At 43.6% G+C, this 71,102-nt stretch overlaps 4 protein-coding genes across 5 annotated transcripts in view; 3 read left to right on the top strand and 1 right to left on the bottom strand.

The window, feature by feature from the left end:
- Window positions 1-15,403, top strand: part of Rin2 (Ras and Rab interactor 2) — a 158,748-nt gene extending 143,345 nt beyond the window's left edge. The window contains 4 exon segments of the mRNA XM_038331358.2: window positions 3,116-3,421; window positions 5,458-5,589; window positions 10,058-10,221; window positions 13,447-15,403. Coding sequence (XP_038187286.1) covers window positions 3,116-3,421; window positions 5,458-5,589; window positions 10,058-10,221; window positions 13,447-13,767 — 923 coding nt within the window. The 3' untranslated portion in view covers window positions 13,768-15,403.
- Window positions 15,404-30,256: 14,853 nt separating this feature from the next.
- On the top strand, window positions 30,257-43,905 carry Naa20 (N-alpha-acetyltransferase 20, NatB catalytic subunit). Of its 2 annotated transcripts, none has more exons than XM_038329542.1 (6): window positions 30,257-30,382; window positions 35,469-35,493; window positions 38,891-38,981; window positions 39,805-39,940; window positions 42,905-43,050; window positions 43,374-43,905. In XM_038329542.1, exons 1-6 carry the CDS (start codon window positions 30,330-30,332, stop codon window positions 43,457-43,459), a joined length of 537 nt encoding a protein of 178 aa, XP_038185470.1. In that variant the 5' UTR covers window positions 30,257-30,329; the 3' UTR covers window positions 43,460-43,905. The 2 variants fall into 2 exon arrangements, with proteins under 2 accessions (XP_038185470.1, XP_038185471.1); XM_038329543.1 differs by lacking the exon at window positions 30,257-30,382 and adding an exon at window positions 35,170-35,352.
- A 1,900-nt stretch (window positions 43,906-45,805) lies between these two features.
- Window positions 45,806-62,215, bottom strand: Crnkl1 (crooked neck pre-mRNA splicing factor 1). Its single transcript, XM_038329541.1, has 14 exons — window positions 62,066-62,215; window positions 59,922-60,074; window positions 59,310-59,401; window positions 58,376-58,534; window positions 57,948-58,114; window positions 55,841-56,019; window positions 54,316-54,486; window positions 53,073-53,264; window positions 51,434-51,493; window positions 50,439-50,519; window positions 48,805-49,044; window positions 47,761-47,862; window positions 47,159-47,407; window positions 45,806-46,137 (listed from the first exon to the last, which is right to left on the bottom strand). Exons 1-14 carry the CDS (start codon window positions 62,114-62,116, stop codon window positions 45,961-45,963), a joined length of 2,073 nt encoding a protein of 690 aa, XP_038185469.1. The 5' UTR covers window positions 62,117-62,215; the 3' UTR covers window positions 45,806-45,960.
- A 3,554-nt stretch (window positions 62,216-65,769) lies between these two features.
- The window catches only part of Cfap61 (cilia and flagella associated protein 61), a 273,757-nt gene continuing 268,424 nt past the window's right edge, over window positions 65,770-71,102 (top strand). The window contains exon 1 of the mRNA XM_042055131.1: window positions 65,770-65,912. Coding sequence (XP_041911065.1) covers window positions 65,770-65,912 — 143 coding nt within the window. The remainder of the gene's footprint in view (window positions 65,913-71,102) is intronic.

Below are 71,102 nucleotides of genomic sequence, written 5' to 3'. Positions count from 1 at the left end.
CCAGCTCCCAAATAACCACACAGAGACTTACTACTAATTATAAATGCTCTGCCAATAGCTTAGGCTTGTTACTAACTAGCTCTTGTAATTCAGATTAATCCATTTCTATTAATTTACATGCTGCTATGTGGTTCATGACTTGTTACCTCATTTTCTTCCTGATCCCTCTGCATCTGGTTGGTGACTCACCTTTCTCAGTGTTCTCTCAGTCTGGCTCTGCTGCCTAGCCTCTTCCTGCCTAGCTATTGGCCAGATGACTATTTATTAAGCAATATGAGCAACACATCTTTACAGTGTTCAAAAGGATTATTCCACAACACATGTGTATTTATGTGCATAAAGTGCACTAGTCTTAAGCATTGAGTCTCGTATGTGGACACTCAAGTAGGCAGCATCTAAATCTAGGAGAACTTCTCCTTCCTCCTCACAGACACCAAAGTGGCCCCGTGACCCACTGGTTCCTTCCCAAGGGCAACTGCCGACCTGAGTTCTGACACCATAGGCAGGCTGTGTGTTAGACTTTATAGAGATGAAAGGCTCTAAGAGATTTGCTGAGTAAGCCTCTTTCACACCCAGTGTGGCATCTGGAGTTTCACCTGCACTGCATGTGGAGCAGTGTGCTTCCTCACTGAATGAACGTATCCCATTGTCTGAAACCCATTGTAGTAGACTGTGGTGTGAACACATCTCATGCAGCCATTCTGTTGGACCAGGCTTTGGGTTCTTTCCAATTTGGAGCAATAATGAAAAGTACTACTACAAACATTTATGTGCATTCCTAATTAGTGATTGGCATGGCCCTTCCACTTCTTTGGAGACCTGTGTAGGTGCCAAGGTGCAGGTGAGTGATATTCATGAATGCTGCTTTCGGAACCCTGAATGAGGAAAAAAAAAAACTGGTCAGTGCTTACAAAGTGACTTGAAATTTAAACTAAGAGATTGCTTACTTGGGGGCTGAGGGAGGGTAGAGCTCAGTGGTAGAACACTTGCTTCATATGCTCAAGGCCTTGAGTTTGATCCCTAGCACACCAAAAAAGAGAGAGAGAGAACAAAAATAAGATGGTTTACCTGGAAAAGCCGACTAACTGCTTGTTCCAAGTAGCCGCGTCTCCTCAAGCAAGTCGCTAGACATTTATGGGCTCCTGCTTTGTCACCTGTAAAATATGCATAGTATTAATGCCGTAGGGAGCTGTTGCTAGGACTGGATTAGAATTAAGTGAAGTGTTTGCATAGGGCTCAGCTCATCCAAGCACTCACTTGCTCTTACTGATTATTTTTATGGTAATGAGCATGCAGGATAAAGAAGCTATGAAGTCGCACAAGCTTATTAACACAGCCAGTGCACACTGGTGATCTGTCTAACGTCTCATGTGAAGTGAGAGTGTTGTTGCTTCTCCTCTCTCTTTTAACCCCTTGTGCATCTGTTTTGCTCTTTAATTGTATGGTGCTCTATCTTTAAACAAAGACTGTGGAAGTGCAGGAACAGAGGAAAATGTAGGCTGAGGAACTCTGGTCACTGTGGGATCAGCATTAACCTCTAGACTCAGTTCTCACTTTGAGGTACAGTCAAGATGTTCGTGATTTGCACATCTGACTTAGATTATTGCCCCCACCACCCAGACCTCTAATAATAGACCGTAATCGGGATTCAGTATGATCTGACCCCATATCAAGAATTCCAGAGGCCATAGAAAGAACCCATCTCTTTCCAGTCTTAGAAATAAGTGGATCCGTGCACTTGCAAAATGGAACCACCTTGGTGTCATATATCACTTGTCACCATGGTACAGCTCAGGTAGACTTGATGAGACCTGCAGTTGGCACTGAAAAAAGCAGAGAATTCATCACTGTGCAAATTATCTTCAGCCTAGAACCCCAGATTTATGTTACTGCCCTCTTTAATAGTGACAATGGAAGCTGTTCCACTGGGTGAGCATTCAAAGGAGGAAAAATAACTCCACCCACACCTAAAGGTTTTCCTAACTCCATAGAAATTTAAATGTTTTAACTTTTTATTTTGAAATAGTATCAGACTTACAGGAAAATTGCACCAATAATGCAAAGAAATGTCCTGTCTCCACCAGACTCTCCAATGCTAGCCCTTTGACACAGCCACTTTGTTCTCCTTTCTCGGTGTCTATACACACATGCACACATATTACCTTCCTTGTTCTCCTTTCTCGGTGTCTATACACACATGCACACATATTACCTTCCTTGTTCTCCTTTCTCGGTGTCTATACACACATGCACACATATTACCTTCCTTGTTCTTCTTTCTCGGTGTCTATACACACATGCACACATATTACCTTCCTTGTTTCTGAACCACCATGCCCCCTTTGCCCCAATTTTCATCGTGTTTCCTAAAATCAAAGCTATCTATTGCAAGTTATAGTGTAATCATCAAACTTGGGAGAAACGAGAAGAACAATATTGAAGCTGTGTTTACACAGCTACCAAAGCTGCAGGCTATATTCAGATCTCACCTAACTGATACCCCACTCATGTCCTCTGTTGCAAATCAAATGAGGTTTTCGGTTCAGAATCCAACCCAAGATCGCACCCTCAGTATTAGAAAACCTTTAGCTTGCCGACCAGCTAGCGTGGTGCACACAGCAGTGAACAGCAAAGAAGAGACCCTGCCTCAAATAAGGCCTAGATGAAACTAAACACCTGCAGCTGTCCTCTGACCACCGTATTCTTGCTGTAACATACATCCACTTCCTCCCCCTCACACACATGAATGCTCAAACTCATTTTTTTTTTTTAAAGAAAGAAAATCCTATAAGATAACATATCAACAGGAAGGGGTGGTAGGACACCTGGATCAGAAAGTCTTTCTGAAATATTTACCTGTACATAGGGGGATTAAAATAAACCCACTTAGTTTATTGATTGTGTGCACAGAAGGTCTGATCAGGAAAAGGTCACTTTTCCTGGCCTGTGAGTCCTGGTGGTTCTGTCTGTAGTCTGTTAGGTGTTAAACATTCTGATGACATATTTACTCTCTTCTCTGAAAGCTGAATAGAGTCACAGACGTGCATCCCATAATAGTACCCGTTGCAGTTCTCTCTTCAGACAGTGATCACAGTAGCTGCATTTTCTTTCACAGATGTGGTGTTGGAGAAGGCCATGCACAAATGCATCTTGAAGCCCCTCAAGGGCCACGTGGAGGCCATGCTGAAAGACTTCCACACAGCTGACGGCTCGTGGAAACAACTCAAGGAAAACCTGCAACTTGTACGGCAGAGGAACCCACAGGAACTGGGGGTCTTTGCCCCGACTCCTGACTTGGTGGAGCTGGAGAAAATCAAAGTTAAATTCATGACCATGCAGAAGATGTATTCACCAGAAAAGAAGGTCATGCTTCTGCTTCGGGTCTGCAAGCTCATATACACTGTCATGGAGAACAACTCAGGTGAGACAGTCTGTCACGCTGTGTCCAGACGTCTGTCTGAGCCTCAATGTCCCCTCCCTTCGGTCTCTAATTTCATCTATCAGCCTATAGAAAAATAAGTGCAGCTGGTGGAATTTCTCCAGCGAGCCTCATACAACAGAATCCTCTCAGCCAGTGATCGTGGATAAGGTCAAGAGCTGCCTACAGTGCTGACTTAAACAGAGAGTTAGTGCGAGATAGAGCTTACGAATATGCTGTCCTCCCCCTGGGAATGTGTTTCTTTGCCGGGGGATTTTGGCCGCCTTAATCTTCTGCCCTGCGGTTTCCGCATCTGTTCTTACATATGACCCTCTCCTTTAGAACTGAGAATTAGGTGAGGCAACTCGATCTGAGCCCCAGTGCAACAGGAATATTACAGAGAACGTTTACCGCACCCTGGCTCATGAGGGTTTGTGGCAATCATCTACAGCACGTGTATGAGAAAGCTGGAGTGTTTGGTCGAAGTGAGACTCTGTTAGCCAGTTCTGTAATACGGGCTGAAGCATTGTGATCGGAACTCTTCACAGAATTACAAAGTAGGAAATAAGTCCTCACTCAGATTTCCCCCGGCTCTTCCCTAAAGATACAGAAGTACCCATGATTCATGGGTAGTGACTGAACCCGCCCTGTTCTGGCCTTCAGGGAGCTGCCTGTAATACAGCAGGCAATTACCAACATTTTCCTGACAGAAATTGCCTTAGTAGAGAAGCGACGGACTCTGTGACCCATTGCTGAAGTAGATAGGAATGTGTGACTACTCAGTGAGGACCTTAACCTCTGAGCTCTTGGGACTAGGGAGATGGTTTGGTGAGCAAAGCATTTGTCAGGCGAGCATGAGGACCAGAGTTCAGATCCCCAGCATCCTCATAAATGCTGGGTGGATGTGTGTGGTAGCCTACGCACAATCCCACACTCAGGAAGCAGAGACAGGACCCCCATGGTAATCTGAATAGCTAGAATAGCCAAATAGGTGAGCTCCAGGTTCAGAGAGATTCTACCTCAGTAAATACAAAAGAAATCAATTGAGAAAGATACCTAATGTCAACCTCTGGCCCCTACATGCATGCACACAGTTGTGCATGTACACACACACACACACACATACATACACACACACGCGCACACACACACAAAACCAGAGCTTGTTAGCTGTTGCCAGCCTGTGGACATAGCCTCTGAAATTTGAAGCATATAGCTCTATAGTTCATGAGATCGTTTATAAAAAAATTTCCGAACTAATACCTGCTCAGGATTACATTGTTCAGTAGCACCGTCTTTCTGCCTACACACTGGTGACATTTCAGACACGATCATCTTCATTGTGGGGGCTGTCCTGCTTCCTCTGGGGAAGCCGAGCAGCATCCTGGATACCATTTACACTCTCTCTCACCTTCCAACTGTGGTCATGGAAAATGATCCAGATACCATCAGTGTTCTCTTGGATAACAAAGAGACCACAGGTAAGACCCACCATTGCAAAGAACACAAAAAATAAGGACCTTTTATTTGTTTGTCTTTTACTCGTATCGCTATTAATCAGGTGCTATCATCAACCTGTGTTTAAATGAACAAATTAAGTGAACATTGAGCACAGAGCAGATTTTTTTTTCCTGGTCATTACATTTGTGATAAATGGGCACACAACACAGTAAGTGAGCCAGAAAGAATTTAGCCTAAGGAAATGTTTTATTAAGGGTTTATATCATGCCTTGATAACAGTTGAAAACACAGGCACTTTGTTCTAGTGTGCAAATCTTAAAAGTGGGAAGAAAACCTGAACTGTGTTGACTGTCCCATAGGCATTCATTCTGAGATTATGAGCAAGGGGCCAGTTTCAGTAAACAGGTGGGGAGAGTCAAGGGGCCACGTAGGTAGAATTCCAGAAACTCCCACGCCCGGTTATAAGTAGCGCGTTTCCCCGGCATGACTCCTTGGTGGCTAATAATAGCAACAATAGGATGTGAAAGCAAGTAGCATTGACAAAAATAACCCACTTTGTCCTCTCTTCCTGACCCCAGGGAGGATGTATGGTGCGGATGACTTCTTGCCAGTCCTGACCTATGTCATCGCTCAGTGTGACATGCTGGAATTGGACACTGAAATCGAATACATGATGGAGCTCTTAGACCCATCCCTGCTGCATGGAGAAGGTAACGTGTTCTGAGCATGTCAGAGGAACCGGGCAGCTAGGCTTTGTGGGAGGTGGGGGGGGGGCAGTTGGCAGGGGTTGACACATTTTAAAATTGAGATGAATTTGCATTCATGGAATGTAAAATTAGCCATTTGGAAACGGGCATCATGGTCCACACCTGTCATCAGCATTTAGGAGGTTGAAGCAGCAAGATTATGAGTCCCAGACAGGCCTGAGCTACAGAGCAAAGAACTGTCTCAAAAAACACAGTGAGGGCTGGGGAAATAACTCAGCCAGTGAAGTGCTTGTGGACCTGAGTTCAGGCCTCAGCGTGCACGTCAAAAAGCTCCGCATGGAGGTATAAATCAGAAGTCCCAACACTGGAGACACAACACTGAAAATAGGTGGAGTCCTAGGGCTGGCTGGTCAGCCAACCTGGACAAATCAGTGAGCTCCAGACCAACGAGAGATCCTGTGTCCTGTGTCAAAAAATAAGGCGTATGGCATCTGAGGAATAACACCCAAGGTTGTCCTCTGGTGTCCACCTTTACGCACGCACGCGCGTACACACACACACACACACACACACACACACGCACACACGCACGCACACACACTCGCAGACACAGTTACCAGTCCAGCAATGGGTAGTAAATACAGAGTATCGAACAGCTACCACCTCTTGTCTAGCTCCAAAGCATCTTTATTACCCCAAATACAACCCTGAGGCTGGGAAACCAGTTGTGGGGGGGTCCTTGACATCTTTCTGGTTCACCATAGGACTAATTGTTTTCTAGCTTAAAACTACTGGGTATTTTAGTGCTTGCCTATAATCCTAGCACTTGCAGAAGGATCAGAAATTCGAGGTTATCCTTGACTAAAATGTGAGTTTGAGACAACGTGAGATCTTGTTCCCTGAAACAAAGAATTTCTAAAATTACTGTAGTAATAGTAATTCATTCTAGAAAAATCAAAATTAAGAAAGAAAATGCAGCCACGCCTGACAATAGAAATTTAATTTAGTAGAACTGAGCATTCAATAGACTATCTTTTTCTTTTGGTGTGTGTTTGTTTTCTTCAGTACTAGGTATTGAACCTAGGGCCTCACACATGCAAGGCAAGCAACCGACCTCTGAGTTGGAGCCCCTGCCCTTCAAATGGCACAGTTTTTAAAAAAAGATCCAGCTTCTTTTATGTGGGAAGTTATTAAAGAATACTTACACTACTAAAAAAATAACCTGCTATTGTTATCACTAAAATTAATAAAAACCTGGCCCTTTGGGGAAAAAAAAAGAATTGTTTTAAACATTCAAACAGCATTAGTTTGCTTTCTGTTGACCTTGGTGTTCAGGTTCAGTCTTGTCCTGCGTGTGCCTTCGCAAAGGAAGTTTTTTTCCTTCTGCATCAGTTAGAGGTTGAATCATGAAAATCTTTTAGATGCTTGAGTGTGTGGCTCACAACCTTGAAAGGCGGCAAGAACTGGGACTCCCCTGTGAGCTGGTCATTCTGCAAGGAGACAAATCAGGGCCTGTGTGCCCTCTGTTAATCATTGTCAGAAGTCCCTAAGATGGCCCAGACAGACTCTGAGGGTGCAGCTGTGTTTTCTTTGTTCCTGTTGAGGTTTCAGTCTGGGCTTGAGCACAAAGGTTTACCTGCCCTTGGGATTCCCCAGGGTATGCGGTATGCATCACCTAGGCATCTCTGATGAAGGGAATCAAATCATTGCCATCCCAAGAATGTCCTTTAATGTCCTCAGTCCTCTACCTTGAATCTGCCAGGCTTGATTTTCCTATCAGAGACCTACTATCACTTGTCCCCAAGGCATGTCCTCCCCTTCCCCTTCTGGTCAGAGCCAACTTGGGATAAGTATCCTCCATTCTGTCTCCAACCAGAGGCAGATATGAATGAGCTCTTTGACCTTTATCTCTTGCCTGTTCCTAGCCTCTCAGTGAAATTCTCAGCCAGGGAACCAGATACTTCATTATGAGCCCATAAGACCCACTATGTCTCTTCATTTTCCTGGGCTTGGGCAGGAGAGAAAATGAATATGGCTTTGTCCAGGCACCGAGGTAGACATTTGTAAGCTCCGGCGGCAAGCCTTCCCTTTTCCCACCATGTGATTATTGCAGTTTGGGGTTTATTTTGGTGGTTTCTGGTAGTAAGAAGACCCCTTGAGGCTTTGGGGGAAAGAGTGTGCCAGTCTCCCCTTAGAAAATTGCCCTTCTCTTATTGACAGTGTGTACTTGGGACAGACGGATGCTTACGTCTTGTGGTCTGAGGACAGAGACAACCATTTCCTGCCCCTTTTTCCTGGCAGTGCCTCAGCGTGAGGCCCCGTGTTTCAAGCTTGTCCTCTTAAAGGAGAATGTCATAAGCGCTGCGTTGTGACAGATGGCAGGACTGTCTTCACTTGCAGGAATCCCCATGAGCAAAAAGGAAAGAAAGGAAGAAAGAAAGAAAGAAAGAAAGAAAGAAAGAAAGAAAGAAAGAAAGGAAGAAAGGAAGAAAGAAAGAAAGGTCACACTGATGTAGGAACAGCCGGTATGCTCCTCTACACACAGTGTCAGACCCTGCTGCTGGCCTTCCTTCCTTGGAGGGCATGGCCCAGGCAGGCTGGCTGTGGCTCTGGACTAAGCGGCAGAGCGTAGAACTGCAGCCCCTCCGATCCAGATCTGCAGGGCTGTGGTCATGTGTCACAGAGCCTCGCTTTCTGTGGTCTGTCCGAAGCTCTCTTGGGTAGGGTTTACAGCAGTCATATGTCTTTTCTGCTGTGTAAGCACGTATTCTCATTTGCAGTCCCAGCACCACGGATTCCCTTGCAAGCTCAGAGCTCTCGCTTATGGCGGGATATAGTTGGGCTGAAACGTGAAACCGTCTTCTAATTGTAGCCACATGTTTCAAAGCATGGTCAATTCTGTGTTTCCAGCATTTGAGGTTTTCTCCTTAGTGGCCTGAGCACACCAGGGCCATGGTATCAAATTCAAGGAACCCTTCACCACCCCACAAGGATTGCAGCCCCCAGAGCCACAGTTAAATGCTGACACCAGGACAAAGTCTGTAGCGATTCCTGAAGTCCTTGTAGATTCCCCTGAACTCCACTGTGTGACATTTAGCTAGCATTTTACCCTGAGTCATGTGTGATTTGCTCATGGGACAAATCCTAAGATCAATAATTCATAGCAGAGGCTGTCATAGAGATCTTAAATCATGGGTGGTGGGGTCGGGATGTGGGCGGACTGGGTTGAGGGTGTGCTTACATGTTAGAGCACTCACCTAGCATGCATGAGGCCCTGCGCCATAAAGTACTGCAAAGAAAGAGAAAGAGAAATCTTTGTAAACAACAAACCGGCTTTGCCAAGTTCAAACCAACGCAGGTCCCCAGGCCCGCTACCCGTGCTCCTGAGAGCTGAAACCATTTAATCCTGCACATTGATCAGAGAGTGTTCTACAAGGTCCTCTGTGAGCAATTAAATGCTTTGGCCATGAAACTGACCCTTCTGAAAATAACACGCTTAACTGCGATGAATGTCTAGTCTATGGTGAATGAGGGGTCAGGGTGTTTCCTTTATTCTATGTCCCCTCTTCCACGGAGCACGGATTCTCCACTTCTGGGGAACACGGATTCAGGTCCTTTTCCTTACACTCTCCCTCCTCCCAACTCTGTCTTGAGCACATAATAGAATTTCAATGGATATTTTGACATATTTTAAATATAAAATGCGCTGCATTCAGAGAATTCTTGCTACACCTTCAAGGTGCCCCCTAGTGGCGCCCAAGCACACTTAAAAACTCTTCTGCAAGCAACTAATTTTTAAGACAAACCTAGAAAAATGCATAGGCGTCTTACAACGTGGTATGTCTGTTAGCACTCCCCCCCAAACACAAGAGGTAATTTTAAGGACACTCCTAGAAGGACACCACTCTCTTTAACATGTAAATTCTAGTCTTTTTTTTTTTAAACGTGGAAACAGAAATGCTGTCAGCTCTTCGATGCTCCCTGGCCCCAGCATGGCCATAAATCTGTGAGATGAATGCATGCGTAGGATGAAGATGTGAGTGATAGGCTCTTTGCTGTGTACTCTCTGTGGAAGTGATGGCGAAGTCACAGTCCACTTCCGCATGCATAGGCTCTGTGCCTATGGATTCATCCAACCGTGGGTGGTGAATATTTAGGGGAAAAAAATGAAATGCAAATTTTTCATCGTCTTTTTTGCTTCAGCTCTTTGTGTACTGTTTATGGGGTATAGGAATCATGTATCTAGCTATGATTTAAGATTTACAGGAGTATTATGTACATTATAGGTAAGTACAGTGCCATATGAATATTTACCATCCATAAATTTTAGTGTACAGGGGTCGAATCACGGACTCTGCACCTCCGAAGACACCCGAGGACAACTGCATACAATGTGCCTTTAACACTAGTACACCCCCACGGTCATCATCAGTGTGACACTCTTGAGAACCCACTCTCTCTGCTCTTCCAGGAGGCTATTACTTGACAAGCGCCTATGGAGCACTGTCTCTGATAAAGAATTTCCAAGAAGAACAGGCTGCGAGGTTGCTCAGCTCAGAGGCCAGGGACACCCTGAGGCAGTGGCACAAGCGGAGAACCACCAACCGGACCATCCCCACTGTAGATGACTTTCAGGTAGGTACCCACCTCGCTTCCCTCTTCTCCTACAGCGCATGGCCTCAGGAGCCAAGGTCCTAGCTCAGATGAATCATCTGGGGGAAAAGGAACGATGAAGCCACCCTCTGACCTTGCTGTTTCACCTCTGTTTCCCCATTGACTACATTAAAACACAAGAAATGCACTGACTGGCCGGGCGGTGGTGGCGCACGCCTTTAATCCCAGCACTCGGGAGGCAGAGGCAGGCGGATCTCTGTGAGTTCGAGGCCAGCCTGGTCTACAAGAGCTAGTTCCAGGACAGGCTCCAAAGCCACAGAGAAACCCTGTCTCGAAAAAAAAAAAACAAAAAAAAAAAAAAAAAAAAAAAAAAAAAAAAAAAAGAAATGCACTGACTGTGTCTAACCCATCACACACCCCGACTCTGAAAACCAGTGAACGATGGTGGGGAGGATTTCTCGTGTCCCATTGTGAGCTTGTGGCTCACTGTCAGTGTTAGCTCATCACCGCTGCCCAGCATCAAAAGGAGGATGGTATCAAACATAACTAGCCTGGAGAAAAGTCAGGTTCCAAACCTGGCTGGTAGGATAGTTCAGCGGTAGACTGAATGAATGTGCAAGGCCCTGGGGTTCCATCCCCAGCACTTACAGAAAAATACTGAAAGTCAAGGTACAATTTCTGGTCAGTGTGAATCACTTTAGCACCAACATAAATAGAAATATATGTACCGCCTCATAAAGGATACACACGGGCTTGGCCCACAGTTGGCTGCCGTTAGGACAACGAAGTCAAATTAAAAAGGCCGGATTCCGCCTAAAACATTTGGCGTGCTGTGAATACCTAGCCTGACAGGACATCCAAAGGAGAAACCCAGGCAAGCATAGAATATCCAGTTTCCTCAGGAAACAGTGGGTGTTTCCCCTGCGGCCCACCTGGTTGCCCTTTGGGAAATGGGGGAGGTACAACATCGGATCTTTTGTCTCTCCCTCCCCCTTTTCTCCCTCACTCTCCAAACAGAATCCCCAGGAATCTCAGCTCAGCATTTAGGGCAGAGGCTCAGATTGAGGGTGAACACTGCAACCAGGCCCCAGTTAGGTTTCCAGACTGGGCTGCTAGGCCTGTATGATTCCCATTGTGTTTATTCCCTGATGTGAATTAGGACTATAGAAGGCTGTTCCTGACCCAGCAACCCTTGATTTACTTTTGCCCATGCAATGGTGATGAACCATGCCGCAGCTGTCTTTGAAGGCTTCTGTGGACCTCTGGAGCCTGGCTGTGCCGCACAGCAAGTACCCTAGCAGGAACCTGGAAAGGCGGGATGAATTCGCCTTAGTGCCCAGATTCACCTCCCCTGCCTGTTTTCTCCCTCTTCTTATTTTTCGGAAAACAACCTTTGGTTCAAAGTCAGCCCATGCTTCAAAAGCAAGGTCAGCATGTTTTTCTCCAAGATTGCAATTTTCTCAGAAATTCCTTCCAGACACACAAACTACAGAGCAAGAGCACATGCTGTGTCCCCCACATACACCCCCACTTGAGTTATTCAAGAGCATCCACATGGTAAGTTATTTAGCTCTTGCAGATCACTGGACTACTGCCTTATGGGCTATGCACGGAGGAGGTCCTGAGGGTCTGCACCCTCTGAGATCAGAGAAAATGAGAAAAGTACATTCTTCTTCCATCAGTAGGCTTCTCTGTCTACCACTGACTACCAGAAACTCCTAACCTAGAGACCTATGTTGCCCAACCCCCACACACCACAGAGCCCTTCCTTAGGCATAGGCCCTAGCTACTGATCTCACTCACCTTAAAGATGCCTGTCTCCCCACAGTACCACCCAAGAGAGTGCATTTTGAGTGCTCAGGTCATAGATGAAAACAAAAATATAGAAATGGAACTCAAGTACCAAAGGTCATAGACACAACCCCCATAATGCTCCCCCTTACTGGAAGAAGAATGCTCCTTAGTAGACAACACAGTGAAATGCCTCAGTTTCCTCACTGGGGCTATGTAGACTACTCTCTCCAGGAGTCCTTGGATAAATGCACAAAGTACCACGAGGACGGGAGAAGCGATGTGAAGTCTAATGGCTCATGCACACGCTCTGAAGACGGACCTTTGTATCTCTACCTGAGTGCCACTTGACCCAGCCTCCCTTCTGCAAAGTCATCAGGCTGGCCGGGGTCCTCCCTCCAGATGGCATGAAACATCTTACGTGTCCAGAGTACACGATCCTTCCCAAGAGCCTCCCCTTGCATATATCAGTTAAGCCTTCTAGCAGCCACAGAAGTAAGACTGACCCTCTCAACCAGGATTGCCCGAACTAAGAAGCAACAATGTATGTGTTCTCTAGATGCAGCTAGAACTTGACTAGGACTTCTCTGCTTTGTGTATAACCATTTTGCTTGTGAGCCTGTAACAGCTGAGCCATCTTTGCAGCCTGTATGTAACCACTCTTAAGGACCTGGAAATAAAGGAGCTACCCAGAGTAACACAATCTTGGCAACTGCCTTGTGTCATAGGAGCCTATGCTTGTGCCACAGGAGTCAGCAGGCTTACTGCCTCTCAAGGTGGTGAACATTTACATGATTCTCAATGGCAAGCCCCTGCCATCTCCTTGTACTTCCCGCAGCATCACGCTGTGCTTAGTCAGCTCCATCTCAGAAGTCTTCTTGCAGAATTGACATCCCCTCCCCCGATTCTTCCCACACTACACCCTGAGCCACTGAGAGCCCTATGAAAGGTTGCACCACATGAGATCACTATTTGGGGAGAATGGGCAAGTATCAGCGGTTTGCCTAAGCATTCTTGTCTTTGCTTAGGCTTCCCAGAACAGCACAAAGTGAGCATCATATGTGCTGGTGTGTCAAGATGCTTTAAATCCTTCCTGCAAACTCCTCAACCAGACCCTTCTGCTGTTTTCATTATTTTTCAAGCTGGGAAACATCCCAGCTCTGGATGTGGTTCATGCTCTTACTCAGGATTTCTTCAGCAGCTGGCTTTAATGGATAAAGATGAAAACCAGGGCAGACGGGACTTCCCGTTGCTTCTCTTTGCAGTGAGCTAAAATGTGGCAGCTCAGTCCATGCCATAGTCCCCACCACTGTCTGGGTTCCAATCAGCCTTCCTTGGCAGTCTGCGTGCTCTGGCTAGACACTGGGACAAACACTATAGCCTTGAAGTGGCCCACAAGTTCAGCCTCGCACTTGCCTCTGCCCTTGCTCCTGACATCTCTGTTTCTACTTGCAGAATTACCTCCGAGTTGCCTTCCAAGAGGTCAACAGTGGCTGCACAGGGAAGACCCTCCTTGTGAGGCCCTACATCACCACAGAGGATGTGTGTCAGCTCTGTGCCGAGAAGTTTAAGGTGGAGGACCCTGAGGCGTACAGCCTCTTCCTCCTTGTTGACGGAGCATGGCAGCAGTTGGCAGAGGACACTTATCCTCAAAAGATCAAGGCTGAGCTGCACAGCCGGCCGCAGCCCCACATCTTCCACTTTGTCTACAAGCGAATCAAAAATGATCCTTACGGCGTGATTTTCCAGAATGGGGAAGATCTCACTCCCTCATAAAGCACACATGGGACTTCCCATTGATGTACCCAAAAGGGAGCTAGGAGTCTAGCCTTCTAGCTGCCACTTGTTGAGCTTGAAAGACAGTCACCCTCCTCAAGGACCCCTCAGTTCAGTGACTAAAGCCATCCAAGGGCTGACTTGGCCAAGGGCATCTTTTAGATACATGGCCCGTACAAGGGTCATGCTGGGGTTCGTGAATAGTAATGTTCTCCAGAAATGGACAATTGCATTTGACGGTTCAGGTGTCCAGAGATCACTGGCTGTTTCTCCTTAGCCAGCTTCTGGGTTGGTTCGTATATGTGCTGAGGAAACACTTAAGGTACAAGCTCTTCTCTCGGATTCGATAGCAGGTGTTGACAAAACTGGCCGGTGCAATGTGTCAGGGAGCTCTCAGCTCCGTGGATGGCTCCATCCTTCCCTCTTCCCTCTCTTCCCTCCATCCTTCATTCTATAATGTTTTTTACAAAGAGCCTTTGTGGTTTTTTTTATATATTTCATAGAAAATTTTATAGCAGTTGCAGGTAAACTGTCAGGATTGGTTTTTAAAATATTTTTGTAACTTTAAAATATTCGATAAGTATGCATGTGATTTAACCTTTAATATTTGAAGATAAATCTCTTGCTGGATTTGAGAGTATCGCGTTTTAGATGTCTCTCTTCTGTAACTGGATATTTTGGCACATTTGTGGGGAGAGACTGCTGGTTGTCTTAAAGCAATTCTTGACACTGGCCACAGACCGCCTTTGAAGCATCTGATGTACCGTTACCTTGTTCACTTTTAATGGTGTCGTTCTGTTTGCTGTTTGCTTATATTGTTAAGCGATTGATGCTGAGGATTAGGAGAGAAATGAATGTAGAGAGAGGTAGAGAGAGAAACACAGACTCTAAGGAGGGGGCTGAGGAATGCAGCCTGCAGGTTCAGGCTTTAGGGGGAATCGGAAAAGGAGTCAGTCCTGAAAATACGTGCTGTAGCAAGGTTTGACAAAGATCCGTTCCATATGCTTTAGGAAGCATTTTAAAAATCCCCACAAGGGAAGTAAATCAAGGATAACGCTCCCTGTGCCCCTTTGGTAGGCCCAAACTGATGGCATCCAATTATTTTTAGGTAGAACCCAAGTAATGTATCATACGGCTTTTGTTGAGTTCAGTAAGATGTTGATGGGAAAGGAATGCACCAAAAAGCAAAACCGAACCAAAAACTCCTCTTTATTTGTAATCATGGGCAGTGGCTGGGATGTGGCTCAGTGGTAGAGCTGGCGTGCACAAACCAGCGTACTGGGTTCCATCCTCAGCATGACAAAACAAAACAAACGGAATACACACAAGCAACATGGATATCTGGTGAAGTTAGATTTATGTTGTATAAAATGAATTTCTGGGCACACATACTGAAAGGGTCATGTATCGGTGTAACACAGGTCATTGCACAAATAAAAACATGTTACTGTACTGTGTGAGGATGCACAGGAGTCTGATCTGGGGAGACTTTGTATCTTGTGTCCTTGGCTTTTGTTGTCAGCAATACTGTGTTGTGCTTCCTTTTGTAAATGATTTTTTTTCCCCAATGGAATTTTGCACATAATACATTGTAATACTGTACAATAATCCTGTGTAAAATAATTTTTTCAATATTCTTCAGTTGTCCTTTTTTTATAGATGATTTGTTTTAGTCAGAATATAACCAGGTACCCAAAGATGCTGGGCAAGTGTACATGACAGTGGCTGGACTTGGTGGCCTGTACCTTTTATCATAGCACTTGGGACACTTGGGAGGCAGAGGCAGAGGTAGGTGGATCTCTGTGAGTTCCAGGTCCACCTGAGCTACATAATGAGACCCCGCTTCAAATAACACACACACAGACACACACACACGCACACACGGGCAGACACAGAGCACATGACAATAAATGTCACATTGAGCTGGTAATTGTGAAGAACAAACAGAAAGACATTGCTCAGAAGTTTATGGGCTGATAAAACAAAAGCTAAGAAACAGGAAGAGAAAACAGATGGCCTGTGACCCGCAAGTGTTTGCAGGGTTACCCAGCACAGAATTTGGCTTAGATGCCTCTCGGGCAAATCACAGCTAATCTGAACTCAGAGCCAGGCAGGGCCCTGCAGACAACTCCTCCCTGTCCTTAGGTAACCTCTGTTGTGTCCCGGCTGAGAGTTCAGGACGATTGCAAAATCCACAGCACAGGCCTCCTCTGCAGGCCAGTGGTCTGGTGATTGCAACCATGCCTGACTGCTAAGGGCTCATTGCATTCCTGCTAACAGAGAGAAGAAAAGGCGTTGAGAGGGCTTCTGAGACATCCATAGGATTTTTAGCTACTTAGATACCAGAAGGAGGGCTGGATGAACTTGCTTTTGATGCTTGGAGTGAAGGGATGCTGCCCCCTGCATCTGTACAGCTGCCCTCCTGACTCTGCAAATTTAGACCATTGTGCTGTCCATGTGCTGAGGAACCGTGGCTCCTCTTAGATAGAAAGCAGGTCACAGCATCTGAGTTAGGCGGTCTGAGCAGGCCCCATGAGAGCAGAATAAGAAAAGCTAGAATGAGCAGAAGAAAACATCACAAGACTCTCCCTAGTCCGTCATTGGGCAATGCTTCCCTGGCAGAGTTTCAACACATGTGTCTTCATTTTTCCCCCCACGCAGGCATTTCTCACTTCTCAGTTTGCCAGGAAACAGACCCTGGTGGAGTTTGGATAGAATAAAAGCCGAGTAAAAATATACGTGCTGGGTGGAGGGAAAGGAGAATGCACTTCCAAGTCTAAAAATATCTTGAACACCAGCCAGGGGAAGGGATTTTGTTTTTGATGTTGGACATACTGCCAAATATGACCCCCTGAGGGACAGAGAAAAAAAAAATGGAAATTGGTCAAGTTGTTTGTATCGTGTGGAAGTTACTTTAGATCTACAAGCAAATGCAAAAGACAGGAAGCCGGGCCTGACTGCTTCCATTCACAAGTGTGGCCTCTCCTTCCTAGCAGCTCTGACCTTCATCTTCTGGAAGAAAGATGAAATAAGCGAGGCCTGCGGTGTTTAACAGCCTGGTCCTACTCCCCACCCCAAAATGTCTGTGAAAACCGACCCAGGAAGGGCTCTGTCTACACGGGACGTGTGTTGGAATTGCCTGCAGAGTCTGAGAATAAAGTGCCCACTCTCCTTGATTTCCAGACCAGCTTCAGACGGGTGAATTTGAGACCCAAAATGTTGTTTGCCATTTGGTGATCTTAAGTCAAGCTGGAAAAATGACCTCCACCCCAAATCATATTACAGTCAGAATCACAAGCAGATGATGGGAAAGGAGAGAAAGGAGAGAGCTGGCGTTTGGTTCAGGAAGCAGGTTCTGTTTTTAAAAATAGACTATGTTTTAGCATCAGACAGTGGGTTGCAGCTGGCCCAAACTTGCCACATGAATATTGACTTTGGTGCGAAAGGAACTATGAGAGTTAAAAAAAAAAAAAAGAAAAAGAAAAGAAGAGAGAGGGGAGAGAGAAAAAAAGAGAGGAAAAGAGAGAGAGAAAAGCTTATTTGGAGCTAGGCGTATAGCTCGGTAATATAGTATTCTCCTAGCACACTCTTGGTCCTGGGTTTGATACCCAGCATGCAGTGCGCATGCACACCTACCCTTTTGGAAACCAGTCCACCTCTTTGAACATTCCAGAAAGGGGGAGTGCAGATTGAGGAAAGCAATAGACAAGAGACAGACGATAGAGTCGGGAGGGCATCCACTGAATACTGTTTCCGCCCAAATTTTTTTTTCTCATAGCTCTTATATACCCCAAGCCAAAGGAGAAAGCAAAAGATTTCCTTACCATGATACAAGGAACAAGTGAGTGTAATTACTTCCTTAATGCTCAGAGCACCCAGTAACCATGCCTTAGATCGAACATCCTGTAATCTAGCCTTGAGGATCAAGAATAGGTTTGCCCTAAGTCAAGGTGGACCCAAGTCAAATCTGTGGGCTCCCATGCTACCCTTCCCCTCCCCCATACCCACCCCTGAGAAGAACAGATGCACTCGCAGAGGTCTGAAGGGCATCAGTACTCTTCATTCTCCTTTTTTTTTTTTCGTTGCTGCTGTTGTTTGATTTTAAAGACAGGGTTCACTATGTTGATGAAAACTGGCCTGCAATGATCCTATTTTCTCTACCTGCTGGGTCAATACTCAAAGGCATTTTTTTTCATATTAGGAGATAAAACAACAGGCCAAGTATGGCCTTGAACACCTGATCCTGAGCGCTGGGATTACAAGCACGTGACACCAAGCCCAGCTAGGAATCAAATTCTCCAGCTAGAGGGAACCAAGGTCCGCTCTAAGGATTCTCCAAGGAAGATCTCCAAGTGGAATGGAGACAGCTTCTTTTCTTGATTCTAGTAAGAACTTGCAGCCAGGAGGTAGTGGTATACATCTTTAACCCTAGCACTCAGGAGGCAAGCAAATCTCTGAGTTCCGGGCCAGACTGGTCTAAAGAGTGAGTTCCAAGACAGCCAAGGCTGTTACGCAGATAAACACTGTCTTGAAAAACCAAAGACCAAAAACCAGAAAGAAAGAAAAAAAGAAGAACTTGCATCCAAAAACAACAATTTTCCAAAATGTTTATTCTCTATATTAAAGCACTTAGAATAGTGTTGCATGAATGACTCTGGGTATTTCCTCTGACAGATACATTAGATACTTCTGTTTATATCTAATATATTAATATATCATATGTTAGAATTAATGTGGCTGAATCTCTCGCAGCTTGCCATATGACGAGGATGTCTACAGATAGCGGGTGAGGACATTCAGCACGCCCTTTGCTCCTCTGTAAGCAGCACTTAGGTTTCTAGGGCACATGTCACTCACACAATAGAAGTTGTAGTCACTAGCCTCTCCTCTTCCCTTCATGATGACCCTCCTTCTAATTCTTCTCATGCCCCCCACCCCCACCCCTGCCACTGGATCTGTAAGGTTTCTCTCTCACATTTGTCTTAAAATACTCTATTCTACTCCAAGGCTCCTGGCCAAAACACAGGCTCTGACTTGTCCCTCTCTCCGCTCCAGCTGGAGTCTTGATCGTGAATGGACTCCAGGGCACCCGTCACCCACCTACCCTGTCCATTACAGAGACACGGGGTCCACTGTTGCTATTTTAAGTGTAAGTTTTGTTTTTTCTGTTTTTTTTTTTTTTTTTTTTTTTTTTCCGGTTGTGCTGGGCATGGAACCCAGGTCCTTGTGTTCTCTAGGCAAGCGCTTTACAACATACCTCCAAGGCTTAGGCTGGCTTGAAATCACCTGGAGATGCTTGACCACCAACCAAGCCTTCAAGTGAGACCCACGTGTCTGGTGATTAATGCTTCCCCCATGTTCCCACCAAGGGACACCAGACAGTTCTTTTCTTGTTGTTTGTTTTTGTTTTTTGAGACAAGTTTTCTCTGTTTAACAGCCCTAGCTCTCCTGGAACTCATTTTGTAGACTAAGCTGGCCTTGAACTCACAGAGATCTGCACGCGTCTGCTGGGATTAAGGGTCTGTGCCACCACTGCCCTGCCAAACACAGTTTTTGTTTATTTGTTTGGTTTGGGTCTGGGGGGTGGGGATGGGGGCTTGGTTTTTCTAGACAGGGTCCTGGATGTCCCGGAACTCACTTTGTAGACCAGGCTGCCCTTAAACTCACAGAGATCTGCCTGCTTCTGCCAGCCTAGTAGAGCCCAGCTAGACACAGTTCTTAAAGTGACAGCACACCTGGGAGAGTAGCCTCTTGTTTGGCTACTAACACCTGAATAGGGCAGATTCCTTATTTGACTGGCAGATAACCCTGAAGTACTGCTTTGTCCAATATAAACATAAAGCTGATTGTAAATTTTATATAAGCCACTTATTAAAAATAAAAAACCTTGACAGCTGAAATTAATTTTAGTTATAGGTGCTATTTGACCCATGTGATTCCAAATATTATATTTCAACAATCTAAAACTTTAAAGATACATTTTGCATTCTTTTAAAGATAGTCTTCAAAATTTTAGGTGTATTTTACACTTAACAGCACATCTCCTTTCACATGGACTTCATCTCAAACTAGGCCCTTGTGCCTAGTGCACCCATCTGGAGAGTGAAGTTTTAATATATTAGCAGAAATGATTTTACTTATGTGTGTGAGAGGGCGGGGCAGGCAGGCAGGCTGGCAGGCAGACAGACAGACAGACAGACAGACAGACAGACAGACAGACAGAGACAGAGAAATTGGAAGCAGTCTATTGTCCCCAGCATTTCCTACTAGCAAAGAACATCATCAGGAACTATAGTTAGAGCTTTTTTCCAGGAAAGGAAAAATAAATGGAGGAGGGAGGATGCAAAGAGAAGTCTTGCTGATTCTCATGCCTGGCCACAAAGGAACTGCTGAGATGAGCCATCTCCGCCCTCAGGGAGCACTCCCAGAAAGGGATTACTGATACTAAAAAGGCAACCATAGTCAGTGCTTATCCCAACATCTTCCCCTCTTTTAATTGCATTGATTTATTATATTCGTTTACTTATTTAGATATTAATATATACATTCAAAAACATTCAACAGCGCTTTTTTTTTTCGATAATCATTGGTGTTTTGCCTGCATGTTGGTCTGTGTAAGGGGGATGGGTCTCCCAGAACTGGAGTTACAGATAGCTGTGAGCTGCCATGTGGTTGCTTGGAACTGAACCCCAGGCCCCACTGGAAGAGCAGTCAGTGCTCTTAACCACTAAACCGTCTCTCCAGCCCAGCAGTGCGCGCCCTTAACTTACTTTGAAGAAAAGAAATACAGTATGTGATGTGATTCGATTTTATTATTTCTTTTGTTTAGACTTCTCCCACAGTTGTGTGGCTGGGGCAGTCTGTGGAGTCACTGGCAGTGGGACCTGGATTTATCCCTAGTGCATGAACTGGAGTTTTGGAGCCCATTCCCTATGGCGGGAAACCTTGCTCAACCTCCATACAGGAAGGAGGGGCTTGGTCCTGCCTCAACTTGATATGCCAGTTCTTGTTGACGCCCCGCGGGAGTCAGCCTTTCTGAGGAGTGGCTTAGGGGTTGGGTAGGGGAAAGGTGGGGCCGTGGGGAGGGGAGGAACCGGGAACTGTGGTTGTTATGTAAAATGAAAAAAAAACTTTTGAATGAAAAATTAAAAAACAAACAAGCAAACAAACAAAAAAAAACAGTATTTCCAAAAAAAATTACTCTTTTTGGAGGGAAGGATTTCAAAATAAAAATAAAAAAACTGTTCACGATTTATTAACTCACACATTAGAAGATTCTAATAGAGAGGGACACCTTGCTCTCCACTCCCGTTACTTCTAACGCCTCCTTCCAAACACTCTTTCAGCTCCATCTCCGTGGTTAGCCTCCGTTTTCCTAGAACATGCTTCCATTGCCGTTTGTATTCACTTCATTGTTACTTTGTGGGGAGATCCTGAGGTCAGAGCCCAGGGCATGTGCGTGCAGGGAAGCCTCTACCAGAGTTAGGCTCTTGCTCTGGAGTTTCTCATTTCATTATGCGCCATAACAATGTAACACCTCTTTGACGGTGCCCTCCGCATGGGTACCCTGTCCTTTTATGGAGGACGGTAGAATGTGATTTCTTGGGAGTCCTTTATCTCGGGTCAAGCTATGGCACTACCACCCCCAAGAGAATTCCTGTATCCTGCTGGGAGTGGACAGAGGGACCAGTCTAGCTGTCAGCATCCTGGGATCTGGCGGGGGTTTCTGTCTTTCAAATGCTCCATTTCCTGTGGAAGGGAAGGTCACTGCCTCTTTGTCCTTCATCGTTTGTGTACTGAGTGGTGGCAGCAGGCAGATGGGCTTAGGACGTAGCTTCGCATTTCCATCTACGGGAGCCTGAGGAGTCATTTTCAGACACCTCTACACAGGCAGCCTAGAAAAGAGTCTGTGGACCAGCCAGTGTGAAGGAGGCTTGGGGTTTATTTACAGGTTTTAGGGACTGAGGGTTAGTTTGGCAGTTAAGAGAGCTTACTGCTTTCAAAGAGGACCCGGGTTCTCTTCTCAGCACCCACATGGTGGCTTACAGCCTCCTGCTGCTTCAGTTCTAGAAGATTCAGTTCCCTTTTTAACTTAGTCAGGCACCTGGATAATAAGAGGTTTTTGTTTGATTTGTTTTTTATTGTTTTGTTTTGTTTTTAGGAGGGCAGAAGCTGGACAGATGGCTCAGTGGTTAAAAGCTCTGGCTGCTCTTCTCGAGAACCCAGGTTCAACTCCTGGCACCCACAGAGTAGCTCACAACCATCGGTAAATTCAGTACCAGAGGATCTGGCACCCTTTATGGCCTCTGAGGACACTGCATGCATGTGGCCCATAGATACACAAGCAGGCAAAACACCCATATGTGTAAAATAAAAGGTGGGTGGGTGGGGGTTGGTGAAGCCAGGTGCTCAGGGAAAGAGTAGTAGCATCCAGACATCAGTGTGGTGTGGCTCTCCAAGAGAGTCCATTTTAAATGCCTTGGCAGGAGCAACATTGACTATTTTGGCTGCCTCTGAAATTACATATCTAAGCGTCTTTAAAGAAATGTCATTCCCACCCTCCCCTCCCTTTTATGAGATTATAGGTGTTCCTTATTGCCTTGGGTAGAATGATACAATAAATCCATGAATCATAAAGGTTACACAAGGGGGTTAAGACTTCTTTCGCTGTCAATGAAGTTTATGATCTTGCTTGTGAGATTATTAGAAAATTGCACGTTTACAGTTGGGAAGAGAAAGGCCATACTTGGTCACATATGCTTAGGCCTTAAGCATGATTCACTGCTATTTTAACCTTCTTAGTTGAAGTGTCCCTGTATAAAGGCAATATCTACTTAGACAACCTTCACAGCACATTTGGTTAACTGTGCTGGAGTTCTTAACTCCAAGTTAGAGAGAGAGTCCTACCCAGTTCCAAGGTGAGGAGGCTTCTTTCTATTCCAGTCTCCCTTTCCTTGTCTTTCCATTCTTCCTCCTGAGGCACAATGTCTTGGTCTCTCCAGGGAGTCGCACGTGCTGTGTCCATGCCCTGGGTCTTCCGTATTCGGCCCAGGACATGTACTGCTTTACTTCTTTACTTCTTGCTGGCTTTTTCTTCTGCCCCTAACCATTGCTCTCTCCTGTCTGATAAATATGTTTTCTGGAGTCCAAAATTTTGTTGGCATTTCTCATTGGTTCTTGGCTTCTCATCCAACCTCTTTGTCCAAAAGGGTTAGGACCTTTGAAATTCCATTCTATTTTAACATTTTCTATTACTCTGTGTGTGTGTGTGTGTGATTGTGTGTGTGTGTAAGTGTGTGAATAAAGCCAGGCATACACCTTTAATCCCAGTACTCCAGTAGGAAGAGGCAGGTGGATCTCTGTGAGCTAGAGGCCAGTCTGCTCTACTGTAGCACGTTCCAGGGCAGCTAGGGCTACAAAAATAGAGAGACCCTTTCTCAAACAAACAACAACAAACAAACAAAACGTGTGTGGATATTAGAGGGCAACTTGTAGGAGTTGGTTCTCTCTACTGTGTGGGTCCCAGGGATCCAACTCAGGTAACCAGGGTTGGAGGCATCACCTTGACTAGACAAACCACTTAGGATTTATTTATTTTTGGTACTGTCAAGATGAAACCTAGGACTTTGTGCATACAGGCTCTCTATTACTAAGCTACATCTTCCAGTGGGTTTACCAGTGGGTTTAGGCCCTTTTTTTTTTTCAAAAAAAAGTCTGTTTTAAATAAAAACAAACACAAACAAAGAACAAACAGCGCTTTCTCTTTCCCGCCTCTGTGCCACCTCTTTGTCTTAGCGCCCTTGGAAGCTGTGTTGTCTCACAAATTATACTTTTTTGACCAAAAAGTTTTACCTGAAATGTTCGCTGTGCAGTGTGTTGTTGATCAGGGACAAGGCCTCTGACTTAGGGTACACCATCAATACTGGAGCCTCTCAGAATCTTCTCTCAGATAACCTGCTGTTGTCTTGAGTCATGGAGATCCTGCTGCTATGGTTTCCAAGGATCAGTTTCTTCATGTACTCCAGCAGGTCACAGATGGGGTAGATGTTGGGAAGCGCCAACTTGTTTTGGGGAGCTTTTGGTTTTGTTTGTTCATTTGTTCTTTTAGTTAATATTCTTATTTGTATTTCTATATTTTATTTTATTATTTCTTTTAAAGTTTTCCTGGGGGTGTGTACTAGAACGAGAAGGGTGGATACAGAGAGACTGGGAGATGGGTGGGACTGGGGTGCTTGATGTGAAATTCCCAAAGACTCAATAAAAATTATGTATAAAAATGGATATTCATTTCTTGTTAATTCCTAAGTCTTATCCACAAATATGGAGTGATTTCCATTTATTTAGAGCTTGTTCAGAATCTTTCAACAATATCTTGTACTTTCCACACTGCGATTTTCGTAATTTTTCTCGAATTCATTCTTTTTTTAAAAAATTTATTTATTTATCCATTTATTTATCTATTTATTTATTTATCTATTTATCTATCTATCTATCTATCTATCTATCTATCTATCTATCTATCTATCTATCTATCTATCTATCATGTATACAATATTCTGTCTGTGTATGTGCCTGCAGGCTGGAAGAGGGCACCAGAGCTCATTACAGATGGTTGTGAGCCACCATGTGGTTGCTGGGAATTGAACTCAGGACCTTTGGAAGAGTAGGCAATGCTCTTAACCGCTGAGCCATCTCTCCAGCCCCCTCAAATTCATTCTTGAGTATTTTAATTTCAGTACTTTAAAGATTTTTAAAAAATCTGTTTTATTTTTATTTTAGTAAACTATAGTAGAGAACAGATATATCCAGCCTTCCTTGATTAATTGAAAGCCATAGTTAGGTTTAATTTTAGTAGCAAATGCCTTTATACATTCTAATTAACAAAACTGAAGAGAGATAGTTATATTGACAGCCAGGGCCAATGCATTCATCCTGTTCGGTTATTATGTGATTAAAAAAAAATTTTAAAGCAAAGATACCTACCCACACCTCTTTTGTTGTTGTTGTTGTTGTTTTTTGAGACAGGTTTTTTCTGTGTGTAGCTTTGGTTCCTGTCCTGGAACTTGCTCTGTAGACCAAGCTGGCCTTGAACTCACAGGGTTCCGCCTGCCTCTGCCTCCTGAGTGCTGGGGATTAAAGGCGTGCGCCCCCACCACCGGGCTTTTGTCAAGCCTCTTGCCTAGGATGTATCAGTGCATGTATTTTACTTGTTCACTTTGTGCTTCCATACAACCAGGAGAAAAAGAACCAGAGCAGCAGCAGATGGAGCATCAAGCCGTTTACTTGTTCTAGATGTGGACTGTTGCAATGATGGATGCGAATCTGGGTCAGCACTGTTTACAGAGAGCACGTGGGGTTTTGTTTCAATGAGGAGGAAAATATGTTGTGATTAAATGTGGTGAGAAAGCGTGTAGTTTTTTCCAACTAAGCAGTAAAAGGAATTACTCACTGTAAAGTGATAAATCAAACATTCTCTGACTCATTGCTAAGGCAAGGAAAATGTGCAGCTGTGGTAGAAAGTTTTCCTGGCTGTGAAAAGTCAAAGCCAAATGCCCTGAAGTGGAAATCAATAAAGCACATCCTAGAACTGCAGAGGATTCTGGTGCACTCGGGGAGTGAAATGTAGTCTATGTGTTTAAGTAAATCCAGTAAAATGGTGACACATGTCACCAACTTCAGAGGCAACTTTTAGGCACTCAGATTCCTGTGAGTTTGGGAATCTCTTCAGCTTTATTTTAAGTTTGGTTTCATTTGTTTGACACTATATAGCCCTACTGAGGACTGGAACTCACCTCCATGCCCCTGCCTCTGCCTCCTGGGTACTGGGATTAAAGGTGGGGGCCACTGTGCCTGTTGAATTTGTTTTTTGAGATGTGGTCTCACATAAATAATCCAGGATGTCCTCAAGCTCTTTACTAGCAGAGGGATGACCTTGACCTGATTCTTCTGCCTCCACCTCACAAGGGCTACAAATATAGAAAACCCAACTTTTCTTCAGTTTTAATCCAGTTCTTTTTCCTTATGTTAATTTTTTGTTGTTTGTTTTTTGTTTTTTGAGACAGGGTTTCTTTGTAGCTTTGGTTCCTGTCCTGGAACTAGCTCTTGTAGACCAGGCTGGCCTCGAAACTCACAAATATCTGCCTGCCTCTGCCTCTTGAGTGCTGGGATTAAAGGCATGCACCACCACCGCCCGGTTTCTTATGTTAAATTTAAGGACACTTGATTACTTATATAATCTAAAATAAAAATAAATTGTCTTTTAAAAAAATCCTTCCCTCACTGCCCCTAAACCAGACAGAGGTATTTAGTTATCCAGAGGTTAAACATGTCTTATTTTGGGGTAGTAGAATTTTGAGTCTTTGTCTATTTCCACAAGTCTACAATGTGTTAATGTGCACATAAAACTTTTATTAAAATAAGGCAGGCTTTAAAACTTACACAGACCTTAGATGTATTGGCTCAAAAAGGCCAAACCAACCAACCAACCAACCAACCAAACAAACAAACAAACAAACAAACAACAAAAAAAAAACCCTGAAAACCAAAACCAACCAACCAAAACAAGCAGGTGGTCTTGCAGGCTTTTCCATGTGAAGCACAGTAGGAGGGAAGGGAGGTGGCTTGCAAGGCTGCCTTCTGCTGTAGGCTGTTCACAAGACAGCAGTAGAGACATGCCAATGCCCCTGAAGTAAGTTTGCTAAGGCATCTGTAGTTGAGGGTTTCCCCTCTCATATTCTACAGCCACCGTCTTAAATATGCAAAGTATTCCATTTCACTGGGTCATTTCCATCGCTTGAAAAGGTGGCAGGTACTGTTCTGCCTGCCAGGTATGAGTCCTCCAAACAGCTGCAGGAGGGGGACGACTATAACTATGTACCTTCCATGGGTCCAGGGATTATTTAAAGACAAATAACGTAGTCTATAATGTAAATACCTTGTTGCAGGAGATGACAGAATTTTACCCCATAACCTATACATGGCCCTTCTTTCAGTTCTTCAGCTGGCTCTGGCTAGGCCTGCACTGGGCCCCCTTTCAGATACTGATAAAAGGTGCTCAGCTACAGAATTAGTAACAGCTTTAAGGTCAGTAGGCTCACCGGAAGAGAAGGGAGGTCTGTGTATTTTCTATGCTTTTCTCCGTGTTACTGTGACCCACCATCTGCTGCTATGTCTCTGTAGCTGCTGGGTAGTGCTTATTTGTGACTCGAAATATCTGTGTTCTGTTTTTGTTTTGAGATAGAATTTCATTATATCCATGAGGCTGCACTCCAGCTTGCAATTGTCCTGCCTCAGTCTTCCAAGAACTGGATTACATGTGTGAGCCACCATGTGCCCTCTCTCATTGGTTGCAAATTAATAGCCCACACTATCTAGCACTTGCATGGGCCAAGTGCTGCCTCTGTGTTAAACTCGCAATATTAAAAAGAAAACCCTAAAATTCTGTTGTACTTAAGTACTTAAATACTTATAGACCTGTTGGTTATAATGTTTATAAATCAGAACTAGAATAGAATTATAAATACCAACTACACTTCACAACCAACTAATTCAAACTGACATCAGTTTATGTCAGAAAAGAGTTACAAAATATTCTGAAATGACCAATTTAAACAAAAAGAATATTGGACATCCTAAGTAGTAAACGCTTCTGATCTTAATTTTTTTAAAACTTTATTTAACTTTATTTCATGCGCATTGATATAATACTGTCAGATTCTCTTGAATTGGAGCTACAGACAGCTGCAAGCTGCCATGTGGGTGCTGGGAATTGAACCCGGGTCCTCTGGAGGAGCAGTCAGTGCTCTTAACCACTGAGCCATTTCACCAGCCCCCTGATCTTAATTTTTATTATCTTCTGCTGGTTTCTACAACTTGGTGAGATGTAGAAAATTGGTAGCAATGAAAAAGATTCTTGACCTTAAAAATATGAATGCCGTGGAGCAGGGATGACTGCCCTGTGGACCCTGACCTGCTCTATTCATGTCTGCGCATACTTTCAAGCAGTTTTAAGTGCCATGCCCATTTGTTTACTCCTTATTTATTTGTTGTTGCTTGAAAATAGGGTCTTGCTATGTAGCCCGGGCTGACCTGGGAGTCGAGATTCTCCTTCAACCCTCTAGCTCCTGGGTACACGTTCTAACACGCCTGGGGGATGTGTGTATTTTACTTATATTTCTTTGTATAATGATTTATTTGTTTATGAAAAAAGCAATTTTGCTTACATTCAGACTTAAATTTTTTATTCTTGAGAATTTTCTACACATATGCAATGAAATATGATTATATATACATGAGAATTTTGAGATATAATATATATATATATCATACCCAAAATGCATATACCAAAATTCTCCCATATCTCCCTGTGGGTTTTTTTTTTTTTTTTTTTTTTTGAGACAAGGTTTCTTTGTGTCACAGCTGTCGCAGTCCTGGAACTCACTGAGATCCTCCTGCCTTTGCCTCCCAAGTGCTGGGATTAAAGGCATGCATCACCATACTTGGTATACACCATTTTCATCTTTGTTTTTTTATTTTTTATACATTTTTTATTGATATTTATTGAGTTCTACATTTTTCTCTGCTCCCCTTCCTGCCTCTCCCCTCCCCCCTTCAACTCTTCCCCCAAGGTCCCCATGCTCCCAGTTTACTCAGGAGATCTTGTCTTTTTCTACTTTCTACTTCCCATATAGATTATGTCTATGTGTGTCTCTCTTAGTGTCCGCATTGTTGTCTAAGTTCTCTGGGATTGTGGTTTGTAGGCTGGTTTTCTTTGCTTTATGTTTAAAAACCACTATGAGTGAGTACATATGATAATTGTCTTTCTTTCTCTGGGTTACCTCACTCAAAATAATGTTTTCTAGCTCCATCCATTTTCCTGCAAAATTCAAGGTGTTATTTTTTTCTGCTGTGTAGTACTCCATTGTGTAAATGTACCATATTTTTCTTATCCATTCTTCTATCGAGGGGCATTTAGGTTGTTTCCAGGTTCTTGCTATGACAAACAAAGCTGCTATGAACATAGTTGAGCACATGTCCTTGTGGCACAATTGAGAATCCTTTGGATATACATGCAAATGTGGTATTACTGGGTCTTGAGGAAGGTTGTTTCCTAATTTTCTGAGAAATCGCCACACTGACATCCAAAGGGGTTGTACCAGCTTGCATTCCCACCAGCAATGCAGAAGTGTTCCCTTTTCCCCACAACCTCTCCAGCATAAGTCGTCATCAGTGTTTTTGATTTTGGTCATTCTTACAGGTGTAAGAGGGAATCTCAGAGTTGTTTTGATTTGCAATTGTCTGATGACTAAGGATGCTGAACATTTCCTTAAGTGTCTTTCAGCCATTTTAGATTTCTCTGTTGAGAGTTCTCTGTTTAGGGCTGTACTCCATTTTTTTTATTGGATTATGTGATCTTTTGGTGTCCAGTTTCTTGAGTTCTTTGTATATTTTGGAGATCAGACCTTTGTTTGATGTGGGGTTAGTAAAGATCTTTTCCCATTCTGTAGGCTGTCGTTTTGTCTTGTTGACTGTGTCCATTGCTTTACAGAAGCTTCTCAGTTTCAGGAGGTCCCGTTTATTAATTGTTACTTTCAGCGTCTGTGCTGCTGGGGTTCTATTTAGGAAGTGGTTCCCTGAGCCAATGCGTTCAAGTGTACTTGCCACTTTCTCTTCTATAAGGTTCAGTATGGCTGGCTTTATGTTGAGGTCTTTGATCCATTTGGACTTGAGTTTTGTGCGTGGCGATAGATATGGGTCTATTTTCATTTTTCTACATGTTGACATCCAGTTATGCCAGCACCACTTGTTAAATATGCTTTTTTTTCCATTTGATATTTTTTGCTTTTATATCAAAGATCAGGTGTTCGAAGATGTGTGGATTGATATCCGGGTCTTTTATTCGGTTCCATTGGTCCACCTGTCTGTTCTTAAGCCAATACCAGGCTGTTTTCAGTACTGTAGCTATGTAGTGGAGTTTGAAGTCAAGGATTGTGATGCCTCCAGAAGTTCTTTTATTGTGCAGGACTGTTTTGGCTATCCTGGGTTTTTTTCTTTTCTATATGAAGTTGAGTACCGTTCTTTCGGGGTCTTTGAAGAATTTTTCTGGGATTTTGATGGGCATTGCATTGCATCTTTTTTTTTTATTTTTTTTTTTTATAATTTTAATGTGGTACCAGAAAACTTAAGATCACATCCCTTGTTCACGCTGGTGGTTGAGAAATGAGGCCCCAAACCATCATTTTAGGGACCACTTCCTGGCTCATACTGTGAAGCATCTTTGAGGTTTTGAAGCTTGCTTTTATGCTTTGGCTTCCTGACCCCAGCTTCTTCCTCTTTGCTAGCCGATCGTTCTGACTACTTTTCTGGAAAAGGGCTTCAGGCAAGGAGCACCAAGGCAATTGCTTATTTCCACCGCCAGAGAGAGCTGCGACGGTATCCTTGTTGCCCAGCAACCTCTAGTCCGGAAGTAGTTCTTTGTCCCGCCCCATGGCGGCCGGGCGCGCGAGCACTTCCGGCAGTGCGGGCGCGGGGTCGCGCTGAGTTGGGAGCCTGGCTGTGGCGCGATGACCACGCTCCGGGCCTTCACCTGCGACGACCTGTTCCGCTTCAACAACATGTGAGTGAGGCGCGGCCAGCCGCTCCGTCCGCGGCGTGGGCCGGGGTCAGCCTCGCGGGGCCGTGTGCTGGGTGGGCGCTGCGCGGGCGCGCTGGCCGGTGACCTTGGCCGAGGCTCGGCCGCTCGGGGTGCCCCGGGGAGATGCGGAGCTGGGCTGGACACCGTGCGCCCGGTCCCCGCTGTGGGGTCACAGCGGAGACGGGGGCCGGAACCGGCGTGGCGCTGGTTAGATTGTATCCCAGTGAAGTAACCTTGCGGTGCTCGGGGCCCTCGCAGCAAGGGGTGGTTTGTGCTTGGTAGTTACTGTAGCTGAGCGCCCCAAAGTAGACTGCTTTAAAAAGAAAAAAGGAAAAGAGAAAAAAAAATACAGCGTTTCACTTTGTATTCCTGGCTTCCTGGAACTCACTAAGTAGAGCATGTTGGCCTCGAACTCCGAGATCCTGCCTCTGTCTTCCTGGTGGGATTAAAGGCGTGCCCCACTGTATTTGACGAGGCTGCATTTTTTGAGAAGGGGGTTGGGGAGCTTCCACTGTGCCCAGGAAGCTCTGGTGCTGTGTGGTTTTTTTTTTTTTTTAATACAATTTTAAAAGAACTGTGATTTGCAGTCCCCCCTCCTTTTTTAAAAGAAAAGATATTTTGGAAGTTGATGTCCATTTAAAAAGCTGAACATTTCACCGTGAACTCCTTCCTGTAGACACATCACCTCGATTATTCGCTTGATGTAAGTTTTAGCACTCTTACTGTACGTACGACAGAGCAGGGAGAACTATGGACCAGGTGGTCTGGGTTTCGGAAAGGAAAGCGCTCTGGGATAAACCTTGATAAGGAAAATATGGCGAGGAGGAAGCCCCGGGGAAGGATGCAGGTGAGAAACGGAGCGAAAAGCCAGGGTGGGCCTTTGCTTACAGGTGAAGCTAGTTGAGAAGTTGAGATCCGATCCCATGCGGTTTCTGTTAGGCCCAGCTAGTGCTGAATCCTCACTGCATGTAACACCTATGGCAAGAGCTATAGCCGTGTAATCCTCACACACCGTGTCCTGGGCTGATGTCCTCGTTTATGGGTGAAGGAAGGCACTGCACACACAGAGAGCCCTGACATGGGAGTTGGTGGAGAAAGGAATCTTACCCAAGGAGATTGGCCCAGTGGCTGTTAAAGAACAATTGGTCTCATGGGGCTAGAGAGAGATGGGTTAGGGAGAAGCACTGGCTGCTCGTGCAGAGGACAGGGGTTCACTGCACCTGGAGGTTCACACCTGACTGTGATACCAGTTCCCGAGGATCTGATGTTCTTTTCTGGCTTCCATGGGCACCAGGCACTCATGTGCACAGACGTATATGCAAACAACCATACCCATTAAATGAAGAAAACGCTGGTTCTGGCGCTCAGGCGGCTAAGGCTGGAGGATCACAAGTCTGAGTGAGGTTCTTTGGTACCCATGGGCTTCTAGGACCCACCAGACACCAAAATCCAGTGATGTGCAACCCCCTTATTACAGTGGTGTGGTATGCACATAACCCGAGCACTCCCCATGTACTGTAAATCACCAAGAGATTGCTTAGATAATACAGTGTACATGTTTGATAAATACTTCCAATACTGTTGTGTAGAGAATATGATGGGGGGTCTGTAAAGATACAGACACATGCTGTTTAAAAATACTTCAATCTGAGTTCTGAGCCAATGAGCAGTACATGGTGATTAGAGGAGATGAAGCAGGCAGGGAAGGCATTGAGGAGGCCTTGGCAATGGCCTAGAATGGTGGGAAAGGCTGTGGAGCTGATACAGTGCCTGAAGCTTCAGGACTAGACAGGAGAATTCATTTTGAAGACTTAGGAGGAGAATGGAGAAAGTAGAAGGAAAATGCACGTGGCCACTTTTGAACATTAGATCCGAGCTCACCTGGCTTGGTAAGCCTCTTCTCGTTAATGCCAATAAAGGAGCGCAGTTTCTCATTTCTTTTAATAGGCCATGTTAGCAAACAGTGAGTCACTGGGTTGGGTGGTGTTGCAGGGATTGAAAGAAGCAACCAGTGCAGATCATTTTACATGTGTGCTGTGCTGGAGACACAGCAGTGAGCAGAACAGAAATCAGTTGGTGTCTATAGAATTTATATTCTAGACAACAGGTAAGTGTATAATATATAAAGATAACAGTAGAGGTTGTGTGTGTGTGTGTGTGTGTGTGTGTGTGTGTGTAAAAGAAACAGGGAAGAGAAACTTTACTGAGAAGGGATACAGCTTTGGGTAGGGTTTTCAGGGAAAATGTCACTGAAGAAAGATGTCAGGGAAGATGAATCGTGGATGCCTGGTGTAGACTCTGGGTAAGCGCAGTATGCGCTTATCTGGATGGGGGTGGGGTGATAGCCTGTGCAGCTAGTCAAGTGCCACAGTTTAAGAGATGAGCCTGAGAGTTTCAAGTCTGGGTCTTTAGGGCTTCTTGGACAAGTGCACTGGGATGCCCAGTGGATCTAAAGATTGGATTTTAAGGATCAGCACTCTGAAGATAGTGACAGGTGGCCAGGAAGCTAGGTGACATCAGTGATGGAATGGACTTTTTAAAAAATGAAAACTAAAACTCTACAGTATCCCCTTAGAGTGCCAAAGGCTAGTATAAATGAAACTGATAGGCCAAGCCGAGGTGGGGGTGCACCTGAGGTGGGGTCCAGGAGCCTCCTAACAGGACTCCAAGTAGGAGTGGGGAACTGTCATAAGGTGATGCGTGCCACATTTTGTACATTCCTTTCAGGAGATGCGGCAGAACTGCAAATACAGGAGAGAAAGAACTGAGGGCAGTGTCGTGAGTCGTGAGGAGGGTGGGCGCTGCCAGCCTGTGTAATGTCAGAAGGGAAGCAGCGGTTGGGTGCAGGTGCTTTTAGGTGGGTGAGATCAGCCTTAGGCCTTTGGCAAAGTTTCCTTATATTTAGAGTGTGTGTGAGTGTGAGGAGACAGAGGAAGAGCAGCCTGTTGGAAAGTTGAGGTGAGCCACAGATGTGAAGTAGTTGAGAAGTGGAGGGTGGGGACTCTACAGGGCAGGCCACAGTACCCAGAAGTCCTCAGGATCAGTTCCTCCCAGTGCAAAGAAGCTTGTTGCAGGCGTTCAGTCTCTCAATAGCAAGCATTGCAAGCACTAGAGAAGCCAACTGTTTTCTTTTAAATCAGACACTGAAAAACGACAATGCCATGATCATTTTTTGTTTACATCACTATATTTCTTGGTAAAATTATTCATGTTAACATGTAATTCATTTATTTTTAAATGAACTTAAAATTGAGATTTATATAACCCATAAAGCTTAAGGTTCCTGTTGCTGTGATAAACACTGACTAGAATACCCTGGGTCCAAGTCAATGAGGGAAGCCGAGGCAGGAAGTGAAGCAGAATCCATGTAGGAGTGCTGGTTGCTGGCTTCCTCTCCTGGCTTGCTCAGTTTGCTTGTTTTGATTTTTGTTTTTTTGAGACAGGGTTTCTCTGTGTAACAGCTCTGGCTGTCCTGGAACTAGCTCTTGTAAACCAGGCTGGCCTCTAACTCACAAATATCCGCCTGCCTCTGCTTTCCGAGTGCTGGGATTAAAGGCGTGCGCCACCACCGCCCGGCTCAGTTTGCTTTCTTGTACACACTAGAACTACCTGCCCAGGGGTGGCACCACCCACAGTGGACTGGGCCTTCCCACATTAACCATTCAGTGATGAAGAAAATGCCTCATAGACTTGTCTACAAGCCAGTTTTATGGAGGCCCTTTCTCAATTGAGATTGCCTCTTCCCAGATGTCTAGGTTGATAATGACAAAAACTAACCAGTACACTGTATAAATACAATTAGGTTTGCTTAAAGTGTGAAGTAGGGTTTTGTATGGATTAGATACAGAACTAACTTATAGGTAAGTAAGGTTGATACATTGTTCTTTTAAAGGAAGGTTAAACAAATAGGATGAGTATACAGTAGGCTAACAGTCAAGTGATTTCAAGTGTATTAACAGCTCTGGCCTGGTCCAGCAAACGTTCCATTCTCTTAGGATATAGGAGATATTTCTGTAATACTACACCGCCACAGGTTTTTAAATCCAAAAGGTTGAGAACCACTGGACTAGAGGAATGTAGTATGACTACTTGATGTCCTTCAGAGTTCAGAGATTGACAAGAAAGGGAAAATAGCTGGTTTAAGCTTGACAAAAGACTGAATAGGGAAGTGAAGGGTTGAAGATGGTTTTCAAGAATGCTCAATTTGGGGTTGTATGGTGGGATGTGTTGGGTAGTTCCCCATGGCACCAGGGCTTGGTTAGTGGGGTAGCAGGATGGAGGTACAATGAAATTGAGTTGAAAGTACATGGTGTCCATGAGGATTTGTAGTAGCGGGGGGAAAAGTGAAGGTGGGGGAGTACTCACATCAAGAAGGTAGGGGGAATTGTAAGGGAAGAGAGATAGGTAGGGGTGATGCAGCAGGGAGCAGGCTAGTTGGATGGGTAGTCCATAGGGGACACACGCCTAACTGGTCCTCATGCCTGCAGAAGTGCAAGAGTCTGATTGAGTTAGCTGTAATTCTGCTTGTAAAGGAGCAGTTAAATGAGAAAGTACAGACCCCTTTATTGTGCCACATGTAGCTACTGGGTCATTTAAATAATTTTCTTTGGTTCTCAGGTTGGTTTCAGAGTTGTAGGAGAAACACATTTTGATTTTTTTTTGGTTTGGCTTTTTTTAAAATATTTATTATGTATACAATATTCTCTGTGTACACCTGCAGGCCAGAAGAGGGCACCAGACCCCATTACATGTGGTTGCTGGGAATTGAACTCAGGACCTTTGGAAGAACAGGCAATGCTCTTAACCTCTGAGCCATCTCTCCAGCCCGTTTGTTTAGTTTTCAAGACAGGGTTTCTTTGTGTAATCCTGGAACTCTCTCTGTACACCAGGCTGGCAGAGATCAGCTTGTCTTTACCCATTCCCCCCCCCCCCCCATGAGTGATGGGATTAAGGTATGTGTCACTACGCCCTGGCCATATTTTGTTTGGATTAACATAATCTTTCTAGTTTTCACAAGCTTAAATTGAATTCAGGAATTCTAATTCTTGCCATCTCTTGTTTCTTTCAGTAACTTGGATCCTCTTACAGAAACTGTATCCTTTTTTAAGAAAAAAAGTAAAACTAAGGATTATTAATGAAGAAAAAGAAAATGGGAGAAACAGAAGGAAAAACAGATGAGTACTGAGAAAAAGTTTTGAACAGCTTAAGCAGCATTGAAAGCAATTACAAAAATGAGAGCGAGAGTGGTCTTAAATGCTTGCCTACAGACTATTACTATAACGCTTTATATGAATCAGTAATTCTGTAGCTCTGCTGCCACCTTGGCCATCCACAGTAAACCTGGTTTACACAGCAGCAACAGAACAGTGATTCGGGCCCTGTCTCCCTCTCCGGTAAGAGGGGACGGGTAGCTCAGGCTACACCTACTCCATGATGTCTCCAATAGTCCTGCTCAGGAGCGCCTGGGTCTTTATGGTCTAGATGGCTTCTAGAACACATCTTCTCATCTGTGTTTCTGGCTGTGCAGTCAGCAGGGGAGGTGATCTCTTTGGGAAGCACTGTACAGCTCTTCTCTGTCACTGCCTGCTGTCTCCCTCCTTTCGTGTTGCTGCAGTGGATAAAGGGTTTTGGTAATAAGTTTCTAACATCTCAGTAGGAAATTAGGAAATGAGCAAAAATGTGTTAAGTTAGGGTGTTCTTGACTGCTCACACAAATAGGATTTCTAGTCTATGTTCTGCTGACTCCTGCTAGTAGATTGGGGAATTAACTGGTAGCCTACAAGGGCAGAGGAGCAGTGAAGACTTAGTTCAGTCTCACCAAACTATAATCACTTAAGAATCCAGTTTAATCTATCAGATCATCCAGAAGTTTAAAAAGCTGTAACATAGTATTGCTGTTGAAGTTGAGAGGCATTTTCTTAGAAACTGCTAGTGCCACAGTCACCTGGCAGTCTTTCTGAAAAGGTTTAGAAGTATACTCATAACTCCACTTCCTGCAGGCTGAAAATACAAGTAAACAGGCACTTTACTCCAGGGTTTGGCAAATAGAAGATGCATGGACCAAATCTGGCTCACTACTCATTTCTTAATAATTTTCTTACTGGGATACATCCATGTTAATTAATTTACATACTGTCTGTGGCTCTCAGAGTTTGGGTAGATATGACAGACTGTTAGTCCCCGAGTCCCCAACACCTCACATGCTATTGTACTTTACAAAAAAGTGACATCACAAAAATTTAAGAGAATTATATTGAAAATTTGGAATGTCATTCACATTTACTAGGTAGGAAATGGTAAATAAATTAGGCTGTCTTTATATAAAGGCCATGAAGGCATAAAGTTTTTTTTTTTTAAATATTTATTTATTATGTATACAATATTCTGTCTGTGTATGTGCCTGCAGGCCGGAAGAGGGCGCCAGACCTCATTACAGATGGTTGTGAGCCACCATGTGATTGCCGGGAATTGAACTCAGGACCTTTGGAAGAGCAGGCAATGCTCTTAACCACTGAGCCATCTCTCCAGCCCAGGCATAAAGTTTTTTGATGTTGTTTTGTTTATTTTAGAAATTAGAGGTGACCCAGATGTCCCCTGGCAGAAGGATGAGGTATTTAAGTTGTGTCCTCATGCAAGGGAATGCTGTACAGCAACAAAATAACAAGTGCAAGCATCAAAAGACCACATCAGAAACGGGAATAGAAAAGGCAGAAAGGCCTCAGAGTACTTATTGGTGTGTCTGGTTTCTGAAGAATTGTGATTACGAATTTTTACTGTATAGTAAAATAGGGAAATTCGTGGACTGTGAATCAGCTTACTCTTGAGTGTATAGGCCCTAGTGTTTCTGTAGGGAGTGGGGATATTTGCGGGAGGTCTCTGGGTTCCTCCATCAGGCAGAAGAGAGATGGTTGTAGTGTCAAATGCTAGGGGGCAGGAAGACCAGCTGGCATGCCTGGCTGAGTTCTGGAAGAAATGACTGCTGTCTAGAAAAGTTGAAGACTAACCCTGATGAGGTTTTTCTGGGAGCCTCTTGGTAAACGTGAATTATTAATAGTGTTGTCTTCTGTGATTGCAGCAGAAAGCTGGCGCTAAGGTGGAACAAACAGCAGTGAATCGTAGCAGGCAGGGCACCCCAGGTTGAAGAGTAACATTCATTTCCTCATTCTTTCCGCGAGACAGGGTCTTGCTTTGTGTCCCAGTATGGCCTGAACTAGACATGCTTTTGCTTTTGTGCTGGGGTTACAGGCATGTGCCAGGCCAGTTGGGCATTTCCTTTGAGCATAAATGATTTCTTAACAAACTTATTAGGTGCATAGCAGCAAAGCAGAAACTGGCTATTGATTTCTCCACGCAATTCAGGAAATAATAAATGTGCTGAGTAGCTGTGGGCCAAGCAGTTGAGAAACTGAATTTCCAGTCACAGGGTAGGCAGAGCGTGAACAAGAAGTAATCTCAGATGGTAAATGGCACACACAGCCTTAGGTACAATCTAGTCAATATGGAGGCATACTCTGTAAGAGTCTGCTTTCTCCTAGATGGCACCATATGCAGTCTCCATTTCCAGGCAGCTTTGCTAAAGATTACTGTTAATGTAAATACTCCAGTTAATTGTATGATAGATTACAGTGCACTAAACAGAGGATAAAATGACAATGCTTTTTTTTAAAAAATACTTTATTTTGTGTTCATTAGTGTGAAGGTGTTGAATCCCCTGGAATTGGAGTTACAGACAGTTCTGAGTTGCCATGTGGGTGCTGGAAATTGAACCTGGGTCCTCTGGAGGAGCAGCCAGTGCTCATAACCACTGAGCCATCTCACCAGCCCCGACAATGTTTTCTCCTTCCTTCCTTTCTTTCTGCATGGATGTGGAGAGTATATGCGTAGAGAATAGGGGTTGATGTCAGCTGTTTTTCTTTTTTTTCTTAAAAAATATTTATTTATTTATTTATTTATTATGTATACAATATTATGTCTGTGTGTATGCCTGAAGGCCAGAGAGGGAGCCAGACCTCATTATAGATGGTTGTGAGCCACCATGTGGTTGCTGGGAATTGAACTCAGGACCTTTGGAAGAGCAGGCAACGCTCTTAACCGTTGAGCCATCTCTCCAGCCCCCATCAGCTGTTTTTCTTAATCCTTTATTTTCACATTCCAAGTGCTGGGATTATAAACTGGTAGCCATGCCCAGCCAGCTTTTATGTGGGAGATAGGTATCTGAGCGCCAATCCTCATGATTATGCAGCAAGCACTTTATCTACCAAGCCACCTCTCTAGCCTGACAGTATTTTTCTGTGGCTGTCCTGGAACTCACCAGGCTGGCCTCAAACTCAGAGATTTCAGTGCCTTCCGAGTACTGGGATTAAAGATGTGTGCCACCGTACTGACTATCTGACAGTATATTTTTAGTTGAACCCCTCCACCCCATCCCCACTTTCCTGTGATGAGGAAACTTTGCTGCTTATCACTCCTCATATTCCTTAACGGGTCTAGTATGGGATTCCTTTTTACTTACAGTACCTTGCCCACTGGCCAGAGTATTTCATTGTCGCAGAGGCTCCTGGCGGAGAACTAATGGGCTATAGTAAGTACACCACCACTAGTACTTTTTTGGGTGAGTAGAGATATTAATACAGGCTTTAGTCTGCTTTACTAATTTTACTTCCTGATCAGTTACTAACACTTTATACCACACCTTTTCTGTGTCCAGCCCTGTGCTAGGCCAAGAGATTCAGCAGTGAACCTGACAGACATGATTTTAGTCTTTGGATCTTTCATTCCATATGTTAGATTTCTATATGACTTGGTGTAGAATGCAGTGATTAAAGCATATGCACTTAACTAATTTCTAACAAAAACTTGAGCTATGAATTGCTACAATTACATATACATTGTGTAATTTCTTTTTTTTTTAATATTTTATTTATTTATTATGTATACAACATTCCTTCCATGTATGCTTGCATGCCAGAAGAGGGCACCAGATCTCATTAAAGATGGCTGTGAGCCACCATGTGGTTGCTGGGAATTGAACTCAGGACCTCTGGAAGAACAGTCAGTGCTCTTAACCTCTGAGCCATCTCTCCAGCCCAACATTGTATAATTTCAAATGTAGCTATTTGGGAATGAATCCTAAAGTATTTCAAATGTAGCTCATTCAGACAAAAAGTATCCTTGGTTTTTAGTTTATTTTTATTTTTTTAAGTATTTTAATTCTGACTTTAGAAGTAGGTATAGAATATTACTTGCAAGAGGAGTTTCAAATTAAAGTATTACTCACTAGTTTGACAACAGTACTTAAAAATTAAAACAGTGCATTTTTATCATGAAAAGTGAATGGCAAACAATAATTCTACATTTATGCGCACATTAGCGTTTTAATGACTGGTGCAATTTTCTCTTGGCAGTTATGGGCAAAGCAGAAGGTTCAGTAGCTAGGGAAGAGTGGCATGGACATGTCACAGCTCTGTCTGTCGCCCCTGAATTCCGCCGTCTTGGCTTGGCTGCTAAACTTATGGAGTTACTAGAGGAGATTTCAGAAAGGTGAGAGCTATTTTTCAAATACACCAAGTGATTTGTGAACCCTGTTTCTTTTGCTGTTGAATATCTGAAGGGTGTTTTCATCTTGTGAGTGTGTGAAATTGTCATGGCTTTAGACTCTAAGAAATTTCATTTTCAGCTTGCAATAGTTTCTCAAATTCATAATGTAGTCATTGCTACTACTTTGTTATTGGGGGAAACTAATGCAGTGTGACCGGCCATAGACCTGAGCTAGCTGACTGGTTGGAATAAAAAAATGACTAACCTTTCAAGGAAGGTTGTTGGTGCTCTTGGCAATATGGGAGATGTCTTTAGGCCTAAAGTAGTTCAGTTTTAACTCTTTCTCTTCTAACAGCTAGTAGCCATCTACAGGAAAATGTAAGTAAAATGCTAAGTCATTTAACTGTGGCCATCTACTACTGAGGGAGAAGAGGGAGAAGTACACTGTTGAGCACTAAATGACTTCTTAAATCCTGAAACACATGCAACATAACCCATTCCCACTGGTTTTCATGCATTAGTTTAATCATAGCAGCAAGTGTCAGAAGCCCATTTTGTAAAACGTCTGTCATCCAAAGGACATGTAGCAGTAAGGATGTGTTGTTGAGTTTTGATGTTTTCCCTGAGCATCTAAAATTAGCCTGTGCCAGGGCATGGTGGTACACGCCTTTAAATTAAGCAAACAGATGTTATCTTTGAGGCCAGCCTGGACTAGCAGTGAATGCCAGTTCAACCATGACTCATTGTGAGACCCTGCCTTAAAATCAGATATCGTGGTCCTTCTGAGTTTGAGGCACTCAGTACAGTTTGGTAAAACTGCCAATAATTTGACTTTTAAAGACACCTGTTACTCCATTTCACTCACTGTGAGACTGAAAAGCAACATAGTAACGGAAAAAGCTTCCCCAAGTCCTAGAAGAAACAGACGATACTGTGTCTGTTTTTTCCTGTATGAAGGGATGGTTACAGATCTTAAGGCTTTGTTTCCACAGAACTATCAGATTTTAATAAAGGCAGTTTTTGTTTTGTTTTTTGAGACAGGGTTTCTGTGAAGCTTTGGTGCCTGTCCTGGAACTAGCTCTTGTAGACCAGGTTGGCCTCTAACACAGAGCCACCACCACCCATCTTATACAGTTTCTAAAGAAGTTAACTAGTCATGAATGCTCTGAGCCAAGTTGGAAATATCATTCAAAGAAAAGAAATAGTTTTGTTTTAACAACCCCGACTTTGCTGGAACTTGCTTTGTTAGACCAGGCTGTTCTCAGACTCGCAGAGATCTGCCTCCCATTTGCTGGGATTAAAGTTGTGTGCCACCATGCCTGAGAAAAAGAAGTCTTTGTGATGTTATTAAAGTTTTTCCTGGACTGAATATTAGGATAAAGAAAATTTTTAGGTAGACTGAACACACATTTGTGTGATAGACAAAGAGGAAATGGGTTCTAACAAGCTATAACCTTAGGCACATGTATTTGTGGGTCTGATTAATAAGTCTTATATTCTTTCTGCTTAGGTACAGTAGAAAATTACTAATCTGTCTTCCTTTCCAATTTCTGGTGCTTCATCATTTTGTGCGAGTGTATACACATAAGCATTAAATTCATGTCTTTTTTTTTGGGATGTACATAATAGGAGTAAAAATAAAAATCAATTTAAAAGAGAAAACTAAGTAGCCAAGTAGAATATTCATATAGGAGTAAAAAATAAGTCAATTTAAAAGAGAAAATTAAGTAGCTATGAATGACTGCAGTAAAAACACACACACATGGACACACAGTGGTCCCATCCCCAGCAGTACCAAAAAGAAAAGTAATGCATATTCTGCTTATAGCCAAACTTATAGCCAAAAAGGAAGCTGATTTACATTAGTTGACTAGCACATACAAATCTTGGCTGGGAATCTGGCACGATGTATGCCATGAGAGCCAGAGTTCACATCCACAGAACCTATGTAAGAAGCTGAACATGGTAACTTACCTCTTGGCTCAGTTGCTCTTAAGGCAAGTTGGAGACAAGAATCTGTAGAAGCCCACAAGCCACCTGGATGTACACAGTGGAGAGCAGGCAAGGCAGGAAGACAGATCCACACTTCTCTGACCTGAAAATGTGCACCGCAGCACGCTCACATGTACAAAGATTTTTTAAGAAAATTTAATCCATCAAGATATAACAATGTCATACCTTGGAAACTACAAAAAAAATGGATAAATTGTTAATGAGCTGAACGTGGTTCTTTGTAAAAAAACTGTCAGGTGGCAATCAGGTAGTGTACAGAACATACATAGATCAGATCAGCAAATCTTTCCCAGAGCAGAGGGGAAATACTCTGCAGCCACATAGGATCTGTTGCATAGGTTTTTCTATCAAAGCAGCCAGTTTAAAAGCTATTCTTAGCATGAGGGTGGTACAAAAGGAAATAGTTTGCAAGTCAGCCCTATCTTAGTAGTAGCTAGACTTTTTCTCCAACAAAAACAGGTTGCCAAGCAGGTATGGTGGCTCACACCTGTAATCCTGTCATGCAGGACTGTTGTGACTCCAAGGCCAGCCTGGACTATCTACAGTAATAAGACTGGACACAGAGAGAGAGAGAGTGTGTGTGTGTGTGTGTGTGACTCACTAAAGGTCAGTTTTGTAGGCTACAGTGTCCTTGATAAAGGAAGGAGGGAAGGAAGGTCTGAGGAAATGTTATCAGAGTGCACACATTGCAGAAAAACTGCTGGTAAATGGCTTCAGTGATTCAGTGAATCCAGAGAATACAACAGGAGCCAGGGTATTATTACCATCAGTCAAAAGCCAAGTATTTTATGCCATTTTGTAGCCCAGGCTAGCTTTGAGCCCACAGTTCTCCCACCTGCTAGGATTATAGCCATGAGCCCCAATGCCTGTCACGAATATTTTTAAAGATCTATCCCAGTCACTGCCCAGGGTTCTTAACAGTTCTAACATTTCTTTTTTCTTTCTTTTTTAAAGAAAAGGTGGATTTTTTGTTGATCTCTTTGTAAGAGTGTCCAATCAAGTTGCAGTCAACATGTACAAGCAGTTGGGTTATAGTGTCTACAGGACAGTCATAGAGTACTACTCAGCCAGCAACGGGGAGCCTGATGAGGATGCCTATGGTAAGGAACTCCAAGAGAAAGTAAAAATACTTATAACTTCCCACCACAGGCCTAAATACTCATTTTAATAAATCCAAAAGAATCACATTTATGAACCCAGTTAACCGCTGATTGGTTAGTCTAAGGTAATTTTTATAAATATGTTCTTTTACTAATTTTTATTAGTTGACTCCTAGGTGGGTTTTGGTCAGTACCTGGCATACCTGCGGGGGGGGGGGGGTCAAGGAGGGAATAAAACCTGATAGGAATTGAACCCATACACTCAATTTGACTTTAAAAAGTTTTGGTATTGGTTGTTTACATTAATCTTTGTCTCCTAACAGATATGAGGAAAGCACTTTCTAGAGACACCGAGAAGAAATCCATCATACCATTACCTCATCCTGTAAGACCTGAGGACATTGAATAACCATAGGCAGTGGTTCTTAGGCAGGTGTTCCAGACAAGTTTGTGGACATATTATTTTCATAGGATGATCTTGGAGCTCTATTAGGAGGAAAGTAATCATTTAGGTCTTAAAGACTTCATGAAAATACAGGCTATAAACTTCAAATCTCACCGTTCCAATGAGCAATAGCATACATGTTCAAACTGTTTGCCATAGTAAAATTCAAATTAAATCAAGGCAGCTAAGTCAGAAGGACACGTTCCGCTATCATGGTTGACAGTATGCAGTACATGCCAAGGAAAGACTCCCTCTGTCCTCCTCCTAAATCCTGTGCCTGAGAACCACTGCTGCACATATATAAATATATATATATTTTATTTTGTATTGAACTCTTAATTGAAGCTTTAAAAGCATATATGAAATGTATAAATCTGAGATGTATAGTAAAACACATTGTTGACTATGAATGTTTTCTGAAGTTTGTTGTCTTTTAATCAGGTTTGTGGAGGGTTGTTGTTTAGGATATGATGCCTCTCTGTTTTGACTTTTATATAAAACATTTTTAAATGCACATCTGAAATTATCCCTGTCTGGCATACTTAAGTTTCCTTCTTACTGTGAAAATCTTCCCAAACACCTTTCCTGCTGCTGGTCCCTTTTCTGCTAGCACTGTTTAATCCTGTCTTTGAATGCGATACTAACACGGGGAAAGAGGATCTAACTCGTGAAGGCCATGTAATTAGACCACAGGCATGTACTGAAATATTCAGGCAGTAAAGAAGTAACCAAAAAGAGCTCACGTGAAATGGCCATGAAAATGTCTGTGTTTTGGCATTTATTTTTTTTCCTTTGAGATAAGGTCTTGCTCTGTTGCCCAGGCTGGCCTTGAACTTGCCTCCAATAATCCTCCATCGTCAAGTGGTAGCACCTGATTTAAAAACATTTACTTTAGAAAGGCCTTATTTTGAGATATTAAGGTTGGTGAGAATGAATAAATTTGTTCTCAAGGAGGAATAACCATACTGGCAAACGCTTATTTGAGTGAACTTTTAGAGCAAGCTCACTAATTATATAGATAAACAGCATAAAGAGAACCAGGAAGCTCTAGGAAGACCCAGATAGTGGAACTAGCATTCTGATCTGCTTTCACCTTCATCTTAAATCTGCACCAACTCAGAAGATTCAATGACAGATTTTCTTCCTGACTAGCGGACTTAAGCTGACACCTAAGCCTGGTGCTGGTCTGGTGCCTGAAAAGATCTAATCGTTTGCAGCTTTTATTCCCTTAAATGGATATACTGACATCTAATAATTGTTTACTAATGTTTCTTATAGGTAAGAACAGTGCTAAGCACTGGGTGTTGAACACCACAAGAAAATATGGCTGTGAAGTACAGATTAAAACAGTGCCTCCAAGACCAGGCAAATGCTATTTTACGATGTGAGCAGCACCAACAGAAGTATGTTACTGTGCTACTTTCAGCGTCATCGCTGAGCAAACAGGCTCACTGTGGGTCCTTTGGACACCTGCTGTTTTCTGACAGCTTTAGTTAATCATCAGTTGTTATGAGTTCGTGTTCTGTAGCATGCTGGGTCTCTAGGCAGACATAACTGCAGAATTCACGAAGCCCGGAAGACTGGCAGTAGTGCTGTGATGAATCATGCCCTAACACAGCATATGGAAGGCTCCAAGCACTCTAAAGTTAACCAAGGCGTTAACAGGAACACAGGACATTGTGCCTAAGGTATGCAGGCCATTGTTTTCTAAACAAGGTAACAAAATGCAACCAGTTTTAGAAACTGCTGGGGGCAAACCAAAGCCAAGCTAAAATGTTCCTGGAAATAACAACCTAGTCTAAAAATACAGTTGCTATAAATTACTGCAGCATATTTAGAGGCTAAACTAGCCCAAGTCCATTTAATTCTCTAAAGAGTGGACACATAACTGCTAAAGAAAAGGGGTGGAATCTCAAAATGAGGTGCCATGATCCTCCCCCAAGTTTGAGGAAACAGAAAACAAAGACTAAGCTACACAGCCACCACACAGTAGTGGCAGGGCTGGACTCAGGTTGTGGTTGAAGAGAAGACAGTGACTGGTTTAGAGGCATGCAGACCATCACGACAGACCTGTGGCTTAAAAGTTTTCCTGCACAATGGGTCGTGAACACTTTGCCTGTGCCTTTAATCCCAGCACTTCGGAGGCAGGTGGAGGCCAGCCTGGTCTAGAAGTGAGTTCCAGGACAGCCAGGGCTACACAGAGAAACCCTGCCCCCAAAAAACAAAGCTGCAGCAGTTCCACCTAGAGGAGGTGCTGAGCACATTACTTTCATGTAATAGACAATGTGGGTGAATACTAGGACAGCAAAGTTACTATAAAAAATTCCTTTACTTGTGGTTAATTTCCCATCCACATTTAACCCGAGTGTTTTCAAAAATAATTGAAAAGGTAGCTATCAAAGATGCCAAACAAGTCCTTACTGAGTAAATATACAAAATTATTAATTTATATAAAGTCACAACATTTAAAAAGATGAGGATTCACTCTCATCAATGTCCTTATCTGGATCCTGTTCGGCAGCCTCTTTTTCTTGTTGCTGTTTCTTCCAAAGCTTGGCCATTGCCAGAAGCTTGAGGTTAGGCTGGTTGGCAGCATCCTCTGGAAAGATGTAATCATAATATTCTTCCCACCCGGCATCGGACTGCAAAATTAAACACATCGATTTTAGCTTTTAAGGTGAGCAGACATAGCTGGAGCAGGTTTCATTCAGAAGGGAGAGTGAAGAACTCAAAGTAACCTAGAGTTCAAATTCAACTACACTTACTGTACAAGTAAGTACAAAGCTACATCAACCCTGCTGTAGAGGAGCTGAGTGACCAGAACAGCTGCTCAGACGATGCTGCAGCTCACTGAAAACGAAGGACCAAGTGGAAGAACACTAAACCTCTAAGCACAGCTTCTCCACAGGCAATCGAGACACTCGGCAACTCTGTTCCACCCTGCAGTCACATTTAAGACTTAAGAGCACTTGTTGCTGGCTCTTACAGAGGACACAGATTAGGTTCCCAGCACCCATGAGGTGGCTAACAACCATCTATAACTCTAGTTCCAGGGGATCTAGTGTTGCTTTCTGACCTCCAAAGGTACTAGGCATGGACAAGGTGCACATATACACGTGCAGGCAAAACACTCTTAAAAATCTTAAAATTTGAATTTTACTCAATATTTAGTAGTAGAGGCTACATAGCTGTGTATTATTTGGACTTCTCTTTTCACTTCCAACTGATCATGATTTCACTTCTAAATATTGTTCTGAAATGCAGGCTTTTCTCCCATCTTCCACCTTCCACCTCCCAGTTACTAGACCTCTGAAAACCATGCAATAGATCATATTCTTCAACCTAAGTTCCTCAAGTTCACCTGTATGAGTTGCCAGCAATCTAATCATGTATAGTCTTCGATGGTTTCCACCAAACTTCCTCTACCCTAAAGGCCTTTTTAGGATTGTCCCCTGCCTCCATGCATGGCGCAACTTCTCACTTACCACTCTATAGATAACACACTTCATGTAACTCCTAGACTCCACCTTCACTAAGGTATCTCTGCCACCCCACCTCCTGCCCCATCTTCCACCCCTGGCTGTGTTCCTAGTAGCCGGACTATAAGCAGTCCTCATCCATGCAGTCTACTGCTTTTAAAAATGTTCAATTTCTACTCCTTACCCCATCGTCGGCCTGAACTTTTCTTCTCTTCTTGACCTTCTCTGGCATGAGTTTGTCTACTCTTTCCTTGTCTGATACTGTTCCAAATTCATCTTCAAAACCTCGCCAGGATTCCAGCAACATAAGTCTCTCTTCTTTTTCTTCACAGTTTCTCATGGTTTTATTTGCCTCTTCATAAATCTGTCTGCATTTAGCCACACTTCCTTCTTTCCCCGAGGATAACTCAAACTGAGCAAAACTGATCCATACCTTTAAAAAGTTAACAACCAAATTAACCATGTCAGCCAAAAGACAGTAACATAATAGCTTTAAAGCCAATTCTCCAGTTCAGGATACCGGATGCCGCATTACCGCAAGCACTCCAGATGAGCACACTGCACTTCACTGTGAGTACCAAAGCACTCCTGCTTCTAGGTGTCTGACAGTTTTAAAATCTTGACATATGGGGTTTCATGTGCAGCATAAACAATGGACTTAACATTCTTAAGTCCCCTGAGAACAAGAGATCCTAAGTTCAAGAAAGTCATTTAAAATAACTTGTGTAAAAACACCAAAACTACTGTACAAAGTAAAATGAAAGATCATTGCCAAAGTAAGGGTACCTTGACATGCTGTGTTCGCTGAAGCAATTGCCGGTAAAGGTTCCGTGTTCTTTCAGTTTCTTCCTGCTCAATCTCAAAATCAATATATGATTTCCAAAGTACCTAAGAAAAATAATAGGACAATCTTAGCACTAAGGAAGACACATGCCCCTATAATTCAGCTGTCCTGACCTACACGCAAGACCCTAAGACTCTTCACTCAACAATTAAGACTGCATCTGGTGAAGTAATACTAGCATTTAAAAGCCTGCCAAAACGTAGTTAGAACTTAAGACAGAACAAAAGGATTTGGATTTAGTTTTACATTTTCTTTTGCAGTTTTTCAAATGTTCAACAAAACCAAAATTTGCTAAGAATTCCTGGTACTTTCATGATTTTGTCACATGCAGTTAACTTTTTAGGGAGAAAATAAGCCAGATTAGCTGCTATATGTGTTCCTATCTCTAATGTCAATTTCTTGTCATTTGAGTTCAAATAACATTAACTGCCCACCACAGACACAAGGACAAACTGGGGCCCCGGCACTGGAGCTGGCAGTCTAGAGGAACTGAGGCCACAGGTGCTACCACGGTACAGGAAGCTCTGCCCTCATGTGGGGTCATGTTAGTACAAGACTGACCAGGCTAGGGCAGTTCTGCGGTCCTGTGAGACTCCAATCAGTCCTAGCTGTATCAGTGCTACCTGTGGCCTGACTACTTAAGGCGGGCCAGTACTCCAGGCCTGTAGCAGTACAATCTAGGAAGATCATATTTCAGGACCTAGAGATGCAGTCTTCACCTCCATTTCCTGTGTGTGCACACACGCGTGCGTGGGGGAGATGGTGTTACAGCTGTTCCTTTACCCAGCCTTCTCATCCCCTTTAAGCTTCCCCGTCGGCTGTGCGGGGGCTGCTGCGGACGCTCCCCCAGCCCACTTTCCTACCTCTACAAACAGAAGAATCCTAATAAGGGTGGGAAAGACGATAGGTTGGTTGGATCATCTTTAGAGATGTTTAGATGGAGGACTACTTAAGTATTTAAAATATATCCAACTTGGGATCCTTACCTCTGGCATGTCTAAGCGTGGCTGGCTGATGGCCAATTCATAGATGGCCCGAGCTCTATCAATATCACCAAGGATTGTCTCTAATTCTGCAAACTTAATCCATGAGGTACAATTTTCAGGTCCAAATTCCAAGAACTTTTCATAAAGCTTCCGACATCTGTCAAATTCTCGAAGCTGTAGTTCCAGTTCTATATAACCTTTGAATAATTTGTTCTTTGGACATTTGCCTATGGAAGTCCCCTGGAGAATAAAGTGGCCAAGAGTACCATTATACTTAGGGTTCAACTTACTTTAGTCACTGCCAACCTGTTCTAGAAGCTATCTTCTGCTGGAGTTGAGCATGGCAGGCTGTTCTGCTCCTGTGCTAGCATACTCTCCACGGCTGGCCAGGCATTCAGATGACATGGAGCCTGGTCAGCCACAGGCAACGCTGCAGAATCAAACAACTATGGGATTCTGTACCCCTCAAGATTCCCTAGAAAATATGGATGTCAAGTATACAAAAATACATACATACCTTTAAATAAAAAGGTAATCAAATCTGACACACTACCCACAGGAAGCAAATAGTTCACCTAAAGGAAAATTGTGTGGATACACAGTATTTTACTGAGACTTTTTTTTTGACAAATTATGAGGAAGTATATTTAATATATCAAAAATTTTGCACAGGCTGGGCGGTGGTGGTGCACGCCTTTAATCCCAGCACTCGGGAGGCAGAGGCAGGCGGATCTCTGAGTTTGAGGCCAGCCTGGTCTACAAGAGCTAGTTCCAGGACAGGCTCTAGAAACTACAGGGAAACCCTGTCTCGAAAAACCAAAAAAAAAAAAAAAAAATTGCACAAAATCAGACTACTAATCTGGGGACAGATCTAGTAAGTGGTAGCTATAGACATTTCCAGTGTTTAAACAGAATGTTTACAATTTAAGCATTACCATTCAATGTTTAAGTGTTGTTTTTGTTTGTATCTCTTGACAGTTTCATACACATATACAACGTATCCTTGATCATATCCACCCCAATTCCCCTCTCTCACTCTCCCCTGTGTTCTGCCCACCTTCATGTCACACTGCGTTCTGTTAGTTTGGCCTGCATGAGCATGGGCAACCTGTCAGTGGCAACACCCCTGACGAAAAATGATGCTTCCCCTCAGCTACCACCAGCTGCCAATGGCTTCCCAGCTGGAGGTGGAGTCTCGGGAGCCCCTCCCTCATTTCATGCTGGATAGCTTGATCTCATGCAAATCTCCTACAGGCCACTGATGCTGCTGTTGAGTTTGGGTGTTGCCATGCAATGTCCAGAAGACATAACACTCTTCCCACCATCCTGTTCTTACAGTCTTCCCCAATGGTCCCTGAGCCTTGCAGGAAGGGAGCAGGGTTGTGTTCATGTTCCACTTAGAATGAGCACTCAATAGCCACTCATTCTCAGAGTGCTGTCTGTGAGTTTTCTAACGTGTCCCAGGCTATAAAAGATAACTTTGTCACCCACCCCTTCCTTTTTTTTAAAAACTGGTGTGTGCCAGCACACCCTACTTTGCTGCTGTTTTTTTCAGTAGAAACCATTTAAATTGTAAGCATGAAGATCTTAACCTTCTCCTAAGACTTAGTGAGACATGATGCTCCACTACTTACCAAAGCTCTTCTAGCGAATGGCAGGTTTTTCTGTCGTATCTCAAACTGTGCATAGTATAACCACATCTTGGCAAATGTGAACTACAAAACAAAAGCACAGAAAAGGTCTGACCTAAGAGGCTCGTTTAATGTAACCAAAGGCCACTGGTAAAATTTCAGGTAAGGAGGGATATATTTTGTTTGTTTTTAAGCAAAGATGACATTTATCAACGGTCAAAAATATAGCATGAGGCAGGTGAAAGGGCTCAGTGAACGATGGTGCCAGCTTCAGGCTTGACCCTGGTGTTCACTCTCTAGGATGCACATGGGAGAGAACCAATCCCCACGTTGTCTTCTGACTTCCACATGTATACTATGGCACATGTACAGCCCTCCCCCATAAATAAGAATGTAATAAAATTTATACACACATATACCCATGATGACCTAGACAGACACTGTATTATATACTCCATGGCATGATAGCCACTACTTAGAATGTTTTGTGGGCTACTTGTAAGTTGGTAGAACATACTATTTCTTTTCTTCTGTTTTTTTTTTTTTTTTTTGTTTTGTTTTGTTTTGTTTTTCGAGATAGGGTTCTCTGCAGCTTTGGAGCCTATCCTAGAATTGCTCGGTAGACCAGGGTGGCCTTGAACTCATGAACATACTTTTTCTAAGAACAACTCACCAGGTCTTTGTTTCTCATGTTGGGAAATGTGGGAGAGCAACATTTTAACATCTCCAAAGAAGCCACATGTTTAACCACGCAAGCATGATCTGTTACAAAAGGCCCACTGTGAATCTCTTTCTTGCTGTAGGTCTCTCTGAATTACCCACACTGCCCTGGACTCCTACACTGGATCTGCGTCACTCACTTGCCCCAGTACAGGCTGCTCTATGAACGACAGTAGGGGGTTTCCTTTTATTCTCATGGTGCCACTCACCTGAAAATTTTCAATCGATACATATTATTTTATAAATAATAAAACAGGATTTTGATCTAGCAAGTGTACCTTTTTGTGAGGAATTAGTTCCAAAGATGCTTGATATACCTGTCTTGTCCTCTCAGGATCCTGTATTAAGATTAAAATAATCTTTTAAAAATTACGTTCATACTTATTAATTTCATGACTACTAGTAGAAATAGACCCCATTTCTCGAGATGCTATTTTTAAATACTGATTTCATTTATGATTAAAAATAGCAACTACCTTTGACTATCTTAATAACAACAACGTGGCCATCAAAGTCTGAACTCGTCTTTGTAGAAAGGCCTGGCAGCAGAAAGATGTTGCAGTCCCAAAGACTCAGAGGGTAGTCTTTACCTGTTAATTTATACATAACCTCTTTCCGGAAATGCCACTTGATTTTTATTAAAAGAAAAATGTACAATCTGGCCACAATCCTCTTTGTGACAAAAATACATTATTAGGAAATGGTATGTAATTATCACATTATTAGGAAGTGGTATGTAATTAAACACATTATTAGGAAGTGGTATGTAATTAAACACATTATTAGGAAGTGGTATGTAATTAAACACATTATTAGGAAGTGGTATGTAATTAAACACATTATTAGGAAGTGGTGTGTAATTAAACACATTATTAGGAAGTGGTGTGTAATTAAACACATTATTAGGAAGTGGTGTGTAATTAAACACATTATTAGGAAGTGGTGTGTAATTAAACACATTATTAGGAAGTGGTGTGTAATTAAACACATTATTAGGAAGTGGTGTGTAATTAAACAAATTATTAGGAAGTGGTATGTAATTAAACACATTATTAGGAAATGGTATGTAAACACATTATTAGGAAGTGGTATGTAATTAAACACATTATTAGGAAGTGGTATGTAATTAAACACATTATTAGGAAGTGGTGTGTAATTAAACACATTATTAGGAAGTGGTGTGTAATTAAACACATTATTAGGAAGTGGTATGTAATTAAACACATTATTAGGAAGTGGTATGTAATTAAACACATTATTAGGAAGTGGTATGTAATTAAACACATTATTAGGAAGTGGTGTGTAATTAAACACATTATTAGGAAGTGGTATGTAATTAAACACATTATTAGGAAATGGTATGTAAACACATTAGGAAGTGGTATGTAATTAAACACATTATTAGGAAGTGGTATGTAATTAAACACATTATTAGGAAGTGGTATGTAATTAAACACATTATTAGGAAGTGGTGTGTAATTAAACACATTATTAGGAAGTGGTGTGTAATTAAACACATTATTAGGAAGTGGTGTGTAATTAAACACATTATTAGGAAGTGATATGTAATTAAACACATTATTAGGAAGTGGTGTGTAATTAAACACATTATTAGGAAGTGGTATGTAATTAAACACATTATTAGGAAGTGGTGTGTAATTAAACAGCCTCATTGTCATTCTTTCCCGTTCAGGCTTTAAATGCTACCTATCTACTACCTATCTAATTGTGCCTCGAGGTGTTAGAAAAAAACACCACCATGTCTCAACAGGCACATGGTTTAAATGATGTACATGGGTGGACAGAGTCCTAAAAGAATTTAAAACTAAGTTTGTCTCAAAAGTTGCAACTATCAGTTACTATCCACAACCATGATACTGGGGTGAGAAAGCCATTAATGGCCACCCCACAGGTCACCTTGGCTTCCAGCTCTTCATAGAGCGCATAGTTGATCCAGAGATAGATGTAGCGCTTCCAGTGCCGCTTCTCTTGAATGGGCGGCACGTTGGCAATGGCTCTCTCATAGACTTCCCGCACCGTGTCAGCTTCTGCGTCACTTTCCACCAAGCGTAAGTAATCAAACCATGCATCGTAATTGTGTGGATTAGCCTGAAAAAAATAGGCTAGTCTATAAAACCAGAACCAAAGCTAGACTTGATAGGCTGTCAGAACTATAAGGAGATGCCAAACTTGCTGTATGTTAGCATTTTTCCCTTTAGTTTTTACCCATTATCTCATGTTCAGAACACCGTCCCTGAGACGGTATAGAACTGTAAAGGGTACTGGCTGGCACCTCGTAGCGAAGCCGCTCTTTCCTCTACTACTTGGTAATGACATTCCGTTTTTTTCCTTTGTTTCTGAGCCAGGATCTCATTCTGTAGCCTAGGCTGGCCTTGAACTCATGAGAATTATCTTGCCATGGCCAGTCCTGGGACTACAGACTTGAATCTACACACAGCTTCGAACTTGTATAAATGTTATTACACGTGACTGTAATACCATTATGCTGAAATGAAATTGCAATGCGTTCATATCAGACTCTAAATCAGGAAACACCTTTTCAAATAACAGTAACTCATCCTGAACACTTTACGGACTTCTCACTTCATTTAGACTAGACTTGTCCTTTGTTAGGAGCTACCTGAATCTGACTAAGCAAGACACAAGAACCCAGAGAGAAAGTACTGCTATCTAAACCTGAAATGGCATATTCCAGAGATAAGAACAGAACTGTCTATCATAGGTCTCTTGCTCATGCAAAGCAGGTGTTTGGATCCATCTCTGGCCCTTCCATCCTTTTCCAAAAATGACCTCAAACAGAGATCACACAGCTTTTGAGGCACGGACTCAATAGGAAACCTAGGCTGGCCTTGAACTAATAATTTGTCTGACTATCTTCCAAGTGCTAGGAGTACAGGTGTGGTCCATCCTACCCAGTTCCACATGTCTTCCATTTGCTCTCAGTTAAAGGACTTTCCACTAGGGAATGGCATAGCAAATCCAAGTATGGCTTGCTCTCCTTTCTTTAAGCCACATTTCTTCCAATTTGCCTGCACTAGCTGCCAAGTCTATCAGGCACATCAGCAAGAGAGTAATCACTAGCATCAACTCGCTACTGCTCGAGAGTGCCGACAGCCCTGCCGTCCGCAGCGGCACCCACCTTCACTTCCTCTTCATACTGGAATCGCCGCTTGCTCACGATGATATCTTCAATACCCCTCCGGTCCCCAAACTTCTTCTCAAAGATGGTGTAGTTCTTGAAGAGTTCTTGGGCCTCTTGTTTTGAAATTCTATCCAGGGCATATTTGTAGATAACTCGTACCCTTTCAAACTAAAAGCAGATAGATACTAAAACAATCTCATTTTAGTCACGCCTTGAGAATAACTGCAACTTATTACTTGTAAATTAAATCTTGAGTCCTTGATCAGAAAGGACTCTAATGGTTATTTTTAGTTCCATATCAATACTATCTCAAAACTGAGCTTCTATTTCTCCTCACCCATCCTGGGTCCTCCCCAGACCAGCAGGCCACAGCTTCATGGCATACCTGCTTGCACGCGAAGCCCCATAAGCCTGCCTTGCTTCCTCTCTCCAGTTCTCTGTTCCTTTACCGACTCTTTCAACTAGTGCTGTGATTTTCATCTCTCCCCTGCTGCCCCTTTCTCCTCTACCTTGATGCTGGCCCACCTCCATTTCTAACTGAGAACATTCCAAAAACCTCCTCACTAAACTCTCTGGCTTTATCACATGCCCCCTTTGTACTGAGGACCAAACTCAGAGCTTCATCCACGCTTGCAAGTGCTCGCCCACTGAGCTTCATCCTCAGCCCTCCCCTGGTTCCACTCTGCCCTGCCCCCAGAATACCTTCGTGAACTAGCCAGAAGCTCAGTAATTATCATCCAGTCACTCGCCCACTTAAAACCCTCTAACCCGTCTGGAGAAATGGTTCAGAGGTTAAGAGCACTGGCTGCTTGCTCGTCTAGAGGTCCTGAGTTCAGTTCCCAGCAAACAGGGTGGCTCACAGCCATGTGTAGTGAGATCTGGTGCCCTCTTCTGGCCCGCAGGCACATATGCAGGCAGAACACTATACATAATAAATCTTTAAAAAAAAAAAACAAACAAACAACAAAAAACCCTCTAACCCAAGCCTCTTAAGAGAGAATCTGATGAGAGAATGCCTCCAATACTATCACTTTCTGTCTATACCAAGGAAGAAAGGAACTGGCTTATTTGTGGGGCAATCTATGTTTCCATTATGCATTGTTTCCTTTGGTTGAAGGCATTGGCTCTTTGCCTCCCCAGGTTATCTATAAAGCCCTTGATTCAGGATACCAAAAGACTCTCATCAGTTTATACATGTACTTTTGTGTTTGAGATAATGTCGTATGTACTCTAAGCTGGCTCCAAACTTATTATGCTCCTCCAGCCTCAAAGTCAATCCTCAATTTTCTGAGCGCTGGGATTATAGACTTGTGTCACAACACCTAACTCCAGGTTATTTAAAGGCTTGATTTTCAAACAAAGCAGAATGAGATTAAGGTAATTATCATACATCAGCTCCAATCTATAGCTCAGCAATACACACATGCTGTTCTGTATGAAATAATGCTTTCGTATCTAAAAAACATTTTCTCTATTGATAAGCGAATCAAATAAAACAGAAATGAACTCATTGTGCACCTACTTCTTTCTGGTTTTCCTCAAATTTAGCAAAGGCCACATACAGGTGTTCGTCCATATGTTCATCTCCAAAGAACTCAACTGCTCTCTCGTAGACTTTCCGCGCATGGGCAAAATAGGCATGTTTCTCTTCAAAGCGGGCATATTTGATCCAGTTCTTCACAGCGGGGTGCACGAGCACAAGTGCAGGGAGTGAAGGAGAGAGCTGGCAAGACAGCACAGCTAACCCACCAATGGGGGCTGCGGGAGCTCGGGCAGAGCTCATACATAGCATGTTCAAAGGCTCAAGGCCCAGATCATACCCACCCACACCCCAGCAATTCAAAATCCAACCGGAGGGTGACAAAGCACACACTGACCCCCAGCCTCTGAGATCAGGGTCCTGTTACTTATTCTGATCTGCCTTCAGTGCAGATGCAGTAGTGGGCACACATAAGCCTGAGGCCAAAGACAACCCTCAACCTGGTTATAAGCCCTGTGATCTTCGACAAGTCATTCATCCCAGTTTTTTTTTTTTTGGTTTTTCGAGACAGGGTTTCTCTGCAGCTCTTTTAGAGCCTGTCCTGGACCTAGCTCTTGTAGACCAGGCTGGCCTCAAACTCACAGAGATCCGCCTGCCTCTGCCTCCCGAGTGCTGGGATTAAAGGCGTGCACCACCACCGCCCAGCTCATCCCAGTTTTCAGTGTGGGAAAGAGAGAAATGCCAAGCTCACCCACCACTGCTGCCTCTATAACACGAGGGAATGTTTATGAAACTGAGCACTTTCTGGCCAAAGGGACATGGTCAATAAAGAGCATGCTCAGTCACGGCAGTCTACCCACAACGAGCAGAGCAATCTGCCTTCCGAAGCTAAAAGGAAAGCTTTCACTTGCCACTTAGTTACCAGGGCACATCAAGCTTCCCTGAAGAAGCCAGAAATTTCCAGTGATTAATTCATATGTACCAAAGACGGCAAGAGCACCCGTTCCAAGGCCGATTTTCTGGTTCAAATACACCTACGTTACCACCTGGGACCCCAGGTAAGTTTAATCATTCATGCCTCAGTTTCCTCACTTGCACGCCAGGGTTTTCACAACTATTGGCAATATTAAGTGCACAACAGACCCATGGATCCTCTTGTCTCCATCTCCTAGTTCTGGGATTACAGACAGGTGCTGAGGCCAGCTCTTTATGTGGGTGCTAGGGATGCAAAGACAGAGGGCTTCATGCTTGTGCACCAAGCACTCTGTCAACTAAGCAATCAAGCAACCAGTCTCAGGTGGTCCCACAACAGGTGTCAGAGCCCCATCCTACTGGCCTCAGGGAGGGAGAAAGCGCCTTATAGTCACAGCATGGGCCCTTCCTGCTTTCACACTCAGGCATCACTATATACACACACACAGCTGAAATTGACCAGCTAGGAACTGCATGCTGAGGGACACAAAATGCTCACTGTCCTATGCATGTTCACAATGGCTGCTAAAGCATAGCAATTATTAGTTTGGGGATTCCAAATCAATTTTATTAAGTGTGGAATTTGCAAATAAGATACCTCTGGGGGACAAGGATCACAGAGCCGTTTCTAACAGTGCTTTTACAGACCCTATCTTCCAGATGTTAACACCAACCTGCCACAACTGGCTGTTCTATCTTCTCTAGTGCTGAGGCCTAAACTTGGGGCCTCAAAATATGCTACTCAAGTGCTCTAATAATGAGTACATACTTAGCTTCACCATGTTTAGTTTTAATTTTTCTTGTATAGAAAGGACCCAAAGGTTCAGGGAACTGAATGACTCTGGAGTCACAGACAGTAAGCAATGACCCTCTGGCTGACCTCCATTAACAGCACTAATGCTAAACATAGACCTGTGGTTCTGGCAGCCAGGATTTAGCGCAAAAAAAAAAAACAAAAATAAACCCTTATCATTGAAAGGACGCAAATCACCCAATTACCCAGACCACAAATTTTTATATAAACAATTCCTATCCTTATAAAAAAATGTGAAAGTGACGAAGTGGACCTTCTGACCTTCAACGCCAGCTTAATAGCTACATTTTTTGACCATGACCACTTTTTGAGAGGTAGACACCATGATAACCACATACCACGTACACCTCATTAAAAGGATATAGCGTTCATAAATGGTGCGGGCCCGCTCCACCTCTTTGTATCGCAGCTCGAAGTTGATGTAGGAGTGCCAGGCCTGCTCCTCGGGCTGCCATTCCATCCAGCGCTCAAACACCTGGCGGGCACCAGCGACATTGCCCAGCATCTCCTCCATGTATGTGTACTTGTACCTGATACAGAACCATCCTGCTGTGGTCAACATGACTTAGGGAAAAAGGAATCTTTGACATTTCCAATGCTTGTTAGGTTTTATTACATAGCTGTAGAACATTAGGATTATGACTATAGATTATGTGACATTAAAAAAAGTGTATTTTAAGAAAAAGTGAAATGTAAAATTCAACAGTTACCATAACTGCAAGTAAAACTAATACACAGCAGGGAGAACCTTGCAAATTCACAAAGTCCACTTTGTACAATCAGAGGCTTACCAGAACTGGTTGACTCGTGGCAGAGTTGTTATGGCTCGGTCCCAAATATTTCGGGCATGGTTGACCTGGCGGTTCTTCATTTCCATTTCTGCATATTTCAGCCAGAGTGTGATATTCCGATAGTCCACATCTAAAGCACGCTCGTATATGGATCGAGCCCTGAACAACAAGGTATGGAGAGCATCAAAAGGAGCACCGTAAGAAACGCAGTAGTCACTTCAAACTCGCTGCAATGCCTGCTTTTTGTTGGCTCTCTATCATGAGTCAAGTTCTGATCATAGAAAGAGAAAAAGCAATGATGTACTCAAGTTACTGTAATTTTAAAGAGAAAGAAGCACGCTACTATTTCATACTGCCATAAGCATCATAGTCAAGGTCTGACAGGAAGCAGAGAGGGAAATGGAAAGTCTGGTGAAACAAGCTAAGCAGGAGGAACCCCAGAACTGCCAACGGAAGAGAGAGGTCCAGCTTGTTCCGAAGTCAAGGCTGGTGGGGAAGGGTGCCTTCAAGGGGGTCAAGGCAGAGAGCAGACAAATGTCACAGGGAAGAACAGTGGTTTGCGCAGGAACTGGCAAGGACATGGGCCCAGCAAGGCTCGGCTATGAGGGAGAATGCAGAAAGGTGGCTCAGCAGAAGCCAAGGCCACAATCTTCGTCTCGACAACAGATTTCAGTAGAGCACTTCTAGTTTTGAAATATGAACACAGAGAAAACAGAACACTGCTTCTTTAGCTATAGGAGTACTAGCAGTAAGACCCACCAGGACTCCTGCAACGCTCCGGCCGTCCTTCCAATGCCCCAAGGACCTTCAGAAGAACCTGAAGATGCCATGAACAGAAGCTGGAAGGTGCTAACACAGTACGGCCCTCTGCTCTACCTCCCCTAGGTTTCTCATATAGTATTATATATAAATATTACACTTATGGCAATCTTACCTTTGAATTTCCTTTAGGCTTTCTTCCCATTGTGCGTATTTTATCCAGTTACTGATCACAGTCCTATTTTTTCTTATGTTATCTTCAAAAGTCTGAAAGGCAAAAGGGGGGATGGAGGTGGTATATTAAAGAGAAAATGACTTTGCCTTTTGCCTTGTAATAAAAGTTATTCATTTTATTCCTTTTTAAGAGAAATTATGTCCTAGATGCTGAGAAACAAGAAGCTTACTACAGGTTACAATGACAAGCGTTTCTCTGAAGTTTATGGACACAACAAAAAAACCTGTAGATGTAATGAACTACTGGAAGAATGACTGGTAGTTTTTCTGTTTCCCGTAACAATAACTTAGAGTATTTTAATATACTCTACTCTCATTCCTAATAAGAAAACAACTTTTAATATTACCTTCAAGTACCCTCAGTAATTTGGAGAATTTGGTATATAACTTTCACAATACTAGTGGATTAAATAATTCCAAATATTAGCCTGAGGTCAAATCACATAGGCTGTCTCCGAGTTCCCAGGCCCTGGTTCCTACTGTGGGTGGAGACATGAACAGCTGTGCGAGGTGCACCCCCAGTGGATGGAGACAGCACTCCCAACAGACTCACCTTCCTTTTCCGCAGTTTGTAATCATTTAGTTCTTCCTCATCTGTGATCTTCTGCTGAGGCGGAGGTGGGAGGAGCTCAAGTTCTCTTTCCTTAGCCTCTCTTAAGAGCTGCTCGGCAGTTATTTGTACCTCTGCCGGCGCTTTGTTTTTCACCTTTAAAAAAAAAAAAAAAAAAAGGACATTTCTATTTTGGATAGTAGTGTTCTCCACACAAGAGTTTAAATCCCACAAACATTTTCAAGGACATGAACTTCGCAAGTATGAGGACAAGATGACCTCTTTGAATGACATGTTCAACTCTTTATGAGACAGAATTGGGGGGCGGGAATCCAGCATTTTCTATTTAATTCATGGCATCCATGATAATGAGTCCATAGTTAAAGTCAAGAGGAAAAAAATAAGGGACAAATAGCAGCAGTTTTTCCTTTTTAGGGGAGTAGACTAAGCACGACTTCCTAGCATTATAACCTGTTTACAGGATTCTTCTACTCATTTTAACCCCTCTAGTGGTCAACCTGGTTTTCTCTTGACACTCTAAGTCAAGTGAAACTTCCCATTATCAGTCTGTTAGCTTCTTGGGCACACACAGCTGTGTTCAACACAGTAGCTACAAGCCAAACGTGTTCACATTTAGATGGACCCGCAGTGCAAGCATACTGTTCTAATTCACAGTAGCTACAAGCCAAACGTGTTCCGATTTAGGTGGACCCGAAGTACAAGCGAACCGTTCTAAACTGCTTTCTTACTGCTGTGACAAAACATCACCAACGGCCGGGTGGTGGTGGCGCACGCCTTTAGTCCCAGCACAAGGGAGGCAGAGGCAGGCGGATCTCTGTGAGTTCGAGGCCAGCCTGGTCTACAAGAGCTAGTTCCAGGACAGGCTCTAAAACTACAGTGAAACCCTGTCTAAAAAAAACAAAAAAAAACCAAAAAAAAAAACAAAAAACAAAAAAAAAAACCAAAAAACAAAACAAAACAAAAAAAAAAACATCACCAACGAAAGCACTTGGAGAGGAAAGAGTTAATTCGGTCAACACATTGGGATCATAGCCCATCATGAAGGGAAGTTGGGGCAGCCTAGAGGCAGGAACTGAGACAGATGCCATATAGGAACAGTGCCCACTGGGTTGGTTGCTCATCCTGCTTTCTTACAGTAGGCAGGACCACCTGCCCAGGTGTGGCACTCCCTGAGAAGGCTGGGCCCTTCACATTAAGAAAATGCCTAACAGACTTGTCTACAAGCTGTCTGATGGAGGAATTTTATCAACTGAGGTTCCTTCGCTCCCCAGACAGCTGTAGCTTATGTCAAGCTGACAAAAACCTAGCCAGCACACATACCCTGGCTTTTATGACTCAGTATGGAAAAAAGCTCCCACATTAGACTTTTACAATAATTACATGTGGAAATGAGAACTTATCTCAAAGCAAAAAGGCCACGAAAAACGGCTCAGAGGGGCGGTGGTGGCGCACGCCTTTAATCCCAGCACTCGGGAGGCAGAGGCAGAGGCAGGCAATTCTCTGTGAGTTCGAGGCCAGCCTGGTTTAAAAGAGCTAGTTCCAAGCCAGGCTCCAAAGCTACAGAGAAACCCCGTCTTGTAAAACCAAAAATAAATGAAAAGAATCGGCCCAGAGAAAGACCGTATGTAAAGGTGAAGTGCACGACTTGCCACTCACCAAGCACTGGTGAAATATTAGCCACCGTCGGAAATATAATACACTGTTAAACTTAAATTATGCAATTGTACAGACCCCATTCCTCCCATTCCCGCCACTGTGTAACTTTCACGCAGCCTTCAAGTTTTAGCTTCCTCCACAAAGTTTACCTTCAAGTTTACTGACAGTCCTCTGTTGCCTGGGTACATCTAGCAAAGTGGCCATCTCGCCCTTCCTCCGGTTTTACTCCAGGAAGTGGGGGAAGGGAGGCGAGATCCCCAAAGTCTAGCAAAGCTAAGAGTTTGCTTAAACGAACCGATCGCTCGCATTACAAAAACACCACCCTGGAACGAAGGCAGGACAGACTCGAGACGAGCTCAGAGTGACAAGACCCCTCACCACGCCACCGACCCAGGCACAGAGCTCGTTGCCCCCAGCGTCCGGTGCACGGCACCGCAGATGCTGTGCTGGGGCCCTTCGCGGTCGCTTACCTTGGCCACTTTGGGAATCCGCTGTTTCCCGGCCGCCGTAGAGGCCGCCATGTCTGCAGCCGCTGAACTGGTGCAACCTCGACTCACACCCGAACCTCAAAAATCAGTTTCGAGAACCGGCCCACACCTGAGAGCCGGCCCACAACAAACTAGATCCCGGAACCGGAAGCGGAATTCGCCAGGACGACCTTTGACCTTTGGGCGAGACGTCACGTCGTTTCCGTAGCAACCGTGTACGCGTCCTCTGTGGAGCGGCTCGGCTGCAGCTGCGGGTGAGGTGGGTATCGTGGGCTGTGCCGCAGGAACGTAGGGCCCGGGCGGCCTGGGACGCAGCCAGGTCTGTCTTCGGGATGCGTGCATCTGTGGGCAGTGGCACCTGCGGGGGTCGTAGGAAGCCATCTCCGATGTGGAAACTTGGTGGAGAAGGGAAGAGTGGCGAAAGAAACCACAACCCTGCAAGCAGTTGCCGGCGCAGCGGTGAATGCTGGGCTTTGTAGTCGCTGAATCCACGTCCCGCCCCCTCGTTTCGGGCTTCCCCGGGATTGGGCCATCTCTGAAACGTAGTTTTTTGTTGCTTTTTTTGGTTTTGGTTTTGTTTTTGTTTTTTTAAAATAGAAAGAGGTATTTTTGAAACAAGATGTTAAGGAAAGATGGAAATAAGCCAGTAACAAAACACCTAACCCTATCGTCAGAAAGTGATGTGTAAATTTTTAGTCTGTGAATTTTTCATTATTTCAATTCTGTTATCCTCAATGTCCTTGACCATAAAAAAATAAAAATACCTATTTCCTTAAGATTGAAAAGCCTATATAAAGTGCTCACTAGATGTCAGTAAGTATAATAGCTGACGCACCTTCGAAAAAGTGAACTTATAGTTAAGAGACTTTTTAAAATTAAAAATGTTTAAAAAAAAAAGCTTGGGGTTGACAGTAAAATTCAGGGCAGGTGAGATTTCCTACTCTCTACTTCCCTACTTCCAAAGGCCTCTCCATTATCCATTCCCCACCAGGTAATTCATTGTCAGCATCAGTGAATTTGCATTGACACATTATCAGTTAAAGGTGACTTTATGGTATACAGTTCTCTCCTGTACAGTCTGCTGTTTAGGACAAAGGCAATACAGTCTGTGTCTGCTGTCTACAGAGTCCCACGCCTCTAAAATCCACTGGGTACCACCTTTTCATCCTTCTCTCCCTCAGGCATATATCTGTCAATACTCATCTTTGTTTGGTTGGTTTTGGTTTTGGTTTTTTCAGAGACAGAGTTGTAAGCATTACAGCTTGGATGGAAAGCAGTCTGGCAATCGGGGGCCAAGGAATATACCACAGGTCACCGTAAGCATAGCAGCTTTCACCCCTGATCTAGGGAAAGATTTCCCCCCAACATAATAATAGCTCTGCTCCGGCAGGGGAAGGCTTCCCCAACAAAGATGGTATAGTCAGCTCAGGGCCCCTGGAGTGAAACAACTCAGCTCCCCTAGGGGAAGGTTTCCTAGGGAAACTGTTACAGCCCTGCTCCTCTGCTTCCCCAGGCTCCATGGAAAGAAGGTCTTCACTCACACATCATTCAAGAGATTTATTGGGCTGGGTAGTAGTGGCATAGGCCTTTAATCTCAGCACTTGGGAGGCAGAGGCAGGCAGATCTCTGTGAATTCGAGGCCAGTCTGGTTTACAAGAGCTAGTTCCAGGACAGCAAAATTGTTTTACAAGACAGTTCCTGGACTGTTACACAGAGAAACCCTGTCTTGAAAAACAGGAGAGACTGATTGATTGAGAGAGAGAGAGATTTGTTGGGAGGGAAGAATCCAGGAGGGTGGTTGCCTCTGCCAGGGTGGAGGAAGGCAGCAGCAGCAAACTGAACAGGCTCAGGCCTTATCTAGGTCTTCTTAGGGGAGGAGTTTTTCCAGAGAGATTTTCAGGGTGGGAATTGCTCAGATTTCAGTCCCTTGAGCTCAGCTTTGCTAGATCTTGTGCTCAGGGATTGGTTTGTTTTCTTGCTCAGGGATTGGTTGGTTTTCTGCTTAGTTGGTCAGGAGTAGATTTGGCTCTGGTTTCAGGGCCAAAGTGTGGTTCTTTCACTGGCCCTTCTTAGCCTTTGGGCTCTAATTTCAGTGCCAGGGCACTGACTCTGATTCTAAGGCCAAAAATGTATTTCTTTGACTGTCCCTTTTTCCCTACAGGAGCTTCTCTGTGTAACAACTGTAGCTGTCCTGGGGCTTGCACTGTAGACCAGGCTGGCCTCGAGCTCACAGAGATCTGTCTGCTTCGACCTTCCAGTGCCGCGATTAAAGGCATGTGCCACCACCTTCTGGCCATTTTTTTTAACTGCTTTTTTTTTATTACTTCTTTGTGAGTTTTGTACAGTGTGTTTTAATTATATCCATTCTCTCCAACTTTTCTCAAATCTGCTCCACTTCCCCATCCACCCAACTTTGTGTCTTTTTTATTTTTTTTAACCTTTTAAGATCCATTTGTGTTGCCCTCGGATTCCTGGATATGTAGTCTTCCACTGGAACCTTCCCAGGGGTTTCCTTCTTAGAGAAAACCAACCCTTTCTAGCAGCTAATTGCTGATTTCTCCACTGTGAGGAATGGGACTGTGGGTCTAGCTCTTCAGGGATGTGGTCTGGCTTGGGTTGGCACAGTTCTTGAACATGATGTCACAGCTGTTCATGTGTGCAGCTGCCCTGCTGTGTCCAGATGTTTTCTGTGGTCACCCGGCTCTTTCTGCGTCCTCTTCGATGATGATCCCTGAGCCGGAGGGGGGAAGATTGAGGCAAAGACACTGGTACTTAGGCAGGTAGCAGGGGTGGGTGCAATACCCTTCTTATTTTTTAATGTCTCTGTGGCTTTACTCTTTGTAGAGATTGGAGTCATGTCTTTTCAGATTGGTGTCTTTCATTTAGTGACATGAGCTTAAGTTTTTGTTTCATAAAACCTTTCAAGATTGATGTCTCTCAGGGTTCCAGGTTCCATAAGGGCAAACTCTTATTTGGAATGTGGGCACAGCTGCAGTAGGACTTTCTCGTTATTAGTGGGACTGATGCAGAGGCTTATTATTAATTATGAAATCTTGGCCTTAGCTTAGGCTTTTCCTTCAGCTAGTTCTTACAACTCAAATTAACCTGCTTCTATTAATCTGTGTTCTGCCCCATGGCTCAGCTACCTCTCCTCTGTACAGTATGTCCGACTTGTTCTCCATCTCTCTGGTGTCTCTCTGTGCCTAGGTCGCTCTTCCTTGCTCTCCCTGGAAATCTCACTGATCCTCTCCTGCCTAGCTAGTGGCCATTCATCATTTTACTACACCAATTACAGCTAACATCTCTCCATACAGTGTACAGATATCTGCAACACATGGCTGTTGGTATTTTCTTTATAATAAGACTGTATGCCGTCATGGTGGGTTAAGTCAGTCAACGAGCCCTTCCAATATCTAAAGCAGTTTTAAAATAGATGTAGAAAGTTCTAGGCAAGTCTGTTCTCAGTTCATCTTCGAGGAGAGCAGCATTTTAGCAGGGTTACAAAAACCATTGTTGAAGCCAGCCACCTGGGAGAACATGTCCTGTGAGTTTCCCTGAGAACGTGTTTACCCTGAACACATGAAAATAAGTAACTGTCCCGTGCTGTGTGTACTGTAATTGAACTAGCCCATCATCTCAGATTAATAAGGGACTTTTCTCTTTCTCTTGGGGACAGGAGAAAAAAAATGTCAGTCCTCACTTCTCCCAGAGGGAAGGTGGAAGTGGTTCATTGCCGAAGAACAGAATCCCAAGATATCTTTTGTATCAAAAACCTCATTAGAAAATTCACTCAGAAGCTCTTTGGGAGGATAAATATCATCTATCTTCTGTAAGTACATGGCTAAGTAAGTTCAAGAATGTTTGTCAGTTTTACGACAGGGCTAGGGAATGTAGCGAAGAGACAGCTTTCACCTAGAATGCACAAGATCCTGGGCCCCGTTCCCAGCGAGAAAACCACCACCACCGCCATTTAAAACCTTTATCATCCACCAGGAATGGTCCGTTGATCTTACGGCATTTTGAGTGGGCAGCTCACTGCACAGTGACAGATGTGGATCAGGACATCTAGGGACAGGTGACCTCTATGTCCTCTAACTGCAAACTGAAGACTTCTCATGGGCTTTAGAGTCAAGCAAACTTGAATTGAAACCCCAAGTGCCCCACTCACTAGTACAATCTATTGGGGTGCAATGTTAACATGTCCAAGTTTTGAGACCTAATCTGAGGTTCCTGCTGCTGCTTCCATTTGATGGACGAGAATGAGAGGCCTGCTGCAGGTCAGGCTAACATAAGTGACCAAGCTCAGACTTGCTCTTAACCATCCCCAAGATGTTCCTCTCATCTTGAAAATGTAAACAAATGTTTTTCTTCAAAGATCTTGTTCTGCCTGATAGACATATGATAATATACGATATATATATATATCTATATATATGTTACATATATAATAACCTTCTATGGGCACAAGAATAAAATCTTTGTTTTTTGTTCTTTGTTTTTTTCGAGACAGTGTTTCTCTGTAGCTTTAGAGCCTGTCCTGGAACTAGCTCTTGTAGACCAGGCTGGCCTCGAATTCACAGAGATTCGCCTGCCTCTGCCTCCTGAGTGCTGGGATTAAAGGCGTGCGCCACCACCGCTCAGCAAATCTTTTCATCAGTTTCTAATTTTTATTAAAAAAATTACATAGCCTATTGCTTATATTTCATAAGGCTGCACTGCCCCCCCCCTTGATATACGTCCGGATATTAATGTGCTTGTGTTGTCCCTTTTCACACAGAACCAGGGATGGCTTGTGTGATCCATAGACAGTAGCAGAAGGGATACTTTGTGACTTCAAGTCTAAGGCACACAGAATCTTGCAGCTTCTCCTGACCCTCTCAGAATTCAGCTGCCATGCCAATCAAAGTTTGCAGCCCGTAGCTACTGGCAAGTCTTCAGAACGGCCCTGAGCCTGCAGCTGCCCTCTCCTGCCAGCCATGCATGCCAGTGCTTTCAGTCATTGCATCTCCGCAGCCTCCAGCTGCAGCCACATTTGACTCTTAGCACAAAACTTGCTCAGCTGAACTCACAGAATCACAGCCCAGTCGGGAGTCTTCCCCTTAAGCCAGTAAGTTCTTTGGGGGTTGTTTGCTGCAATGTGCAGAAGATAAGTGTTTTTGCGGACGTGTATAATTTGTTTATTTGGTTAGGATCATCATGGAAAGACAAGGCCTAGAGATTGCAATGTATGATCTGTAGAGGAGAAAGTAGAATAGAATTTAAACCCCAGGTCTAAAGGAGGGTAAGACAGTTAGTTACATTTTTGTCTCTGGAACAAAATACCGGGCAGAAGAGACATAAGAGAAGGGAGATTTGCCTGGGCGCATTGTTCTAGAGGGTACGCATGTCTACCATGGCAGGAGGGGTGTGGAGAGAACTTGCAGCATGGCTTATTCACATCTCAGCAGATCAGGAAGCAGACAGCTCAGGCCAGAACCAATGGCAGATAGAACCTCCAGGGCCCACCCCCAGCAACCCACTTCTGCTAGCTAAGCCAAACGTCTCAAAGGCCCCAGTCTCCCAGAATACTACTACCAGCTGGTCATGAGTGTTCAGAACAAGACCCCCAGGGTACTTGTTCAATCAGACCACAGCGACAAGAAAAGAGAGGAACATCTCACCTATGTCAATACTCCGTAGTAAATGTATGTGGACTGAACTCTTCTGTACAAAGAGTAAGATTGGCATATTGGCTAAAAAAACAAAATATAAAATCACATAATGATTTAAAGTAAAAGTATTAGGAAAAGAGATTTGCCGTCCACAATCTCTTCCAAAACCCTGTTAAAATTGTTATAGTAATAGTAGACAAAATATACTCCAAGACCAAAAAAATATTGCTACAAATAAAAAAGCCCCTGCATGGTTTAAAAGATTGCATTCTTGAAGGAGCTATGAAAGCTGGAAAGCCACATGTTTCCAATGGAGTCCATGGAGTGCTTTTTTTTTTTTTTTGAGACATCCTATCACTATGTAGCCCCGACTGGCATGTAACTCATTTCACTGTGTAGACCAGGCTGGCCTCGGACTCACAGGCATCTGTTGTGTACGTTGTACTCTTTTGCCATTTTGAGGGGGCCCACCACCCAGCTCCCAAATAAACACACACGGAGGCTTATTCTTAATTATGATTCCCCTGCTTTAGCTTGGCTTGTTTCTTGCCTGCTTTTCTTAACTTAAATTATCCTGTCTACCTTTTGCTTCTGCGCTTTTATCTTTCTAACTTTTGTATATCTTACTTTCCTTCTTATTCTGTTGTTGGCTGGGTGGCTGGGTGGCTGGGTGGGTGGCTGGGTGGCTGGGTGGCTGGCTGGCCCTTGGTGTCCTCCTCTCCTTGTTCTCCTATTGCTCCTCTTTCTCCTTCCATTATTCTCTCTGCCTGCCAACCCCACCTATCCTTGCCCCTGCCTTGCTATTGGCCATTCATCTCTATTAGAACCATCAGGTGTGTAGTCATGAGGCAAACAGGCCTGCTTTTTATCCCGCCCGGCTCCCGCAGCTAGCTTAAAACCCGAAATAACAACACACAAATTGTATTCTTTTAAACACTGCTTGACCTCTTAGCTTTAGCCTCTTGATTAACCCATATTTAGTAATCTGTGTAGCACCACGAGTGGTGTCTTACTGGGAAAGATTCAGCATGTCTGACCTGGCAGCTGGCTCCATTGCGTCTGTCCCAGAGAGGAGAGGCAGGGCAATTGCCCGAAGCATCTGCCTCACTCCCAGCATCCTGTTCTGTCTACTCCACCCACCTATGTTCTAACCTATCAGGCCAAGCAGTTTCTTTATTAATTAACCAATGAAACAGCAGATAGATAGAAACACTCCTACATCACAGGTGTTTTAGACAGGCACAGTAACACAGCTTCTCAGAGTTAAACAGATGCACTGTAAACAAAAATCACACAAATGGAAACAATATCCCCACAGCTATCTACCTGCCCTTTCCTCCTGAGTGCTGTGATTTAAGGTATGCACCACCGTGCCGGGCTTTACGTGTTTTTGGTGGTACCATCCCAATTTTTGTTGTTGTTGTTACAGCAAAAATCACTAGAAGCAGAAGAAATCTAGTTATTCTGCTGGAGCCCCTTGAAGAAACTACTTAGAGAGGTCCTATCACAAGGGAGAAGGGAGGTGGACCTGGAGGAAAATTAAAGAGCTAGCCTATGGCACAATTGTCCTCAGGTTCTACCAGACCTGGGTGCAGATAAGCTCACTGAGGCACAAGACAGATAAGGGCCACGTAAAACCTGGGCCTGGTCTCATGAACGCCTGTAACCCTAGCACTGAGAAGGCCGGAGACACAAAGGCCAGTGAGGCTTGCTGAGCTCCAGCTTTCCCGAGGGACCCCTACCTCAAAGGAGGACACTAATGCCTTCTGGTTTCTACATATGCGCAGGCACACATGCATACACCACACATACATGTTAGAAATACACTCATAGTACGCCATAGTCAAGGCAAATTGACTCCAGAATCCAAAGTCAGTTTATTATCAGAAAATGGATTAGTTGGGGCCGGAGAGACGGCCAGTGAGCAAAGTGCTTGCCACACAAATGTGAAAACCTGAGTTCCTGTCTCCTCTCCTCACTTATAAAGACGGTTGTACCATGTGGTCCGGGCTGCTTGGGGTTTATGTCCTGCCCAATTCTCACAGCCGGTAAGCCCCCAAAGAAAATCACACAGAGAGCCTACATTAGGTTATAAACTGATTGGCGCATTAGCTCAGGCTTCTTATTAGGTTCACTGAGAGACCTGTGTCAAAAAGTAAGCTGGAGTATGACTGAAGAAGACACCTGACATCAACTTCTAGTACAGGAGTGCACTCTCATGCGCGTGCACACACACAGGCCTGTGCAAGCGTGCACACACACACACACACACACACACAGGCAGGCACACTGAGGGGCTACTATTAATTTGCAATATTGACAGAATAAAGGAAGAAAAAGTATAAAATTTATCTAAAAAAACCAAAGCATCTGATAAAATTTAACAGTTATTCTTAGTTATACCACAATATAATTGAGCTCCCATTTGAATAAAAATGACCCCCATAGGCTCATCAAGAGTGTCACTTTAGGAGGTATGGCCTTCTTGGAGTAGGAGTGACTTTGCTGGAGAAAGGATGTTGCTAGGAGGTGGGTCTTAAGGTCTCAGATGCTCAAGCCACACCCAGTGTGGCAGTTCTTTTCCTGTTGCCTGTGGATCAAGATGTGGGACTCTCAACTCCTTCTCCAGCACCATGTCTGCGTGCATGCCGCCATGCTCCCCACCATGGTGACAATGGACTAAACCTCTGAACTGTATGCCAGCCCCCATTAAATAAATGCTTCCTGTATAAGAGTTGCTGTGGTCTTGGTGTATCTTCACTGCAATAAAACCCTAAGTAAGACACATGCTAAAGTTAAAAAACTATTTAATGCCTTAATAATAATAATATATTAGAAAAATTCCTTTCACTGTAATAAACAGGGTAAAGTTATCTATTACCATGGCTTCTATTTGACATTGAGCTGCACATCTTAACTATTGTACTAAGAAAATATGCCATGTGTGATGGTACATACCTGTAATCCCAGCACTCAGGAGGCTAGACAGGAGAATTGTGACTTCAAAGCCAGCCTGGGCTACATAGTAAGACTTTTCCTCAAAACTAAAACTAAAGTAAAATAAAATGGTACACCTTGATGGTTGAAAAAAATAAAATAGATTATTTACTGGCAAATGCTTTATTATTCGTTTTGTGTCAATATATATTTTTTGACAATTTTGCACATGTATACAATATATCTTGTTCCTGACAACCCCCCCAGCTCCCTCTTCTTACTCCCACTAGAACATCCCTTCCCACTTTCATGTCTCCCCCTTATTTCCATTTTTAACCCATTGAGTTCAGTTTTATTCATGTCTGCCTCAACTTCATATGACTTGCCTTGTTAACTCAGATGGGAGATCTTACTGTTGTGTTCTTTTAAAA

This window comes from Arvicola amphibius, chromosome 5, assembly GCF_903992535.2.
Source record: "Arvicola amphibius chromosome 5, mArvAmp1.2, whole genome shotgun sequence".
Taxonomy (NCBI): domain Eukaryota; kingdom Metazoa; phylum Chordata; class Mammalia; order Rodentia; family Cricetidae; genus Arvicola; species Arvicola amphibius.
This window is presented reverse-complemented; position numbering and strand designations above follow the sequence as displayed.

Coding starts and splice junctions, on each gene's coding strand:
- Crnkl1 (XM_038329541.1), bottom strand. CDS start 62,116: ATGGCGGCCTCTACGGCGGCCGGGAAACAGCGGATTCCCAAAGTGGCC. Junction 59,402..59,921: donor ACAAACTGCGGAAAAGGAAG/GTGAGTCTGTTG, acceptor TTTGCCTTTCAG/ACTTTTGAAGATAACATAAG. Junction 46,138..47,158: donor AAGTTCAGGCCGACGATGGG/GTAAGGAGTAGA, acceptor TTAATTTTGCAG/TCCGATGCCGGGTGGGAAGA.
- Naa20 (XM_038329542.1), top strand. CDS start 30,330: ATGACCACGCTCCGGGCCTTCACCTGCGACGACCTGTTCCGCTTCAAC. Junction 30,383..35,468: donor CTGTTCCGCTTCAACAACAT/GTGAGTGAGGCG, acceptor TGTTTCTTTCAG/TAACTTGGATCCTCTTACAG. Junction 38,982..39,804: donor CGGAGAACTAATGGGCTATA/GTAAGTACACCA, acceptor TTCTCTTGGCAG/TTATGGGCAAAGCAGAAGGT.